Source organism: Phragmites australis, chromosome 20 (genome assembly GCF_958298935.1).
Source record: "Phragmites australis chromosome 20, lpPhrAust1.1, whole genome shotgun sequence".
NCBI lineage: Eukaryota > Viridiplantae > Streptophyta > Magnoliopsida > Poales > Poaceae > Phragmites > Phragmites australis.
The window spans coordinates 7,314,527-7,386,615 of NC_084940.1; the positions used below are offsets into that span (position 1 = coordinate 7,314,527).

General features: G+C 43.8%; 4 protein-coding genes across 5 annotated transcripts; 1 reads left to right on the forward strand and 3 right to left on the reverse strand.

Annotated features, from left to right (window-relative positions):
* Nucleotides 1-559: 559 nt before the first annotated feature.
* LOC133902192 (protein DEEPER ROOTING 1-like) lies at nt 560-3,116 on the reverse strand. Its single transcript, XM_062343788.1, has 6 exons — nt 2,984-3,116; nt 2,794-2,869; nt 1,222-1,694; nt 975-1,146; nt 813-864; nt 560-694 (listed from the first exon to the last, which is right to left on the reverse strand). The coding sequence occupies exons 1-5, from the start codon at nt 2,987-2,989 to the stop codon at nt 845-847; spliced, it is 747 nt and encodes a 248-aa protein (XP_062199772.1). The 5' UTR covers nt 2,990-3,116; the 3' UTR covers nt 560-694; nt 813-844.
* Nucleotides 3,117-24,628: 21,512 nt separating this feature from the next.
* Nucleotides 24,629-28,997, reverse strand: LOC133901727 (probable ethanolamine kinase). Its single transcript, XM_062343185.1, has 11 exons — nt 28,650-28,997; nt 28,323-28,414; nt 27,771-27,877; nt 27,200-27,305; nt 26,828-26,950; nt 26,512-26,603; nt 26,076-26,160; nt 25,870-25,975; nt 25,714-25,780; nt 25,220-25,312; nt 24,629-25,097 (listed from the first exon to the last, which is right to left on the reverse strand). Exons 1-11 carry the CDS (start codon nt 28,832-28,834, stop codon nt 24,969-24,971), a joined length of 1,185 nt encoding a protein of 394 aa, XP_062199169.1. The 5' UTR covers nt 28,835-28,997; the 3' UTR covers nt 24,629-24,968.
* Nucleotides 28,998-41,255: 12,258 nt separating this feature from the next.
* On the forward strand, nt 41,256-42,189 carry LOC133901972 (uncharacterized). Its single transcript, XM_062343535.1, has one exon. The coding sequence runs from the start codon at nt 41,325-41,327 to the stop codon at nt 41,976-41,978; it is 654 nt and encodes a 217-aa protein (XP_062199519.1). The 5' UTR covers nt 41,256-41,324; the 3' UTR covers nt 41,979-42,189.
* Nucleotides 42,190-46,632: 4,443 nt separating this feature from the next.
* On the reverse strand, nt 46,633-57,104 carry LOC133901191 (respiratory burst oxidase homolog protein E-like). 2 transcript variants are annotated; one of them, XM_062342468.1, is made up of 14 exons: nt 56,105-57,104; nt 55,814-55,973; nt 55,643-55,691; nt 55,270-55,383; nt 54,642-55,154; nt 53,075-53,476; nt 49,247-49,342; nt 48,386-48,501; nt 48,129-48,299; nt 47,886-48,045; nt 47,608-47,793; nt 47,368-47,496; nt 47,135-47,213; nt 46,633-47,044 (listed from the first exon to the last, which is right to left on the reverse strand). In XM_062342468.1, exons 1-14 carry the CDS (start codon nt 56,808-56,810, stop codon nt 46,935-46,937), a joined length of 2,991 nt encoding a protein of 996 aa, XP_062198452.1. In that variant the 5' UTR covers nt 56,811-57,104; the 3' UTR covers nt 46,633-46,934. The 2 variants fall into 2 exon arrangements, with proteins under 2 accessions (XP_062198452.1, XP_062198453.1); XM_062342469.1 differs by lacking the exon at nt 53,075-53,476 and having other exon boundaries at nt 56,105-57,102.
* Between the last annotated feature and the right edge of the window lie 14,985 nt (nt 57,105-72,089).

Sequence of the window (72,089 nt, forward strand, 5' to 3'; positions counted from 1 at the left end):
CTTGCTTACACCTTAAACAAGCGCTTCGATATCGACACGTGTACTCCGTCATGCAATCCTGACCGCCGGCAAGTCTCTCCCACTCCTGATCCTTCGGGCAGTCTTGTCACTTGCACCGACATTCTATTCGTTTGACTTTGTCAACACGTCGTCTCCATCTGTCTTCAATACTTTGCTTGACCTCCACGTGTTCAGCTAGGATCACCCTTGACTCCGCCCGGTTTCCTTGATCGTTTGGTACCAAACACTCCGCTTGACCCCGATCATCCCACCGTCGACCGCCAAGTTGCATACATTACCTGTACACCATGAGACAAGCAAACACATATCTCTAGCTCCAATTCTAATTAGTCCATAATCAATATGCTCAAATAAAACCCCAAATCAATTCAAATCAAGCTCATGCAAAACTGAAGATCATCAAACCAAATAAGTGATAATGTCAATCACTTATCACAAGAAAATCAAGATACATTTCAACTTGATTTCTCAACAGTCTCGTAGCCAAAGAGAGAAGCAGACATGGAATAGGTCTGTTCCGAAAGTTTCTTATCATGCTCCAAATTACAGCTGGTTCATGCTAGAAACGGAGGAGCACTACATTATAGCTTCATTGCATACTATATCCAATATTTCCTTCTACTGTATTGATCATAACACCGTAAACTCCCAAGCTTTCCAAGACCCTTGGAACCTGTACATCCAACAGAATCAATTAGACTATTAGAACGACTGATCAGATGAAAAAGATAGTGCACATTGTGAACAAGTGAAACTGAAAGTTCTGGGGTGATTACTAGGAAAATTCATACCTGGCCTGAAAGAACAAATATATTCGCTGACTTTACATTTCAAGCACAATAACTGAAAAGCAGAAAAAGAACACATTGAGTCCCTTCAAAAGCCAGAATCGATAAAAGGAAATGTTTTATGCGTGACAACACAGCATTTTGATAGCGATTTATACTACTTACAGTCTGAATCAGTTTTGACCCATTTTGCACCATCGTCATCAAGGTCACGCAGTGCATCCTCAAGGTATTCATTGATTTCTTTCTCATCTGGCCTCCAGTCCAAATGCCTCCTAGTTCCTAGTGTCGAAGAGTTTTGTGGGTGTATTTTCTTCTGCAGTATTGCCCTGAGTAGCTGCAGCGATAACCACATATAAGAGGCAAAAAAGGCGTAGCAAACTGCAGATTTACAGAAGAATTTTGACTGTACCTTCTCCATTCTTGATTGAGGGAAAGAGTTCCTTGGTTCTGGAATCGTGGAGGTAAAACCACCCTTGCACACGAATAATCTGAGGAGTGAAGCAACCGATCTCGGCTTTTGTGCATTCCCTTTCTTTCCTACTATTTCCCTTGCTTTACTTATGATGACTTCCTTGTTAATCAACTGCTCCCTGTGCTTCGCATTGTCGTCTTCACCAACATTTTTTTGTGAAGCTACATGTGCATCATCATATGAGCCTTGAACTTCTGCTTGATCATTGCCTTCTAGCATCACTTCAAATCCATTCCGTATATCGTCCACTTCCCCCTCTGTTAAATTTATGGAATCTTGCATGGTCTTAACATTCCCGGAGGAACTCTGTGCTTCTTCCTCGATCTGCTTATTCCCAAATGTCCCAATAGCAAGCAATGATTGGGGCCAATCGCTGAACTCATCGTTGCGACATTCCAACACGTTAGCGCCTGCGCATTAGAAGTAAATCAATTTGCCAAATCAGGATACAAACATAAATATATGGTCCTAGGTTCATATTATCATAAATTGGCTGTTTGGACCATGGACCACTAATTTTAAATCCATAAACCCCTCCTGTTCTCATGGGCCTATCACTGATTAAAACTCAGTTTGCCCATGCTTACTCCACACCGCGATGTTTTTACCTGAACGTCATGTTGATACCATCACATATCAGCAGTCAACATTGTATTCAGTCTCAAAGCATAGCAGTCTTTTTATGTAAATTGAAAGAACAATACTCCCTCTTCAACTGGACTAGTCTTCCGAAAAAAAGAAATGGACTAGTGGACATTAGATCTGATTCATTAGTGTGGAACCATTGGAGGTCAGGACTCCGTGCTGAAAGAAATTCTTCTTGATCTTTCTTTTTCGAGGAAAAAAGAATCTTATTCTTTATCTCAAAATGACAGTTGCTGTTATAAATTTAATACATCGATCTTAGAGAAAAATTAACAAACTTGAGAGAATTGTAGTATATAGAAACAAAAATGCTAAACCTCTCCATTTTCTCGTTCTAGGGAGGGAAAGAGAGGGGAAACCGTACTGAACTGAATTTTTTTATTTAGAAAAAACAGCAACTATATGCATAGAAAATGAAAGGAAAAATCAAGAGGGAGAGGTACAGAAAGCCATTATACTGTAGTGCTTCTGCATTAAGGGTACTTTTCTCAGCAGATTAAAGATAATTCTGAACATATTAGAACCACAGTGTTGACAGATATCCTTGAATATCATTGGCACTGATACGTGACCATCAAACAGAGTACCAACATCGTTAGAAAAGAAATCCGGAAAGGACTTTGTGAACACTAGTTTTTCCTTAAAGAAAAGGCATCTCAAAAGAACGTGTTTATTGACAAACAGATTGTTAGAAGCAAAACAGTAATGAACAATAGCTTCATGAATCATGACTGAAGCAGAATGTTAGAACAGGATGGAAATGAATAAATATTTCATAGCTCGAGCATACTGTCCGGTGAACTAAAAACATCTCGGTTCTGAAAGAACTTACGAAAGAAAGAGAAAATTTCAGAGTACACTTACGATATGGCGCGGTAGAACCGGCAGATCGCCTTGACTCTTGCTTCCCACCGATCTTGTTCGCTACCCAACTGAAAATCTGCGAGGAAAAGCAGAAACCTCATCGTCGTCGATGAACAATCAACCCTGAGCCTTGACGATCTTCTTCCATACTGCAGAAGAAAAGATTATGCTAATGGCTTAGGACTTTTACCTTCATACCTTGAAGAGCTTGAGATCAGTGAGCTGCCGGAGGTACCAAGAGTGGAAGATCCTGAGAGATGGCTGAGAGGGTGAGAGGTATATGTGAAGGCGCAAGACTCGAGACTTGCAGTGGTGGTTATAGGCGACGGAATTGGTGCACAGAAGCACCACTACTACTCCCTCCATTTTTTTTATATTAGTCACTTTTAATCAAACACGTATATACTAAACATAATATTAATTTTAAATAAGAAAAGATAAAAATACTTTTAAAAAATAGCTAAAATATTTTGGAACCTACGTAAATATGTGGGTAAGAGATATTTTATATAAATAAAATTTAAAAATATGTAAAAAATCGTAAAGTGACAAGTATTTAAAAACAAATGAAATAATCAAAAGTGGTAAGTATAAAAATAAATCATTCTCGAACTTCTATGTAATTTTTTCTTTTTTTCTCCGTCTTGCTCTTATTTAATAAATACTACTACTCTCATAAATGATTGAGTTATCTTTTTTAATCCAAAATAAATAAAGGATAATAAAATCATTTGATCTACTTTCTTAATTTTTATGTACAATTCTAAAACAAACTATATTTATAATCGGAAGAAGTATACAGTAGCTATGGTGCTATGGTATGGAGTTATTTGGAGGGCTCAAGTTCCGAGGCTTTGCAGCGTTCGGTGCAGCTGGCGCGGCGTGGCTGGGTGCTACTTTATTCGGCAAGTCACTGAGCTTCCTTCTATTAGTAATAGATGGCCCCAAACGGAATAGCTTGGTCACAATATTTTTCAGACGAATTTACACTTACCAATTACAATCACCCAAAGGATTTCTCCAGTTGTCAGGTGGAAACAGAGGTATCTGCAGTAAAAGAAAAAAAGCTAATAAGTACAGCTCTCTCGATGTTATATCTAGGTTGTCTAGTCAAGAGTTTGCACTGAGACCCAAATGCATTAGCTGGGAACCCCGATTAGTCGTCTCCTGAAACCAAACTAGGTTAGGGAACCCAGAACCCGTACCCAGATGAAGACGAGAAATGATCTGCCCGGTGCGCGATCGAGGGGCAAGTTGCGCACCAAGTGTCACGACCGCGCCGCAACGGATCCCATCGCACCTGGTCGGGCCCCGACGCGTGTGTCTTCGGCCCGCCCAAATCACGTGTTTATTCCTTAAACCCGGCACTAAGCAAGCGTCAGGAGGGCGCTTACGCAGATACTAATCACGTCTCCCGGGCCCCTTAATTACTCGCCCACTAACTGTAGCACGTACAGCCGGATACGTATCTCTCGGTACGGCACTAGAGAGAAGAATGTGCAGGCCCCGTGCGTGCGAACTGAAGATTCAGAAACCTTCAAGTTCCCAGTGTACTGTGGCGAATCATGCGTGCTGCGTATAAATAGCAACGCGGAAGGTTCTTGCCCCTAAATCTTTCACATACTTGTTGCAGTTGCAGTTGCAGTGGTGGTTTGCAGACGCAAAACCGCAGCGCTGCAAGTAAAACAGCAGCCGGGACCGCAGCATCGATCTATCTTGAGCAGCGAGGCATCGATCATCCCGATGCCGCAGTCCCGCCGTCTCTTGTTCATCTCATCTCTGGACGACGGCATGCGTTCGTGCAAGGCCCAGGGCCCGGGCCTCCGTGGAAAACGTCTGCGCTGTGAACGTGTGCGTTACCTGTAGAGACGATGGCGACATCTCGAGCTCCGTCTGTTGCATCCTGCCTTACGTGTGCTGTGTGCTGGCTAGGTAGCTGCTATCTCGCCTTCGCAAGGCAGGTGATCGAGTGAGCTGTCGGGAGAAGCTAGTGGGTGAAGGAAAGCTAATTGTGGATTTTTTTTAAAATATATTATTTTATTCAAAAATTACAGAAATAATAGCTCAATCCATAAAATTGCATGAATAGGTACCCGTCGGTATGCGAAGTACTGATAAGGGACCTATTGGTACTATAAATACCGACAACTTACATGACACTAGACCTGTGGGCCTGCCGGCATGCGGAATGCAGAGAAAAGGTCTGTCGGCATTCCACATGCCGATGAACCCTAGGTAGACACCAATATGGATGTCAGTCTAGTTACTAGCCGACAGACCTATCGGTACATAGAATATCGATAGGGATGTCAGTAATTGGAATATCGACAGTGCCGACAGGTTACGCCTTTTTTATTTGGTTTTTAATAATAATTTGTGAAATATCAATGAGGCACTGCCAAAACTCAGTGTACATCATATAAAAGAATTCACACTCTTTTAAAAATATCATCTACGACTACACGGAGGTTGAGGCAATGAGACGCAGGGATGTTTCCTAATGAGGCTAAGGCTAACGGTATCACATAGTAGTTTATTTTTTCCTATTTTTGGTTCGATATGATTTTGTCAACATTTTTTTTAATTTAGTTGATCTAAAACTGTGTGAGTACTTTTTAAGTGAAGTAATATTAGGAGGATACAGAATATAATTTTGTGAATAATAGTAGTTGGAAAGCACAATTATCATAGAACCCTGCACGTATGTTACATACGCTGATAAGCATAAAGAGATGATAACAACAAACGCTGACATATACGGTATGTATAAAGACTAACATAATAGTGTGTCGCTGGTAATCCTACAACGTCTTAGAGAATGAAAATATATCGGGTTATATTAGATACTCTCTATTGAGTGTACCTTAGATATTTGCACTTTCTTAGGGTATCAGGACCCTCCGCCTTAGCACGACGGGTCCTCTCTCGCTTCTTTTCACTCTCTGCTTCGCGTGCTTTAGCTGCGGCGTGCTCCTTTGTTACCTTCCTCATGCACTTCTCCTCCTGACGCTTCTGCCATAGTTCCTCCTAATTTTGCTCGTACTTCTAGCGTTTGTAAGCTTTCCTCCCCCACCACATCTCTATGTCGATCCACCGCTTCTGGTGCTTAGTTTTGTTCCATGTTGAGCCATTCTGTGAAGTCACAGACATGTGCAGGAGATTGGACAAATAAAACTAGAGGGGAGATTAGTAAGAAAGTGCATGGAATCATATGGAAAGTGTCACGTGAGTGATCTATGTTACTATATCGGTGGGTACTCATATGGTCTATGTCGAGACAGGCTGTGCTGGTAGTTGGTACACATGAAGAAGCGTCTGTCATAGGTATAGGAGATGTTATGGGACTCGCGAAGGCTACAGAGGTTGCCACAGAAGCACATCGACGGTCTTGCGTCACCCCTTTGTGTCGATCTTGCTGTTTGGATCTGAAATCCAATATGGACCATTTTCAAGCAGCTTCGTGAAGTCCTTCACTGCTCGTCACCCAAGCAACCCGCCGAATCAAGTACTTTCTACAGCTTGCTTGCGGTAGCACGGTAATACGAAATACTCTGACTCTATGCTGCCCCACTTACAACAAGCCATCACTGAGGCATTTGCCTTGCTCTCATGTGCTACCGCAAGCAAGCTGTAGAAAGTACAACCGGTTTCTTCAAAACTTCATCCTTGTACTTACCAGTTAGTTTATCCGGCTCTTCCTATAGCGCATCAAACTTCCTACTTTGGTTCTGTTTGCGCGGATTCTTAAAAATATCCATCATCCTTTTGCTCCTAAATTGTTTATAGAAGTTTGCTCCGAGATATCACATGCACCAACGGCTATGCAAATTTGGTCACAACAATACCCTGCCCGCACCACTCTGCAATATGTTGATAGCATTCAACAAGCCTGCATGATGATTGTGGAGTACACACACGTTAGACCTGTTACCAACATCTCTCTTAACCCACTCCAAGAACCATAACCAACTATCCATTGACTCGCGTTCGACGAATGTAAAAGCCAAAGGCATAACCTGGTTCTCACCATTTACCCTGATAGCTGTGAGTATCTACCCTCTGTATTTGCCTATGAGGAATGTCTCATCCATGCACATCACTGGCTGGCAATGACAGAATGCCTCAATCATACAGCCGAATGACCAGAACACCCGTTGAAGGACTTAATCTCCAACCTAATTGATGAAATTGTGAGTAGCAATGCATGTGATTGGGTTTCTCCCTTGAATAATCTCTAGCAGTGAAGGTAAGTTGTGGTATGAATCCTTATATGTGCCAAACATCTTCTCTAACACATTCTGTTTTTCTCTCCATGTCATGTCATATGAATTCTTATACCCAAATCTGGTATTGATAGCATGCATAACTCCAAATGGAGACATACTAGTCTTCTTCACAATCTCTAGGTACATCACATTTGCAAAATAATCAGCGCTCATGTTCCTGTGCGCACGCAAAGGTCAACTCAAGTTGCAAGTATGTGGTTCAATAATAGACACTAACCATTCCGTGTCATACCTTGGAAAGAATCCATGAACTCACCAAATGCAACCTTCTGCTAAACATTTGATGTTGTATGTTTGAGGAATAGATATTACCACCTTGAACTCCCTCTTCTCTGAGAAACACCATATCTTCACTTCATGTTGCAGATGGACCTTGTCATGAAATATCTAGCCTTTGGTCATCACGATTGAATCATACTCCCATGCCAACTCATGTCCATCATTCACCATCAATTTCTCCAATGCAAAATTCGTTCGTTCTTCCAGGATTCCTGCACCCGAGTCCACAAATGTGTGAAACTCTTCGTTATCTACCTTCATTTGGTCCACTATTGCCTCGTCCCTCTCTCCCTGACCAGCATACATCATAGCTTGATTTTCTTCCCTGTCATTACGTTCTTCTCTTGCAGTTTGTATCTCAACCGATAAATGCTTAAGAACTTATAATCTAATGTTAATTACTCGCTTTTATTAAGCTGTGTTATGATGTTAAATGTTGGAAAGGCACGTATTCTGATCTTGGGCACAAAACACGTGCTGAGACTACCAAAATAGTATTCTGGTTAATAGTTAAAGTTATGATTAAGTAAATGATCGATTTAATGATTAATTAGAATACTATTTGGATGGTTCCTCATATCTCCCTTGTGCGGACTTTCCTTGACAGAGGACACCCTTATTCAATACATCGATACTATCATTGCTTTGAACATGTAACCTCCAAGAGCTCCTACGTCTAGTTGGTTTCTCAATATTTTGGAATCAGAACCTTCATCAATCGTTGATGTGCTAGATTAAGTTGCAATAGATTATACAACCAACCTAACACTTGGGACCGCTGCCTCTCTCAGACTATGCATATTTGTGTGCACATACTGGAAATTACTTAGATTCACCCTCGTATCACACTGCATGACATATCCAGGGTCGTAAAAAACCCTGAACTCCACTACGGTCGACATACCTGATTCAACAACCATATTATATTCCTTCAGGTTAAATAATTGTAATCAATATACAATAACTACGACCACAAAATCTATTCAACCTTATCACTTGTATTCTACATAACCATCAAAGATCACCGCTAACATACTCCTTTTGTTCAACACTATATTATTATAATGTATTGTTGTCAAAAAAATTACTCAATTTCTAATCTAAATTTCCTACAGCTATGAACTATTTGTACTACATATTTATAACAATTCGATTTAAAACTAGTCTAGCTTGTCTAACTATTGCAAAAATTTCTAACTATGTATGCTCTATGCTACATTATCTATTGTACACATATCTAAATTTTTTGATCTAAATTCTAAATGAATCACATTTCTCATCTTCCATTTTAAATACAATCCTGCGAAAATCCACAACAACTCAACTATACAATTCCTACATCAACGAAAAATATGTACGTCTAATAATATCCAATTTTCAAACCAATTAGATAACCTATTTTAACTATACATTACCGAAATATTTGAACTTTCTCAACTATTCTATATTTCCTAACTAACAATACTATATTTTCTACCTATAATTAATTTCTAAACCATGCATACGCTATTCTAAATTTGATATCCTTGTTTTTCTAAATTATCTACTCTACTCAACATTTCTTTAATATTCTCACACTATTTTCCTACATTTTTCGTAAACATTCCTAATTTTCTAACTATTTTCCTACTTTTTTCTATTTTTCTTACCATTCCTAATTTCTAACTATTTTGAATCTTTTCTACTATTTTTTCTAAATCACCTTCTGATTTTCATACTACTCCTAAATTTTTCTACTTTTCTAACTATTCCTAATTTTTCTAACTTCATCTACTTTCTAATTACTCCTAAATTTCTAACTAATTCAAACTATTTCAAAAAATACTTACCACCGTCACTGCTCCCCGCTGCTCACCGCCCAAAGCTGCGTACCCAGCTGCCGCTGCTCTCACCGGCCGCTAGACTGCACACCGCCACACGCCGCACACAGCCCTACATCGCCTGCCGCCGCTCGCTCGTTGTCGTCGCTTGTTCTCGACGCCCACTCTGTGTATGATCACGTGTGAGAGAGGAATCGGTGGTCGTGATTATAAAAAGGCTTGTTGGCACGTGGAATGCCGACAAGTCTAATGTGGCACCTATCGGCATTCCGCGTGCAGACAGATCATGATGTGTTATTTGTCGGCATTTGGAATGCTGACATGCCACTACGCTCTACGCAAAGCCTACTGACACCACGGTTTCATCGGGCCCACGACCTGTCTGTATTCCACGTGCCGACAGGCACCTGGGCCCAGTGCCATGTAGCCTGTCAGTATTCGAAATACCGATAGGTCCCTTATCAGTACTCCGCATGCCGATAGATCCCTTATCAGTACTTCGCATGCTGATATGTATATATTCTTGTAATTTTGTGAATTTAACAATTATTTTTTAAATTTTCCAACACAACAATATTATTTAAAAAAATCGCTAATTGTGCATATGCCATATATACGCTAGTGTCCAGTGGACTACAGACAAGGCTCCTGATAAACTAGTAGCTAGGGAGATCGGGAAACGATCAGAGCCTGCACTGTTAGCAATGCCAATTCGGACAGGGCTAGACGCAGACCCATCTGCGATCGGTATCTTTCTAGGATCTTTCGGCAGCACACTGCCACACTTCACTATTAATTTGCAGTGCCGTCGATCAGTGATGACTGATGCATAATCAGCAGGTTACCTAGCTACTCCTCCGGCTCACACGGTAGCGCAGTGCCAGCAGTACAGCCAAAGAAGTCTAACAAGTACGCATAATGATGCACTCCGTTTGCGAATAAATTATACAGATAACAGCTAGCTAGGTGATATGAATAACAATATAGGAAATGTGCGGCCTTCTCCTGGATGTGAGGGACGAACAGCCTTTCCCCATGTGGTGCGTGCCGGGCTTGGCGTTGCCCCCGGCCTCGAGATGCACGAGCCCCGCCACGGCGAAGAAGTCGCCCGGCGACTCTTCCCTCGGCGTCAATGGCGATGCGCGCGCGCGCCAAACACGAGGAGCATATAGATGGAATAGAGTTGGAGTCCACACGACCAAACGCGCTTTTGCCTCTCCTGAAATGGAAATCATGAACCATGGAGTATTGGGAGACTTCTCTACGAGCTGACTGGCTGTATGGCCGGGAGATAGCGTCGTGCTTGTGTGCAGCATGGAAATGGTCCCATGGCCATAGAGGGCTAGGGCAACTAATTGTAGCAACTCCTCTAAAAAACTAACTGTAGCAACTAGCGACCATAGTAGAAACTCGTTGGTATGGTCGCTTGACCCGTGTCTCGGTTATCAAACAAGGAAGGGGAGAGATTTGGTGGTCCTGAACACCGTGAGGTTCATTTACTAAGACAGGTAACTAGATAAAGAGGCGCTCCTAAGTTTTCTAGTGTTCCTGAGAGGCATTCCTAATACAGTATATTCTTGTCGCTCAGCCTGCCTACTTTGTTGTCAATGGCGTCAGTTGAAAAAAAGACTAAGGTCTTATTTTTTTTATTTTGATTATGTATTTTAAGTCCTAAGAGTAAAAAAATGATTTTAATTTAAAAAAATTAATTCTCACAATTTATAGCATAAGTTGTACTATAAAATTTTAAAATACATAATTTAGTGAAGTTCTTTATATAATTCAGATTATGACAATAAAAATAAAAATCAACGGGTCTGACTCGCGTTAGACCATCCCAACCATATTCTATTTATTTTGTTTTCTTTCCGTTTTCCTCATCGTTCCTATTCTTTTTATTTTCTCTCATCTATAGTAGTTTTCTTTCGAAGAAATTTGTGAAGTGAAAAGAGAGAGAATTCTATCATAAAAGAAATAATCTTAAAATTTTTTTTTGATAAAAATCTTAAAAAAAATTATTAGAGCACTGAAGAAAAAAAACTATAGTCTTACAAGGGAGGGAGCGAGGGTACTGTAATAACTTGAATACTCGTGAGCTTAGCATCCCGGGGAAGAGATGTGTTTATGAAAGTCAGTGTCAGGACTCGAACCTGGTGGAGTGAAACATTAAATAGCCTCCTCACCGCCCCATATTGATACGATTGATAGGTGATTTTCTCCGTTCTAAGGGAAGACCAGAATCTTTATTACGTCCAGAATCCAGATATCTTGTTAAGAGCTTGAATACGTTGGCCATCTCCTTAATTTTACATCCCGCTCCGCATAATCCTCTGTTACTATTTTCATTTTCTGCGTGAGTCTCTATAACCGGACCGGTTTACTTCATAACGCAATGACACGAGGTTCTTCTTGGTGTACGAGAAATAAAAAAAAACACTGTCATGGGCGGTGAAGCGTGATATATATAGAGATATTATGGGGCCTAGCGGTCCGTAAGGTGTGAGGATTTGGTCTCGCTCACTAAACAGTTGAGTTCTTTATTGTTGCAATATCTATAGACTCATTCAAAAGGTCTTACTCATTCAGTTAGCATGATTTTTATATAATTCTATGGTTGCACCATGCAGACGCTAGCGCACCCATTTGATTTGAACTCAGTTAAGAGAAAGAGAGGATAGTGGAGGAAAAAAAATATGGCAATGTCCTGCTAAATTAAGATGTATGTTTTTTTTCTCTATTTTTTTACAAATTTATTGGGATAGCTATGGGTGCTAGGTTTTGGCATAGTTTAGAGTCAGTCTAGGATTTTTTTCACAAATCTAATAGGATAGCTACTAGACATAGGTTAGAACGTAGATTTAGGTTTAGAATTAGGATTAGATATAGTTTAGCAATTAGATTATGTTTGTGCATATATTTTAGCATTTAGATATAGTATTTAGATATATATTAAGTATTAGATGTAGGATTTAGATATAGTGTAGACATAAGTAAGGCAGTAGATGTAGGATTTAGAAGCGTTTGATGTAGTGACCCTCTAATATTCTGTTGTAGTATAGTGGGGCATGTTTGAATTTTTCATTGTAGATATAGTTTTACATAATTATTTCTGTTATGTCATATTAATGTTAGAGTTTTTATTGATGGTTGTGAGGTATGTCATATCAGTGACAATTTATGATATTTTATGGGGACAGTGAAATATTGTATGGCTTGAAAAGGGTAGTAATGTTCGTATTTCAGTTAATGGACAAGGGTATCTCCAGACCTATTCACAAATATGTTGGACACTTATACGCATGGCTGAAGCAGGGTTTTAAAATAGATCCCGTGGTTCAAGAGATAATCATTAGCATTGTGAACAACCGTCTGAGAGCTGATGTGTACTTAAAGGTGTACCTGTTCAGGGAAGGTGAATTGTGAAAGAAGTAACTGCATGATGTTGTACATAGAGGTCGACCTCCTATGTTGCTTGTGTAATGGAAGGAAAAGGAGGCAGTTAGGGAGATACAGGGTGGGGGTACGTGGAGGAGAAGGGTGATGATGAAGAGTAGGGTGAGGATGTCGATCCAGATAGTACATATTCATAGGATTATCTGACTGAACTGACTGGTGAGGCAGATGAGAGAGGAACGAATCTCTTCTCTAATTAAACAGTTGGAGTGGGATAATCTTGAGGCTGACGAGTCCGCTGAGTATGACATGTCAGATGATGAGGATGATGCTCTGATTCCCATAGATTGGAATAATCCCAACTTAACAACATTATGGTGAATAATGGGAATCAAACGGCCTGAGAGTATACACAGAATGAGGTGACCCAGGGTACTAGGTATCCTACCAGTCAAACCATGAAGGATATTGTGACTCACTAGGTGACATCGTTTCGATGTCATTTTTATGTTGTCAAGTCAAGCAAGAAGGAATATGATGTCAAGTGCGTGAAGGAGGATTGTCCGTGGCGGCTGTAGGGCTTCAAAGGGAAGTGGATTGAGTATTGTGGTGTGTCGATTATAGTGAATCACACTTGCATGATGGACGAACTTGAGCCTCGGCCTTTGTCGCTAATGTGATGTACGCCCATATTATGAACAACCTAAACTACTAACTAGGGTATATAATCAGGCAAATCGAGTAGGAGTACAAGTACACTATCATCTACAGCAAGACATGAAGGGCGAAGAGAAAGGTAATTGAGATGAGGTTTGGGACCTACAAAGCATCATATGACAACATTCCACACTTGTTGTAGACCATTGCTCGAAGGAACCCTAGGACGTATTACGACATTGACAAGTACCCATTGTTATCGAAACCTTGTAAATATATCCTGAAACGGTGCTTCTTCGCATTAGGACTATGTATAAAATCTTTCAAGCATTGTTAGCCTATCCTCTACATCGACAGAACTTTCCTTACCGGCATGTCTAAGGGACAGATACTGACTGCTATTGGGGTTTATGGAAATAACCATGTGCTACCATTGGCCTTTGCATTTGTGGAGAGTGAGAACACCACCAGGATATTGGTTCATGTACCGTGTGAGGATAATAATTGTTGGTGCTCGATGGAAGTGTGCCTTATATATGACCGGCATACTAGGATGCTCGCGGCAATTCAGGATCTGTAGAATGGAATGGACGATGGCGTGATGGGACATGTGTGGCCAGATGTGCAGAGTAGGTGGTGCGTGAGGCATTTGGGCACAAACTTCTCTCACCAATTCAAGAACAAGAACCTTGTGAACATATTCGAGAGGCTAGAGGCTATACAATCAGAACCAACAATGAAAGTTTGATGCTCTTTGGGAAACGCTGCATGAGCTGACGAAGAAGCAAACACAGGAGTCCCTGCCAACAAACAATGATGCTAGCATAACGTGAAGGACCGGGTCATCTAATAAGTCACTTAGAGAGTTAATTGAGAATGAGATAAAGGAGAAGAGAGCTCTGCTCTATGACACAAACGAGGCTATGTACGGTATTATAATAGATAATTTAGCAAAGGTTTACAACTGAGTGATGAAAGGTGTGAGAGGGTTGCCGCGGGTGGGTCATGTTCATTGAGACCCATGATAACATGGTCTCGAGGAGCATGATCACCTACGCCAGAGAAATTGCAGACGCCGACCTAGGGGAGGTCTTGCAATACAACTAGGGTTCTTCTGTGCTGCCTGTGATGTACCATGGCATGTTACATGCATGCACGAAGACCAACAACAGCGCGATCCTCACTGGGTGTCCCTTGCTGCTTCAGATGTGGTCCTATGAGCGGATCGCCATTGGCAGGCCCGTTGTGGATCATTGCACGTCAGTTCACTGCGGACTGTGTTGATGACCTGATCATGGGTTGTTGTGGTGCAAATGAAGGGTAATAGCTCTAAAATTTGCACGTACTTGTTAATTATTTTCTTTCTTTTTTTTCTCTAACTTACTTTGGTTGCACAACCATCTTGGTCCAGTGTGCATACACATCGTGCATACCCGGACCTTGTTCACCAGTTCGATGAGTTGACAGTGAACGACGTCCGTTGGAGGTTGTACACAGAGGAGAAAGTACATCGACGTGCTCTGCTTGGACTATCGGTGTTGTACTTATGGGATCGGGAGTACTGGTTCATGTGGTGCACCCTTGTCTATGATATTTACATCGATGAGTACTCACCGCATCACATGATGCGGTGGTTCGGGAAGTTCCAGCCGTTCTCGCTCCCAATGACTAGGATCGTCACTACCAGTATATACAAGTGCGTAAAAATATACTTACCTTACCTTTTTTATTGCACACACTACAACACATTTACTCATATGTTTATGTTTTTTAGGTTGACACGCAGGGGGCTCATAGCACGAGCATGTTTGCGACTTGTGTGCAAACGTGGGTTGATAGATGGGATCATGCTGTTGAGAACATCGTCGACAAGGATTAGACGCACTGTAAGGAGGTGTACACAGAGTACATATCCTGGTTCATGGCTTGGATGCACACCTGAGTCATGTACACACCGACCGAGCTTCTAAGGCACATCCCCAACATTCGTGACACGTATCTGACGCATAGGGATCAGGCGCGTTCGCTTGAGGTACATACAATACTACGCGAATTCCTCATTTACTACACTTGGTTCTAAAAAATTGAGTAATGAAATGAAACTTTTATTTGCAGAGGTACATTCTGCACTAGATTGATATCGAGGCATGGGCGACCAAGCTCCGGATCGACAATATCCTCGAGATCCCCAGTGACAAGGTGAGTGCGATGTTAGGCCAAATTATCTGGTAGGTGAACAAGGTGTTTAGGGTGCTCAGCTGCAGGTCATCCTCGGGCGTTGAGAGAGGAGCTCAACAATCCACTCCTCTCCTGGCACGTGCTGAGCTGTCGCACCCACCGGTACATCAGAACTTCCCTGCTGAGCCATCGAGGTTGTCTTTCATGGCAACTTCTCAGCATTACTTTGGTGATGGTTCGGTGAGGCAATCCTTCTCTAGGGTAACTCGCACTACAGTGGTGCCTGGGCTAGGCATTCTTTCTTCGGGGCCGGTGACCCCCACTACGGCATCACAACATCCATGCTAGCCTTCACTGGTGCTGGTGACCACTTCTACGCCGGCAGTGTGTCCACGCAGCCTTCCAGCGCAGACCCGGGTCCTTCAACTTCTCACATCCTCGGCTCGGGTACGATACTTGCTTCATGGCAAATCAATTGTTACGTATGTAACACTTTACCAAAGTTAACATGTTATCTTTGTTGTTCCATGTGTAGAGATCGATGATCTACGGAATGTAGACACGCAGGGTAGCTACATGGAGTTGCTCACTAGGGAGGGTACTCAGGTCCCTGGGTACTCGTACTTCTTCAGAGAGAGTGATGAGCTCAGTGCGTCACAACTACCTGGCACACCACTTACGAGGACACATCCCTCACATGACAGCTACGCCACTCCACTACAAGCTGGATGGCCTACACGAACAATCGTGCCACAAGACCTATTGACGTACTCAGCTAACTAGGTGAGAGCATTGATATGTAGGGTCCCGAGGGCAAATGTGAACAGGGGGGTCATCCCTAAGAGGGGACGTAACCTATAGGGTACTAGGTTATTGTAAGTTTAATGGTATTATGTTATTATTGGTGTTATCGTTCTATGGTAGTGTCAGTGTAATGATATTTTCTTCATGCTATTATGTTATTGTTACTGTCATAATATCTTTCATATAATGTATTTTTGTATCATGATACTATTCAGACCGTACACTCGTACCACGATTATTTCATAATAATCATAATAAACACGTTGACCGACCGTACAATTGCATATACGATACCCCTAGTGGGGTATCGGAGTTTCGCCTAACATATCTTAGGGAATGTAAAAAGGACTAACATCAAAGTGATGAGACACAAATTACAATGTCATCCTGGTAGTGGTTCTGATCGTATTGACTTCCAGTGAACTGCGATGATGCTCCTGAGTCTTAATAATCTCCAGCATTGTATTGCGAAGACAAAGTAGGATGAGGAGCATGAGGTGGAGGAGGAGCATCCCTATTATGGCACGGGCAGGTACATCATGGATCGATGCATACAAAAGTGTCCTCCATGTGTATTATAGGAGGACTTGTCATGTTCTCAACCTCCCTCTGCAAGTTAAAGATTTGGTCTTGTAGGTGGTGCACGTAATCTTTGATATGTTGAAGAACAAAAGGATGAACCCATCTCATGTATTGGCACTTCGCGGGGTCATCATTGGAGGCCTACAAAAATGTGAAGGTCATAATGTATAATGTTTTGATTAAATGGATATCGACGGTCAGGTGATATAGTTCTCGCCATACTAAGAGGACATCAAAAGAATTGATGCCACATGAAAGCTCCCGTCATACATCTAAACGGCGTAGTCGTAGCTATGGGAACACTTCGGCCAGGGCTTAGTCGAGTGCCCGTAAATCTGTAGGTGACTTTGATGACAAAAATCACTGATGTCCTGCAAAGGAAAGTTGTACAGAGGCTCATCGTACTCAGTTGGATCAAATGAACCCTCCCATCTCACAATCGGCCTCTCCACCCCTTCTTCTTCTCCCCCTCCCACCCCTACCCTCCATTGATCATTATAGCTTAAGTTTCTAAATACACGAGCCTTTTATAGATGCGTTGTACTAGCATATGTTCTTTTACCGTGGTATAATATTACAATCAAATTTGTGTTACTCGCACACATTGAACCATGAAAACACAAATTGATGTATTCTACTATAACCAAATTAGTAAATGTGTACTCCATTTTCAGTCATATCCTTTTCTGACCCAGCCTTCTCATCAATATTCTTTTCAAAGAAATATTTTTCAGGATTAGACTTTTCAGAGCTAGCCTTTTTAGAAGTAGGCTTTTCAAAAGTAAACTTTTTAGTTGATATGAACACACCTTATTGCAGAATCAACTGCTTTTATGGCCGATTTTCGTGAACTTAGTCTATGCACCAACATAAGTCCATTGTATAAATAGATGATCTTCTACCCATATGTACAACCAAACCAGTAGTCTCAACCTCCACAATTAGACCAAAAATGGTGTCCCGTCCATTTCCCAAGAAATACATGCTGGATACTACACTTGATGGGGTTAAGTGCTGATGTGAAGACCTTTGCAGGGTGATAAAGTCTTCTGAGTTCTCCTACACCCATGGAAGGAGATTCTTTATGTACCTCAACTATGAGTACGATCCACCTCAGGAAAGCACTAATGTTGGCTCACGTCATTAGGTAATAACTTATGGCCAAACTACTCCCGAAACAACTAAGATTTAACAATTAGTATTTTGTTTTTCATTGCAGTCGCCTCCACCACTATATGACTTCTTACAGTGGCTAGATATTGAGCAGTTGAAAGCGATATGTTCCTCCTTTACACTGAGCACCGTGTCGCTTGGAGACGCTTTCATGAGATGAAAGCCGACAAGAGGAGGGAGGCTACGTGCAAGCGCATCAGGAAGAGCAGCAGAAGATGAGGGAGGGGTATAACCATATGATGGCGGATTCTAGTGAGGTGGACAGGGAGAGGAAGCGTAAGAGGGCACGATAGGCGCGTGAGGCAGGACCAAAAGTGGCAAGAAAGGGAAAATATCCACGTTGCACTCAGTAAACCAAATGTTGTAATCATGTTGTTTATATTCCCTAAGGCATGTTAGCTTTAAACGCGATACTTGTTTAGGTTATAATGATCGTGCATCGTACATGCAACGCCCATATATGTCACAGTTCACATTAAATTCATTGTGTTCAACTTTCCATTTATGTCAAATCCGAATATCTAAAATATCACACAAACATCTAATGATACTGGACCATTCGATAACCAAAAAAATTACGTATTCTACCACAAATTAAATTAATTTGGCCAAAACAGCATATTACCCGTTCACCGGGTGAGATAAAGATGTCATCGGGTGAACAAACAGACCTAGGTGTCGTTCGCTCACCGGGCGAGACCAAGATGTCACCCGATGAACATACGATATGTTAGTTTTTCTGGTTTTTAATGCCATAAATGTTGGGTCTAATACTGGTCTCGTCCGTTCATCGGATGACGATAGACTATTGCTGCTATTTTTTCAAACAAACATGTAATCTTGCATATATATATATATACACACACACATACATACAATTTGGGCAGCAGAAAATGTTGGCCAGGATAACCAAGCCGAGAAGCCGTAGGGGGCGCACCAACCGCTCAGATTGCACGGACACGCGACGATTTTATGAGGCCGGCCCATGCTTGCGGGACCAAAGAGCCCGCCGCCGCGCCGAAGTTTTCTCCTCCGATTTGACATTTAGGGAGCTGGACATACTCTTTGGACGGATTAAACAACTCTCTTCTTGCTTCTTCCTTCCCTTTGGATTCTTAGTTCATCTCCAAGCTTGAGTCTTTCACTCCAGTGAGAAGGGCTCTCACTGCGCTCTGTTGGGGAACTTTTTTGGTGCCCCAACAGATGGTGCTATCTATAGGGAAGGACTAAGATATCTGCTGAAAGAAGGGAGCAAGAGAAACGACATCGAGCACCATGGACAAGGCACATCATCAATAGCAGATAAACCACCAGGAGGTGACGCGTCGTTGTAGTGAGCAAGGAAACCGTGGGTGCAATGTGCACGCCAAGCTACAGGAGCACCTGCGTGGAGCGTCGGCCCAAGTGGCCACGGTGAAGCCGAAGCAGGCATACTGGTTGCTCCTAGCAAGCGAAGATGACTATTTGAAGGGCGTCGTGAGCTTGGCTGAGGGCCTGCACACGATGCATGCGGCCTACTCGCAGGTAGTTGCCATGTTCCTCACTGACTGCTGTCATGCTATCATGCAGGCCGTCTCCGGCCTCGGCGTGCCGTTGAATAGGTGCGCAAAGTGCGTCTTGACTACATGAATGCGGACCAACTCGCACCTGGCTAAGCCTGCAAGCGTGAGCCAAAGCATGTCCTTGCACACCCTCCAGAAGGGACACAAGGACCTCCTTTACCCCTCCGGCTAGGCACCAGGTACGTATCCTGGTATGCTTTTCCTTCTTGTTGGGAAGCATACAAAATGCAACAGTGCTGAGCAGGTGAAGTGCGCAGTGTGATGGTATCCGTCGCAGCGGCCTGACACGCTTGTTACCCAGCACTACTCGCCATGTGCGCTGTGTGAAAACCATCAAGTCACGACAACATAGATACAAAAAATAGTGGCCATACCTCCAGACTTGTGGCTGGTGGTGTTATCTAGTGGATGGTGCCAAGCCACATGGCTACAGCACACATAAGTTGCTAGGCTTGTTGATTTGATGGTTCATTTGTTCACTAGAGGTCACTGCTAGCTTTAAAGAGAAAGAGCTGGTCAAAAGGCGTGCAATGTCCATACCACAGGTGTGGTCTGATCAGCTGAGGCAATCCTATTTGCTCACTCCCATTAGAAATTAAAGATAGGACGATCTAGCGCTGACATGTCATATGGTACAGTAGTGTCATCTTTGTACTCCAACTAGTATGGCTATAGTAATGGTGTCAGCAGCTTGTCAGAACATTAATGTTCCCGTACTGTCACTACTAGCACCAAGGGGGTTGTTGTATTGGTATATGCATATCCTGACCATGCATGCAGTCGCTAGAGGACCTCCGCACTCCATGCCTGAGGCCACGCTCTAGCCACCTCTGCGCCAGTGGCCATGCTTTGGTCACCTCCTCATCGGAGGCCACGCTGCACCTCCAGTTATAGAGTGAAGGCCCCCTTCATGCTCCGGCCACCTCACCCAAGGCCGCGCTGTGCCCACAACTACACAAGAGGCTACGCTCTGGATCACCTCCGCGCCTCAACCACCCCCACACCGGAGGCCACCCTCTAGCTCACCTCCTCTGTGGACCAAGCCTCGACCACAGCTCACGACCTACGCGGAGCTAACCCCCGACTTCAATGCCCTCCGTAGGTGCCCGAGAGGTCCCCGTTTGGCTGTGTGCCCTACGTGGCTAGTTACAGGTACGTTCGTACGTGGCAACTATAGATTCCAAGAGTGTGGCATCATAGAAGGATAAACTAACTAGCATATAAAAATGAAAACTTTCTAGCTTGCTAGCATAGCTGTCGCACCATGAACATGCTCGTTGCTTTGCTAGTTTCAAATGTGCCTAAAGCAGGGTGGACTTTGCCTCTATCTCGGGCAGGCTTGAGAGAGGCCTGGTAGTTGCCAGCTACCCCTGGTCCTGCTTTAATAGGGGGTGTTGTGCATGCACTAGGGTCGTGTGAGCTATAGGCTCAATCAAAAGACCTACGGAGTTTACTGCATCATATGAATGGCTAAAAAGATTTCGTTTTAAGCTCATCGTGGTGTTCCGCGTTTGGCATTCACTAGCATGAGAACAACATATTTGCTTTGGCTATGCATCAGAATACCATGAACATAGAGAATTACACAAAGCTTGTTGGGCTGCTCCGCTAACCATGCACGCGACGAACACTATCACGACTCGAGGTCCATTGCCAGCCTCATCTTTGGGCCGAGGGCAGCCCCGAGTGAACCTCAACAACCTCAGACCATGAGCCGCTCCACCGCAAGCCTAGGTGAAGGGCCGTGGAAGCGCCTCATCTCAGTTGGCTACCTCCGCGAGAGGTCGCGTTTTCGCACTCTGTGCGATTCGGTAGTTGGGGACAGCCTCGGACCACCATTGCGCCAGAGGAAGGGCCCGCACCCCATCCCCGTAGTCTGGAGGATCGACTTGCAACTTGACACGACGTACCTCCACCACTCTCTTTATTTCAGCAACACTTACTGTGGCAGGGTGCACCTCACCAAAAGCTTTGAAATCCATACATGCAGGTTCAAGGGCATCAGGGAAAGGTGGACATAGCTGGCAAGCCTGCCATACATGCATGGCGCGGACGGTGGTTTGGCATGCACGTATGAACATCATAATTACTGTGTCGCATTATTTAATTCCAAATATCTGCATGAAAGCTAGCTTGGTTGATTGCTTGCACCTCTATGCATGTTTGAAGTGATTTCTTGTCTCACATACATATGGAAGCTCCAACTCACATGAGCTAATTTCCGCATGGTCGCTTGCTATCGGTTTTAGCTAGTTGCATGTACCTCATGCACACCCACACACTGGCTATTGCCTTTTTCAATAGCATGATAATAGTGCTATGGCCACGCGCAAACAAGCTGTGCCTCAAACCTATATTTTTGCCCAACAGTGTGACGCATCACGCAACAAAAATTAAAGCCCATAATGATGGCATAAATAAGCCCATCGCAATGGCATTAGCTCCGCACCTCGTAGGCTATAAGCTTCGGTCACATGATGCACTGTCTCGATGGCCTCGTTCCTCGGCAGAAGACCACAACAATGGCATAAATAAGCCCATCACAGTGGCACTTGATCCGCACTTTGTAGGCTATAAGCCTCAGTCGTATGACGCACTACCTGGATGGCCCCGTGCCTCAACAAAGCCCACTACAATGGCATAAATAAGCCTTATCACAGTTGCACTAGCTCTGCACCTCGTAGGCTATAAGACTCAATCATGTGATGCACTAACTCGACGGCCCTGTGCCTCGGCAAAAGCCCATGACGATGGCATAAATCAGCCATTACAGTGACACTTGCTCCGCACCTCGTAGGCTGTAAACCTCGATCGCGTGATGCACTGCCTCGACGGCTCCGTGCCTCGAAAGAAGCCCACGACAATGGCATAAATAAGCCCATGACTGTGGCACTAGCTCTGCATTTCGAAGGCCACATGCCTCGATCGTGTGACATATTACATCGATGGCTCAGCACCTTGGTAGAAGCCCATCGCGATGGCACTAATAAGATGAGTCGTCCATCTGCTTGCAACCAAAAGAAGCGAGGGTTTAGGGACGAGCTGCACATAAGATGCGAGACACGCCCTCCGCTTGCTCATGACCAAAAGACACACGGGGTCGAGGGGTCAGGAAGTCAAGATGACGGGCATGTACAACGGTGAATCGGGTTACGCGCTAAGCCAACTAATAATAACTCTCCTCCCTTTAAAATTCTTATAAGAGTTAAAAGGGTTGGATGACCCTGCATAGTTGTAGGACCTCGCTAACCCTATCAAAATGTAGTACCTTCCAAACAGTCACAAGAACCTAAAAGGACCAATGTAAGCGTCAATACCCCTATAAACCTGAAAGTTACACAAGAGTGTGAATGTCTACGGAGCCTCGTTGTCATCATGCCACACCTTAGTTCTGACATCGACCTTGCCTACCGAGAGCCAGCTTTTCCCGTCCTAAGGGTTTGGGATGACATTTTTCCCGGTTGGACGCAAGAATACTCGGAAACTCACCAATACTTTGATTTTATAAAAGCATTGTACGCATCAATAAGTGCGATCGGAAAAAGATGGCGAGCAGAAGTCATTATACTAAAGCTTCTTACATCCAAAAGATGCTTACATGCCCCTCTGAGTTCCTAGTGTTTCGAGATACTTGGGAGAAGAACGCAAAAGAAAAGGACGAGGGAAGAAGACTACGAGGCCCTAAAGGCGACATAGGTGCTTCAGGCGTGTCCTGTCGAAGAGGCTGATGTAGAAACCAACCCCCGAGCCGTCATAGCTATCAGAGGAGAAAGAGGAGTTGACAGATTCCTGCTTGGTCTCGTCCTCCTCTTTCTCTTCTTCCTTCCCCTTCTCCTCTCTCTCTTCCTAATTGATCTTCTTTTCCAGGAGATCCCAGTCAATCTCCTCGTCATCAGAGAAGTCGATGATCTCAACGGGAGGGACCGATCGGGCTAAAGATGGAGGTATGACAACGAGCGATGGTCCTTTAGGAAATTGTGGGAGAACTATGGTTGGGACCGGCTCTAGCACTGGAATTGACTCCAGCACTAGGCACGGTCCTTCTGGCTCATCCTTCTTTGGAGGCATCGTGGCCAGCGGGACCGTCGCTTGCATCAGCGACAACCTGACCGGAACACTCGTGCCTAGAGTAGGAGGAGACGCCATGATAGATGAAGGCTGAGTAGTGGAGGAGATTTTACCTTACTCAAAGGTAAGTGGGTCGCGAGGCAAGACACTGCTTATAAAGCCTTGTTGTGACTGCTCTAATTCCTACTCAGGATACATGGCCACACCACAGTAAGCCCCGCGACATTCTGAGTTCCACTCAAATGCCTTGGTTTTTTTTTTGCATACATGTCTCATCATATTTATTGCTCAAATCCCTTTTCGCACATGCAAGGATAGTTGGCCCAGGAGCCCAGGAGAACTACCGCATTAACCCTTGCGTCATCATGTACTTGCGCTAGAAAAAGAGGAGAATATCTCTCCACCACACATAATCTTTGCTGTGACAATTCAAATTTCGAAATACTTGCCATCAGAGAGCATGCTCGAACCACTGCACCGCCCCTCAGAGGAACCATCGACTTCACCTCCAGCACTAGCTGTAGGGCTCCAAACGACTCTTCTATTTGAACTTGCACGCTCATCCGTTTGAAATGTCACACGTCTCTTATGATCACGAATTCACCTCATTTAGCACCTTATCTTAATGTGTGGATGTGCCGATGTCTATTCTAATTCCATTATCATAGATAGATGTGTACTTTGTGCGTTGATAGGATCATGTCTGCTGAAAATACCGTCAAGCGTAATCCAAGCAGGTATTCTTTCTAGCACATGTCAGGAATATTTTGCTGCAATATTTCACCTGAATTTTTTCTTGCCTTCTCTAAAATATCATTTGTTCAATGACAGATGGCAGTGCCCAAACCCTGGTTTTACCCAACACTTGACGAGCCTGCGGACCCATTGGGTGAACTGCACGACAAACTGTGCTGCTGTTCTGATTTTGTGGCCTTCGCATTTTCAGTGCGATAATTGATAAAGATTATGATGTGCTACTCTGGACTTGCCAGGGTTGTAGTCCGTTAGGGTTGTAGTGCGAGACTGCTGAGAATTAAGCAAATTCGCTATCAATCAGCTCACATGTTGCACGAATATACATCGATGCGTGCTTACATGAAATTGCACGAAGCAGAACACACTAGGATCATGTTTATTACAGACAGTACAGGTATTTGTAACCCTTTGTACCCAAGGACCGTCGTACGGCTTTCTACCAGGCGATGATACGTGCATCCTGCAGGAAAACGGAACAGGAAGAATCTAGCATGTGATCATACAACGAGGACTTGCTACTGCAACCACAACGGACTTCCCGATTACAGCAGATGGTCACCCGTACCGCCGTGTACAAGCGGGCGACAGTATTGCCTCGTGAACAACTTCTCTAGGCTCTAGCCATTTCTCGGCTCTGAGAGGAAGCTTTGCGCCAAGGAGAAGCAGGACTCTCTCTGTTTCTTGTATTCGCCGTACCGCAGGAAGAAATATCCAAGATAGTCAAAATCGATCGGGGATACATTTGCCTGCATTCAAGTGTCAATCACAAAGTTTCGTCATATTAGTATCTTTTGCATGAGAGTCAAATTCTAGGTGATGAAAAAAATAGCATGGAAACAGCATCAATAGCTAAGGGAGCACTGCTCACCTGAATAAGGGCCCATAATGCCCAGTAAACGTGAGATGCTAATCTGAAAGTGTTTGTCTCGACATAAAGGGCTTCCAGATCTTGCACTTGCACCTTTCAGATGACAGAAGAAAAAGAATCGTGAATGAATCCGGTGTAATTACATCAGAACAGAAAAGGTTCTATGTTATACTCTTGAAGAAAACTATCCTAATGTCTTTCAACCTTAACGATCTTACATACTCCAGTTCAGACAAATGCTAAGCAATTCATGTTCAGCTTAAGGGCGCTCTAAATGTCAAGCCCATGTAGCATGTACGCAGGAGGAATTACTTATTTTTATCCAAAGCAAGCAAAGGCAAAACTACTCATAGCATGACTAGTAGCATCTAACGTATGTTACAAGAACGGGTATGAAGAGAGTTTTCTTTACTCAGGAAAGAAGAAATACATTCCCACAAATAGCTTTCAGTTGGTTTTGTTTCCAGAGAAGATAATATATTAAATTCACATACCTCACTTGATCTATCAGCTTGCAGATAATTCCTGAAGAAGTGATACTGGGCATCTTTACCTGGGTACCTAAAGAACCAACCAAATGAATACTGCTGATCAACAACATGACAATAATAATTTGTTTTGGAGTATTTACTGACATGGAGAGAACTTACAAGTTATAGTCACAATCAAATCCCGTGTACTCATTGAAATGATTTGCAATATCATAACCACGGTAGCTGTATGACCCGTACTCAAAGTCAATAAAATATAGTTTCCCTGGCAAAGGAAATGACAACATAGGCACACAGCGACTATGTTAGCTTTGCAAATAATTAACAAAATATGGGAAACTTTAATATAAGCGAATAAATTTTACCTTCCAGATCATTCAGCATCAGATTTCCTGAAAGCAAGTCATTGTGTGCATAAACCACAGGCGCATGCAGAAGGTCCGAGAGATCCTACAAGAGGAGTGCAAGTCATTCATTTCGGGGGAAAAATAGTGTAAGTCATATTATATGCATGAACAATGATATAAAAACATTGATATCGACATCTGATTGTATGGTTGGGACTTAAATCCATCGCCACAGAAACCAGTTTTTTGCTTTATCACTACGTTACATGGATGTTCTATCAGAGTAGGATCAACTACTACAAATATAAAATAACCATTTGTCACCAAGGAAAAAATCATTTTAAGAATAAAAAAGGTGAAGTGGGCACAAATTACTCCCAAGGATCAATACTCAGTAGCAAATAAAAGTAAGTAAAGAACAGTATCACAAGGTACATTGTCAACTGCAAGGTACCTTGAGTTCTTTAACTTCATCTTGTATTTCTCTAAATGGGATCGTTTCATATCTCTTGTGCTTCTCGTCATCCTTAAACTTCAACACCGAAGCTGCAAGAAGTATTTGAAAGCATAAATGAATATTATTAATGCTACTTTTAAAACTTACTAATAAAGTGTCAAGTTTATGCATGGGGCATAAAAAAGTGTCATGTTTATGCATGGGACATAATAAAGTGTCATGTTTATGCAGGGGGCATAAAAAAATGTCATGTTTATGCAGACAACATAAAATCAACTAACTGAATCTCAAAAAAGCAACAGAGGGCAGCTACCTTTTTTCAGAAACTTGAATATATCATTCCACAGTTGTGGTTCTTTTGAGCCTGGTATGTTTACTTGATGGAATTTGTAAAGTTCCTTTGCAATTTCAGCTGCTATTCTAGGTTCTCTCATATCTGGAAAACAAAATAATGAGAATCAGTATATTTGTTTACAGAAGCATTTCTCAGAACCTCTCCATAGATGAAAGGCTTCAAATTGACATACCAAATTGTGCATAATGCTGCTTACAGGAAAGAAAGACAGTTTCCTTTGAACTAGCATTTGAAATTGCAATAAAAATCACAAAGGAGAATAGATAAATAATTGCACTAAGTTGATTTTGAGCCCACACCAGGTACTATGCAGAATGAAAGTATGCCTACCTGCAGGTGACAGTGTTCGAGCATTGATGAATGACTGAACTACTCCATTCTCGAATATTCCAAGTAGCCGAGCCCCGAACCCTGCAGCTGAGAGATACGGTATCGCCTAACCATGATGGTAATAGATGTATGCATTAGGAACGAAATGAGATGAAAATTTATGGTTATAAACTTAATATATGATGTGCACAGCCTATGATGTGCTAGTACCAGTCTAGGTTAGCAGTTTTCAGAGGGTGGAATTAACCCCCTTCTACTGATTGGTATGTTAGATCAGCAAAGAAGACTATAGTGGGGAAGAAAAATAAGACTGGAACATTACACTTCTGGACACTTGATTCGTCAGAAAAAAGAAGGTACAGATATGAAACAAGAGGTACTGAACTTGGTAAAATAGGTGCTACTATGAAACCATGACTACTGTATATCCAAAAAATTTGAAAATGCACCAGAATGAAATATATACCACCAACAGAAGGACTAATACTAGAAACATGGTGGAATATTACAGGATGCAGGTAAATATAATATGACAGTAACACATACAATCTCGTACCATTCAGATGCTCACCTGCAATTCCCTCTTCCGATCGATCACTAAGTCTGTATTTGGTCCATACAACCGAACAGTCACAGAAGACTCATTGTCTGTGCCTTCTTTGACAGACACCTTTAGCACTGCAAGTATTAACTAGTAAACATCATGAACGATGAAGGAAAGGCCTTTTGGATGATAATTATTGCTGCGCACATGAATCATCCTTATGGGTAAACTAAGTGCTGCTGCAGAGATAACAGGCATTAGCTGAAAACATGATGGGTCCAGAGGTATGATGACAGCAGGGATGATTTTACCCAAAAGAAATATACGAAGCAGCGATGCTAAGGAGTATCTGATAAAAAAAGGTTACGAAAAGTAGTTAAGTTCTGCCGCTACATCTGAAACTGGGAAGCAGCCGAGCAGTCGTTAGCTCGCTACAATGTCACAAAATAAGTGCTGTCCTGGTCACGATATGCGGCAATTCAAGCAACTGACTATGCACCGTTTCTGTCATTTCAGGTGAAGGGTGACGAATCAAGATAGTGCTGCAAGCCATGCCACTGACAAGGAGCGGGAACTCACAGAGATTAGTGATGCCACCAGACACCGTCTCGATCGAGAAGCACGAGCTGTCCAGCGAGGACCATCCTTTCACCAATTCCTTGCAGAGACCTCTGAAAAAGCATCACCAATCTCCAAATCAGAGAAACGGAAAAGCATCAACAGTTGAACACCCCGTCTTCAATAGAGGCATTTCCATGTCCCCAAACACTATCAGCTCGCGGGCGCACCACGGATACAACCCCCCGCTCGCGACTGCTCGAACATGACACGAGGTCACGGACGCATCAGCACGAAATCAGGAGAGAGAGGGGGTGGGGGGGGCGAGAGAGAGAGCAGGGTACTTGCATGATGTGAGGCGTCATCTCGGGGAGCGGCAGCGAGATGTCAACGGAGGCCGCCGACGTCGGCACCTCCGCTGGAGTCCCTACCGCGACCGCCGGGGTGGTCAGCTTCTCATCCCCGCCCTCGACATCGCGGCCGGCGGCAGCGGCCGTGCTCCCGCCGTTCCAGCTCCGGCCCTCGGATCCCATGCCCCTCGCGGCGTCCTTCGCCCCTCCCTCCACTCGCGCGATCTGCTCGCCCGTGCGCGCGAGGGATCTCGTTGAACTATTCCTGAGAGCCGAGACAGCACGAGAGGCACGAGCCGCTTCGATTGATTCGATAGGAGGCGACTCAGGCGAGAGAGAGAGAGAGCGAGCGGGGCTCCGAACAGCGCGCTCTATATAGAGGCCACTCGCCTGGCGCCGCGTGGCGTGTAGCGGGCCACGTCGCGTGACCTCGCCTACCGCGTGGCGTGCGCGATTGTCCCACTGCGCGCGGGCCCGATCCCGCGTGTGGGGCCCGGTTGGCGGGGGGTTGGGCGGAGGTCGACGGCGGGGATTTGGAGGGCCCACCGCGCGGGGTCTGGACTACGTTGCAGTGGGTCCGGCTTCGCTCGCCATCTCACGCGCTGTCTGGATTTGGCCGAGGGCCTCTCGTTCTACGAGATCTGTTGGACGAGTTTTGATTTGGATCATGTCTGTGAGAGCTCCGGATCCTATATTCACTTCAGATTTGTTATTAGTAGGTAAATATAAAATGATTTAAATATATATATTTAATTTAAAATATAAACAAAATAACATATCTAAATATCTCTAGTGTACTCTCAGCTCTAGCTTTACAAATTTATATGTTAAAGATATCTTGTTCTAAGATATTTTTTTTATACATGGGAGATGAATATTTATTTTTAATGTTTGGTGGAAGGATTGATGGGTAAGGCTATTGATATACTCTAGTTAGAGCTTATTGCTCAAGTACAAAAATATGTTCACGTATACTCGTGTATGGGAGTCAAGTATTTTTTTTTTCTGACTTGTGAGCCGTCCAATCCACATGAGATGCGATTACGATTACTTGTATACTTAGACAAGCAAATATGAAACACATTTAGGTTACTTATTTTGACATCAAAAGGATTGGTACGTCTAATTACAGGCGCACAAGGCTACACACATGGTATGCCCCTGCACAATAATCCATTTTGAGAACACGAGTTAATTCTCATATTACACGGAAGCGCCAATATTTTCAAAAGTATTTGATATATCTACTATATAAAACACGAGTTAATTCTCATATTACATCTTCACCTAATCTCCACCCATCTAATAAAAACCTCTAAAATTCAAAAAAATACCCATTTTTATCATCACTCTCGTCCTCCAGCCTCCCCGTCTGTTACTAGCTACGGATATAGAACATATTTTACTAAAGAAAATAAATAAAAAATTAAGAAGAAAATTAGTGAATAATTTCTTCTTTTTTATCTTATTTAAAATCAAACTACAATATTTCTCCTGACGTATTCGTTCAACAGCGTTTCCATGACCTATCAATATTTTCATACCTTAAGTTGATATTACCGTGTTCAATATTTATATTCTTGTTACGACACACGATTAATTAGCTAGTACACGACAAAGTTATTGTTTGGATGGGCCGGTGTGCTGTCGTGTGTCTCTTACTGATCTTGATGTCTACATCAAATTTATATTGTTGAGCCGCCTCTTTGTCCAAAGCTCGGGAGGATCCGATCAAAAGGAGTTTTTATGCCTTCCACTTGCTCTTGCTTTGCAGCTTACTCCGTATAGTTCTTGCCGGCACGCTACGTCTTTCTCAACCAAAGAACCTTGGCCTAATTCATCACTCTCCGGCCTCTCTGGCTACAAGATCAACTGCCATGTTTATTTGAGCAACCAGGTACCGACCTTTCTTTCTTGTGGGCATGCACGATGCCACGTCGGTATGTACCGTGATTTGACCCAATATCTGCGCTTTCGTTACTACGTATAGATATTGGATGTCGAATCAAATGATTCGACTTAATATTTGTGTTTTCGCTATAACGTATGGATAAATATATGTAAGAATAGTACGCCGGAAGTACGGTGGCACCGAAAGTGCTTTTCTCCGTGACATGTTCAGAACTTGAGGTCAGGCATCCGGGGGCGATACGACCGTGTTATTTTTATATTTCAAAAATAAAAAATAACCATCCATTTGAAAAAATTACAAAACTAAACTATTATAGCATGTTGAGAGGGTGACAGCTTGTCGCCCATCTAGCGGGTAATATGTTTAAAAATAAAAATATTATGTTACAGTGTTCTTAAAATTCAAAATATTATTGAAATAGTCATAAAAAATTCTGAAAAAAATCGATGGTATAAAAGGTACTATTATCTAGCGCTAAAAAAATAAAATAAAAATATGATTTGTACAATGAGAAACAAAAAAGACAAATTTCATTACGTAGAGTCTGACAGATTGCCAAATCGAACCATCAAGGGAGTGAGCTGAGAAGCATGAGATCGCTAGATTGGCAGGATGAGGAATTGTTCAGGTGTTCGGTTTTTGCCAACTAACAACCGAACTAACCACCGATCCCTAAATAGTACGAAAAGAGGAACCGAACCAACCACCGAAAACCCAACAATATTGGTTGTTCGGTTACGATTCAGTTCGGTTTTTCTGTTACGGGTTTCTTTCCCTAGGCCTATGGGTTGGGGTGTTGTGCCAATGAATTGGAAAGGCAACTCGGTTAGGGTGGTGGAACGGGGCACACGAGCAAATGTTGGCATGCCCATATCTTACGAATTATATATATATATATATATATATATATATATATATATATATATATTAAAATTTGCAAAATTATACCACCGTTTCAAAGTATTATAACAATAGGCTAACATTGCTCGTTCATCGGGCGAGAGCAAGATCTCGCCCGATGAATGGGGCGAGACCTTGTGAGCCCCACCGATCAGAAGATTAAAAAATGTTGTGAGATCTTGTTGTCGCCTGGTGAATGGGCGAGATGTTCATGTCGCCCATTGAACGGGTGACAACAAGGTGTCGCCCAATGAATAGGCGACACCTTGCTGCCTTGTTTTTTAATTTGTGGTAGAACAGGTGTGCGCCGCAATGTTTATGTTTTAAATTCATCCAGTGCCATTATATGTTTGTATGATATTTTGGATATCCGAATTTTAAAAAATGGAAAGGTGAACATGGTGATTTTAATAGGAACTACGATATATATGAACAGTGGCATGTACGTTACACAATCATTCTAACCTAAACAAGTACAACATCTACACCTGATATGCCTTAGAGAATGTAAACAACATGTGGTCTACTAAGTCATATGTGGGTACTTTATCTTCCTCGTCGCTTCCGGTCCTACCTCACGCGCCCGATGTGCCCTTTCGCGCTTCCTCTCCTTCTCCACCTCACGGGCCTCTGTCATCATGCGGTTACGCTCCTCCCTCATCTTCTACTACTCCTCCTGAATGCGCTTGTGTGTAGCCTCCATCCTCTCGTTGGCTTCCATCTCAGCGTCTTCAAGCGGTGCGGTGCTAAGTGTGAAGAAGAAACACATTCGCTTACGACTGCTCAGTATGCAGCTATTGTAAGAAGTCACATAGTAGTGGTGGAGACTGTAATGAAGACAATAATATTAAGTGGTAATTCTTAATTGTATTCGGAGAAGTTTGGCCAGAATGGTTACATTGCGACGAGAGCCAACATTGGCGCTTCCATGTGGTAGATCGTACTCATAGTTGCAGCATATGAAGAACCTCCTTCCATAGGTGTCGGAGAACTCAGAGAATTTCATCACCCTACAAAGGTCTCCACACCAGCACATGGGCACTTCGACCCTATTAGACGTAGTATCCGGCAAGTATTTCTTGGGGAAATGATTGGACGTCATTTTCGTCGAAGTTGTAGAGGTTGAGGCTATTGGTTTGGTTGTACATGTGGGCAGGAGGTCATCTATTTATACTATGGATTCGTGCTAGTGCATGAACTAAGTCCACAAAAATTGGCCATGTAAAGAAGTTGATTCTACAGCAAGGTGTGGTCATATCAACTGAAAAGGCTACTCTTGAAAAGGCTACTCATGAAAAGGCTTCTTCTGAAAAGCTTACTTCTGAAAAGGCTAATTCTGAAAATGCTACATCTGAAAATGCTACTTCTGAAAAGACTACTGATAAGAAGGCTAATTCTGAAAAATACTATGTATGAATAGGCTAGGTCTGAAAAAGGAGTACATGTTTTGTTATCATGGTTGGATGCGTGCGAGTAACACAAATTTGACGGTAATATTACACCGCGGTAAAAGGACGTATGCTGCTACAACGCATCTATAAAAGGCTCATGTATCTAGAAACTGAAGCCACGACATCAATGGAGGGTAGGAGAGGGAGGGGTGAGGAAGTAGAGGGGTGGGGCAGGTGGCGGTGAGATGGGAGGGTTCGTTTGATCCAACTGAGTACGAGGAGCCTCTCTATAACTTTTCTTTGTAGGATATGAGTGATTTTCACCCTTCAAGTCACCTAAGGATTTACGAGCACCTTGATAGGGTGAGAATTATTTCACGCAAGTGCTCCCATGGCTATGATTGCGTCGTTCAGATGTACGATATGAGCTTTCATGGGAAGCCTCGATTCTTCCAATGTCCTCTTGATAAGGTGAGAATTATTTCACCATCACTATCCATATCGTTATTTAAAAATATTATACATTGTGACCTTCACATTTTTACAGGCCTGCAACGATGACCCGACAACTGCCAGTATACAAGATGGGTCGATCCTCCTATTCTACAGCATATCCAGATTACATCCACCACATGCGAGACCAAATATTCAACTTGCAGAGGGAGATGCAAAATATGTTAAGTCCTCCTGTAATACACCTGTAGGGCCCTTCTATATGCAACGATCTATGGTGCACCTACCTATGCCACAATAGGGATGCTCCTCCTCTACCTCGTGCTCCTCCTCCTTGAGCGCAATACGGTGTTGGAGATTATTGGGCCTCAGGAGCATCGTCACAATTCACTCTAAGTTAGTACGATTAGAACCACTATCAGGACGGCGTTGTAATTTGTGTATCGTTTCATTGATCTTCACCCTTTTAAATTCCCTAAAGCATGTTTAGTATGTCATAGAATGCAATTGTACGCTAGGTCAACATGTTTATTATGATTGTTATAGAATGCTCATGATACGACTCGATGCTCCGAATAGAATCGCAAAAAAAAACACAGGATATGAAACATATTATGATACTAACAAGAACATAGTAGCATGAAGAAACTAGTATTACACTGACATTAACACTATACCATAATACTAACAATAACGTAACATAGCATAGCCTATAAGTTACGTCCCCTCTTAGAGACGAACCCCCTGGTCGCATCCGTCCTTGGGACCCTACGCCTTTGCGCTCTCACCTGGTGAGCTGAGTACGTTAGTGGGTCCGGTGGAACGATGATCCACCTAGGCTGAGCGGTGGAATGGCATAGTTGTTCTGGGAGGGTTGTGTCCCCACAAGCCAGGTAGTTGGGACGCATCGAGCTTGTCACTCTGTCCGAAGATGTACGAGTACCCTGGGACATGACTACCGTCCCTAGTGAGCAATTTCATGTAACTACCCTGCGTCTCTACGTCCTCAAGATCATCAACCTCTGCACATAGAACAATGAAGAAAACATGTTAGCACTGGTAAAGCATGATATACATAACAATTGGTTAGTCATAAAGCGAGTACGCAAGAACTCGAGGACATCTCCCATCTACAGCTGAGCAGAAAGGACATGCTTCTGCGGGGTTCACACTTGGAACACCAACGGTGCATTTCTTGTAAGTGTGCCATGTTCCATTACACTTGTTGCACCATTTCACGCGACGATCGGCTTCTGCTTCGTCCATGTCATTATAGAGCTTCGTAGTCCTACGCCTTCCCTTCTTCTGCTTCATCTTATATGGATTAGAGATGAACACACAATTGAGCACAGGTTCCTTCATGAAAGAAACATAAATCCCGAAACCATAGACCTCATGGTTCCAGGTGTTGAAAAGAGCTTCTTTCTTGAAGTAGTCAAAGACGTACATCCGAGTCCTCATCCCCGTCATAGCACACATGGCAATCAGATGTGAGCATGGCTTATGCAGTAGCATCAGCTTGAAGCACCTACAAACACACATGTCATTGAATAGGGTGCACTCTTGGACAACTCTCTCACGCTTGCCCCCCCCCCCTCCTTCCTTTATCCCTACATAGAACGTTAGATCTGTGCTGTATAGTTCTCATGTCCTTTATCTAGTGCATCTTTGCCTTCTTCGTCTTGTCTTTCATGTACTTGATCTCGTCCCATAAATCAGGCGAGCATCATTTAGCGTTGGGTGCGCTATTGCACAGTGCTCTCTGAAATACTTTCAAGTCTTCTAAAGTATAAACTCTACAATACCTATCAGCGGCAATCCCCTAATACCTTTCATCACCCAATTGTAAACCTCTTTTAAATTTGTAGTCATAATATTGTACATAGCCCCGTTTGTATCATAGAGCAAAGCCCACTTCTCTATCAGCTCATTCTCAATCCACTCGCTAAATGACTGGTAGACAACCCGATCCTCCGCATTATGCCATCTTCATTGTCTGTTAGCAGGGACTCAAGAGAACTGGTTTGTCCTTGAGTCCTTTCACAGGCCTCCGTGCACGCTCTTGGGTTTGTTTCTTTGTCAGCTCGTCCAGTGTCTTCCAAAGAGCATCAAACTTTCGCTGCTGATTCTGACCGTACAACCTCTTAAACATGTTCATGAGGTTCTTTTTCTTGAATTGGCGGAAGAAGTTTGCACCCAAATACCTCATACACCATCTACTCTGCAGATCAGGCCACATTGGTCCTATTATGCTATCTTTCATTCTGCAAATCCTGAATAGCTTTGAGCATCCTTGCATGTTGGTGATGAATAAGGCACACGTTCGGCAGAGCACCTACAATTATCATCCTCACACATGATACAGGAACTAATACCAATTGGTGGTGTTCTCACTCTTCGCAAATGCAAAAGCCAACGGTGGCACTTGGTTGTTCCCATCAACCCCAATAGTAGTCAGGATCTGTCCCTTGTATGTGCTAGTAAGGAAAGTGCTATCGATATAGAGGATAAGCTGACATTACTCGAAAGCTTTGATACATGGTTCTAATGCGAAGAAGCATCGCTTCAGGACATACTTGTCAGGTTTGGACAGTAATGAGTACTTATCAATATCGTAATACGTCATCGGGTTCCTTCGAGTAATGGTCTGCAACAATTTTAGAAGATTGTCATATGATGCTTCATAGGTTGGACAATAATGAGTACTTATCAATATCGTAATATATCATCGGGTTCCTTCGAGTAATGGTCTGCAACAATTTTAGAAGATTGTCATATGATGCTTCATAGGTCCCGAACATCATCTCAATTGCCTTCCTCTTCACCCTCCATGCCTTGTTGTAACTGATAATATACTTGTACTCCTACTCATTTTGCCTGATCATGGATCTTGGTTCGTAGTTCAGGTTGTTTACGATCTGGGCGTACATCACATTGACGATAAAGACTGAGGTGATGTTCTTGTGGCTGGACTCAAGTTCATCCATCGTCCAGGTGTGGTCTACCACAATCGACACCTCACAATACTCAACACACTTTTCCTTAAAGTCATGCAGCCGCCACAAGCAACCCTCCTTCATGCAATTAACATCATACTCCTTCTTACTTGACTTGATAACATAAAACTGTTATAAAAGCAATATTACTTATTGGATCATAGCATCCTTCATGACCTGACGGGTAGGATACTAGCACCCTGGGTCACCTCATTCTGCGTATACTCACAAGCCACTTGATTCCTCTCATTCACCACAAGGATGTTGAAATTAGAACTGTTCTATTCCGCGGGAACAAGAGCGTCATCCTCATCATCCGACATATCACACCCAGGAGATTCGTTAGTATCATGATCATCCCGCTCCATCTGTTCAATTAGAGAAGGGTTTTGTTCCCTCTCGTCTGCCTCACTGGTCGGTTCAGTCGGATAATCCGATGATTGTGCACTATCTGGATCAACATCCTCATCATACTCTTCATCACCACCCTCCTCCTCCACGTACCTCCCACCTTACATCTCCCCAACTGCCTCCTTATTTTTCCATTGCACAAGCAATATAGGAGGCTAACATTGGTGCACAACATCATGCCGTACCTCCTCTAGACTTCATCTTCCCTGAGTGGGTACACCTCCCAATAGACACCATCTCTCGCACGGTTGCCCACAATGCTAATGTTAATCTCTTGAACATCAAAGTCTATTTTGAAACCCCGCATCAACCAGACGTATAAGTATCCGACACTCTTTTGTATAGGTCTAGAGATACCCTTATCCATTGACTCAAATATGGATAGTATTACCCCTTCCGGACCATAAAGTATTTCACTATCCCCATGAAAAATCATAAATTGTCACTTATCTGATATACCTGCTGTTGGGGATCATCCCCAGCCGTCCCCATACCCGAGGGCAACTGCGAAGTTAGTTGGAGTTGGAGTCATCCACAACCGGTCCGATGGATGCGAAGACTGGTCCGCCCCGACTACCCGGCGAAGCTACAGTTCGCGCTCCAGGCCTTCGACAGGAGGCAGCGAAGACGGAGCCAGGCCTTCGCCTGGTGGTGGCGAAGACAAGATCAAGGCTTCGCTTGGAGATGGTAGAGGCAGTTCATCGGAAGGCCGAACGGAGAGGACTTCGACACCCTTCGGTTGAGAAATAGCCGGATAGTGGGCCCAGCTGTCATAGGTACCGTTGTGATTATGGGACCATGTTTAATTGTACCATATTGCCCCCGGATATTCCGGGAATGTAGTAGGTTAGGGGGTAATAAGTGTAAACCGGGTCTGTGATTGCGAGGGTGTGGGCTATAAATAGAGCCACAGTGTAAACGTAAACAGGATTCCAGACTGTTCACTCTCCAGTACACGTCACATAACGGGCCTTCGTCAGTTCTACCCCCGAAGGCCCCCTCTTGTCTGGGACTTCGATCCCAACACCTGCCAACCATCGACAAAAAACTCTAATGACTGAACATACAAAATTACGTATAACTACATCTACAATAATACAACATTCATTAAAAATATGACCCCAACAGTTCATCTACATTGCAACAAAATATTCCCGGGTCGCCGCATCAAACACTTCTAAATCTTATATCTACTACCTCAGTTATACCTACACTATATCTAAATCATACATCTAATACATAATATATGTCTAAATACTACATCTAACTGCTAAAATATGCGTACAAATAAGATCTAATTGATAAACTATGTCTAACCCTATATCTACATTCTAACCTATGTCTAATGGCTATCCTACTGAGTTTGTAAAAAAATCCTAAATTTAACATCTGACCTATGTTAAAAACTAGCACTAGTGATTATCCTACCGAATTTGTAAAACAAATAAGTAAAAAAAAAACGTATATTTTCCTCCAACAGAATTTCACCTCCAATTTCTCCTCCCTCCCCTCCCTTCTCTCCTCCCTCTTTACCGGCTTGGCTGAGTGCAAATGAAAGTGCTAACATCGATCGAGACGATACACCACATTTTATACCTAAAAGGTCTCACCCGAATAATAGACAACACTTTTTGAATAGGCCCCTCGATGTCATAGCGAGGAAGGTCTCACTCGCTAGTGGGCGAGCAGGCGAGACCTCAAGGAAATATATTTAATATTAGTTGATTGGTGGGATCTACAAGATCTCGTCCGTTCTTCATTTGATGAACAAATGACGATAAGCTATTATTATAATATTTTAAAACGGTTGACTAATTTTATAAATTTTGATATATATATATATATATATATATATATATATATATCTCTTACCATTGAGCATCGACGCGACCATTGGGCTGGGCCTCTGGCTGTTACGTGATAAAAGAATCATTAGGGAAGGAGATCGAAATTGGGCTGCATTTTACATTGGACCTGGCCCTCATAAGGCTCACTTTTCGTTGAATCGGGGCTCACTTCACGGCTTTGTTAACAAAATTCTCTTCTTCTTTTTCTTTCCATCCAGTTTCCCCATCACATTTTTACCGGCGTATACACTGATACTTCCCGATACTTATGGGCTGCTTTGTGGTCATGCGAACCGCACAACCAAAAATCACCAGTCAGCTCGGATATTTCTAACCTTCCAAGTACGTCCATCTAAAAGAAAACCCCTTCCAAGTTCGTACAGAAGATGACCTCATTCCGGGAACTATTGGTGAATGTGACACGTACTCACTCATCAGATTAACACAACATACTCGTGCGGCCGAACTATTGGTACACGTCCTCGTTGCTACCAGACATTCACTTACCAGTCGATATCGCTTCCGGAAATGGGCTACTACACTCACCACCACTCGCCGGAGCTTGCGGATATCTTGCAAGAAATGTATGGAGAACTTACCCGTCTACGTCCGTGCGTGGTGAAAATCGATGCCGCGCGGTGTGTATCAGGGAGTCGGAGACTCGGAGGTCAAGTCCTGATTCTTGACACCTCGAGAAATGATAGGGTAACACCGAGCCTACCAACCAAACTTAGTTTTCAGATCGATTTGGTAGCTCGCCTACGGCCTACCCCCTGCATAATTTAGGCGCGATGGACATGTATCGGTCTCTCAAAGATTGGAACGAAATAGTCTCAACCAAATTAAGAGTGAAATCCAATGGCGGTTACTAAACTTATCATACATTATCATCTAGTCCATAAACTCTTAAAATATGGATCCATATCTCTAATTTTACTAAATGTACCACCAAATTGAAATCGTCCTAATCAACCTTAACACGCCTACATGGCATGTGACAGCGGGAACTTCTGTATATGAAACATATATATATATATATATATATATATATATATATATATATATATATATATATATATATATATATATATATTCCCTCCCTCCTCTCTTCACAAACCCAACTACTCTGCCGCTGGTAGCCAAATCTTCGACTGGTCGTGCACCACCATTGACATGACCAACCGACTCTAACTTCAACTTCTACTACTCTAGCATACTCCTCACACCTATGCCCTCCATGACTCGGCCGTTGGCATCGATGAAAGAGGAAAGAGAGAGGCTTGGAAGGGAGAGATAAATGAGAGCACCTTGTCAATGGTCAATATGTCATATTGGCGAGTTAGCTTTGATTAGGACGATTTGGATCTCTGTGTGATACATTTAGTATGTCTAGGGACATAGATCCGTATTTTAAAAGTTCATAGAGCTAGATAAGAATAAAGGACAAGTTTAAGACTGCCGATAAAATTCAATATAAAATTAAAATGTAGTTTGACAGTCGTAAGATTCGATAACCCAGAGTGCCACAAATCAGGATTCATATATCTGGGAGGATATATCTAAGTCCACAGGAGCCACGAAGTAGATCTCAGGCCCACGAGATCCAATCGGATCCATCCACGTGTGCCCACGCGCACCAGGAGCTGAGAACGGCACTCTCACTCTGGGAAGGAAATGGTATCTCACCTCACGTAGCATCTCCCCTGTTATAGATCCCCACTGATGCCGTTTCTCTAAGGATTTTTGCCCCAACTGTTACGCTTGGCGGCTACTTACCTGGAGCCTCTGCCTTCTTACATGTACACCCCTCAACTCTTGTTTTATTTTCACTGAGGTAATAAAATTCTACTTCGTGAGTACTTATATATTGGATAAGATTCGATCAAATTTTTTAAAACTTATAACTATCAATAATTTCTAATATATTTAGTTTGAAAATATTTTATAATCTCATAAATTTATTGAGTTTTAGAAATACATACAATTAAAAAATAACAATTAAAGTCACATATTGACGACCGTATCGTATCCAAAACGTCAAGTATTTTTAACTAGAGGAGTAATTTTTTGAGCAACTCTCTACATACAGTGTAACCATATTACCAAGGCAAGTGGTTCGGTACCTCAATTCCGCTAAATATGCAATTGCACAGGTTCAAAATCTTATAATTGAGGGTTAGAGTTATTGATCTATAGCGACATATTGCCATCCAAGGTGTTCTGTACTGTCTGCACCATTTTCTTCTGAGGACAGAAGCTTCGCACTCATCCTGATCAAAATGACATACTTGCAATATCACTATCCTCTCACATTCAGCAGTTCATTTCCAATCTGAGCTAAAGGAAGGTCCGAATAATCCCAGGTACCTAATTGTAAAATAAAAATACAACTAGTATTAAGTCTCAAGCAAAAAAAAGGTAAAATGCTCAGGTGAGCAGGTGAAACCTGAAATAATTCCAGGCAGTTCACCAATGCCTTCATCTCCCTTCCGCCACCTATAGACATGAAATATTTTATTTTAATTTTTTTTACGGATATACGAGACTTACAGATCAGATGATAAAAAAATGATTAAAATTTTATAAATTTTTTTGGTCTTTTTGACAGTAAACGAAAAAAATATAAAACTAAATTGAAATACTCCTACCTGCCTATATATACGCTTCGCACCCAAGCCCACCCTCCTCATCGCACCAACACCTCACCTCCCTCTCTCCAACAACCGCCGAGACCTCTCCACCACAACCATCACAACGCCGCGAATGGAGCTCCTTGACATGGTGCCCGCTCTCCGCCTCTACTCCCTCCCAGCAGCGGCCGCCGCAGCTTGCTCTCTCTGCGCCTGGCTCGTGGCCGCCCTCGCCGCCGCCGCCGCCGTCGGCCTCTGGCGCATCCGCGCTGTCGGCGTCTCCAAGCCCGACGCCGGCGTTCGCGGCGGCAGCGCCCTCGTGAAAGATAAGCAGGCGCATGCGGCTCCGCCGTCGTCGGCTGCCATTGAAGAACCGAGGCCGGCGGCTCAGGCCGAGACGGCGTCCGCGAGCGAGCCGAGCACGCCGTCCAAGGTCCGCTTCGCAGCGTACTACGGCGGGTCAGGGAACGACGGAGTAGTGGACGGCGTCAGGAAATGGGCGGACGCGGAGGATGACGACTGCGCGCGCGTCGTCGTCGGCGAGGTGGACATGGTTCTGAGAAGGACGGCGTCGGCGCCGGGGAGAAGAATGGCCACGGCCTTGGCGGCGGCGCCGTGGGAGGATAGGGAGATGGCCGTGAAGCGGAGGGGCGACCTGGGGTGGTACCGTCACCTCGACATGGGAGCTCTCGACGGCAGCGTCGTGAGACTGTGGGACGGCGAGCTGACGGCGTCGCCGAGGGGGCGGCGGAGGAGGGCAGGATTGGAATTACAATTGTCATTATAGACTAGCTAGAGGCACCGGAGTTATCCGTGTATGTTGTGATGTAGGAGCATTGGGACGTTACTAGGGGATATGACAATTTTACCCTTTAGATTGTCATGTTATGGCCGAGGGCAAAGCGCTCTCACGTAGCCGTGTACTCGTGTGAGGGCACAAATAGAATTTGTAAACAGTTCCTTGCATCCATGGAGATTGGGAAATTCTCTTGTTCTGCTATCTTATTTTCTGTTATTTGGGGTGTTTAGATCATAATTATGCTTCCCAATGGATTTAACTATCAATTAGCTTAGTAATAGCTTATAATTTTTATAAAGTGACCAAGGTTAAATTATTAAAGATGGAGAACTAAGTCTTGATTTGGGTGCTTAGCAGAGGTGGTTGTACTTTTTACCCACCAGAGATCAAACTTCAGAGTTGCTTCTTGTGCGTTTTACTAAGACGAAATTTTCTTTCAATAATAAACGACGCACCTCTCAACGAGACATAAAGTTGTTCAAATAGACCGTGCCTACTTAGGCTGTCTGGAGGCACGACACTGTAGGTATGGTTAAAGCACGACATAGCACGAGACCACGGGCCGTGCCTAGGCTAAGCACGCGGCACGGCACAGCACAACCCAGGCCAGCACGGACGTGCACGACCTGGCTCAGCACGCTTGGTGTGAGTGTGTACGTCCGTCTGCATGTTGTATTAGGGTTTCTCAAAAATTATATTAAAAACTAGTTTGCATAGGTATAAAATCTAATATGAACACATATCATGTATATTTGACAACTAATTAAAGTCAAGTGTTTGCTATTTCACAATATAGGTGCTACCTTCAGCCATGCTGGTCGCCACACCATCACGTTCGTCCTCTCTCACCAGGCAATCAAACCGAACATCTCCCTCTTCTAGGGCCACGGAGCAAATCGCCCCTGCAAAGCCGTATACCGTATTGGCCATCGACTCGATCACATGGATTGTCGTTCATGAGCTCGTTACCTGATGAAATTTAGCAGTCATGAGTTAAATGTCTGGGAAAGTTCCTGGTAAAAGTTTTGTTCACTTTTGAAATATATTGACCTCGATTTGAAAGTCTCTAATTCCATGCGGAAGTCAATGATTTTCTTGAGAGTCTCTCACGTAATGCTATACAGTAGTTGTCCTGTCACATTATCTTCTTCAATATGGATTAGAAGAAGGTAGTTAGCAAAACACCAAAAAAATTTGGAATGACCCCACAATTAGCTTAACCCAATGCCACGCAAAACAAATCCTAAAGTAGAATTTAAAAGACATCAAATTATTATATGCTCAGATGAGCTGAGAAAAAAAATACTTCGCGAGAAAATCTTTTCCATAATGCTGAGAACGTCCACGTCATGGATGTTGAGGGACACCATACGACTTTTCTTTTGAGGTCGGGACACCATACGACTTGATTGCAAATAATAGTACATAGTTAAGGTGATAGGTCCAAGCCGGCTTATTAATTAAGGGTATACCAATTAATAAAGTTGCTAAACAAATGTGATGTCTATCCCAAGAACATTCATTGAATTTAGCAAAATACATTTTGGAAGTTCTTAGTGGCAGGCAATATAATGCTCCTTGCAATTTTTCTGTTCATTCAGCATACCATAGAACAATATATAAAGATGGGTAAACGACAATACAACATCAGGTACAGGCGAACAGTCCTAAATTTGTTTTGAGCTTTAGAGAGCGAAATGCGGCGAGCCCTGCACTTGGATGAGCATCATCATTGTCGCAAAGCTTCCAGAAAATAGTTGCTACTCTTCAGCTAGCAAAAAGAGATCAATGTGTTTACTAGTCATACGCTTTCAAAAAGTAAAAAATTTATCAAAAAAGTAACTACAGATATATTCTGAAAAGAGTTTCAGTTCGGTTGTAACTCGTACTGGATGTTACTGCTTTGCTTGGTACCTGAAAAATCGCAATCGATTGAGCCGCTCGTTTATGTTGCCAGCAGCTCACCGCAACTACAAGCCACCACTTCGGCTCATGGATTTAGTGGCGGTGGAGAAAACACCAACACCTTCAGTTGCTTTCCAATGGATATGAAAATTCTGCAGTTATCAAGTCATAGCGGTCGACGCCATTCTAGTAGGGAACCATGATTAAGTGATTACAACAGGCTTTAGAACAAAATTGGGATCGATGACTATCTACTGATGCCGAGATATGTACTACTACGGGTGATACCAGAAGAATATGCTTGTCATATGCTGGTTGGTAGGTGACTTCTACACCGAGATCGTTCAAACTCAGGTTTATTCCGTAAGATGCAGGCATCTTTGTGATTCTGCGGACGAGACACGAGCTCATATCGCGCAAGGGAAGATCGATCAGATTCACTGCATGATCAGTCCATCCCTGTCACTTCTTTAATTTGTCATTACATCCAGAATTGCTTGTGCAGTAGAACTCTTACCAAAGACCAAGGCTTGGCTCAGAGAACTTCGTCTTTGGAACCTGCTGATGCTAACCTTACACCGAACATCTTGCAAGCTCGATAGCAAATCAGCAGGAGTTACTGATGATGTCATAGCCATCGATAAGGATAAGAAGCCGATCAGGAGTGTACACATAGTATTTTGAAATAGTCAAACGTCAGGGTGAACATAATGATTCGAATATGATGGATACAAACAGTACTCACTCATATATGTATCTATCAGTTTTTGCTGCACCTAAGGGTATATATGTGAACGTTGGCAGACGAAGAGCGGGAACCAAACTCATCGCTCATGGGTATCCGTCACCCGTGAGTATACTTATTTACCCACCGACTAGGTGGTTTCGGCGACGTAGGGAGGAGCTGGGCGGTAGCGGCGGCGTGTCTCAAGGCAGGGAGGGGTTTGGCGACGGCGAGGGTGAGGCTTGGGGCGGGGTTGGGCGGCGACGGACGGGAGGCATGGTGGCGCCCGCAGTAGGGAGCAGCAAGGAATGTAGGCTAATGTGAGTAGTGGCGGGGCGTTGGAGTCGATTGTTGGAATGGTTAGAATATTAGGATTAGCGTAAGATAGGCTTATATGTTATATATATTAATGGGTAAATAGGCTTAATATGTATATATCAGTTGTATATATATATTGATAGCGATTTATATCTACTAATACACCTATGAATAACAAATAAGAAATAAATCTAATTCTATTAAGTACTTATCGGCAAGTAGATAGATAAATGGGTAAAACTATCATCACCACTTAGTACGGGAGTAGCATAGGTGTTGTTCATTGCTGCTGGACCCTCCTCGTGATATCGACGATGTTAGTCTATTACATTAATTAAAGGCTAAGAATCGGAGCAATTATAGAGAGTTTACTGTAGCTACGACGTGGGTTTCACCTATATATAGGTACATATATATCTTATATGTATATATACATATATGTGTACATATGTTTACATATATAAGCCTATATATATACATAGTTTTTTTTAAATTCTAGAAAAATAGCGAAAGAAATAATAGTTATATTGATAAATCGGTTGAAATAATTAAAATGCATAGAAAAATATCTAAAACTCAAAAAATATGAAATAAATTTAGTTAGTTAGGTTCATATTACTGTCTTCTACATGTTAAAATGATATGATTATACATGAAAGTGTTAAATATTGATAAATTTATAAATAAATATTGAGATGTTTAAAAATGATGAATACAATTTTTTAGTCTTTTTTTCATACTCTGTGAAAAAAATAAGTGTGGCATAGACACGCCAATCCACCTAGTAATTATGTACGCTGCAACTCCGTATGTGATGCCCCTCAATCCAGAGCAATTTTTAGGCGTGTCCATTTGTAACGAGAGCAACAGAGCCGCTGCAGCACGAACAGGCCAAGGGCCGAACCAATCTACGGACGGCCCATCTGCCGCCTTATCCAGCCCCTATCTGACGGCCCCGAAGCGTGGCCCTGTCTTTCGGCCTGACGCTGAAGGGCTTGCGCCCAGCGGCTTCGGCCTACGTCCGTCTAGTGCACATCGACCCGAGCTTATTGCAGCAACCCAGTGGGGTCGCTGCTCCACCACGCCACCAAACGGGGACGCCTCTTCTGAATGGACGCACGGCCCAACGCAGAGCAGAATCAGCAGAAAATACCCAAGCTCCAGCGACGCGATGCCGCGGTTGCCGCAGGGTGCCGGCCGCGAAAGTAAATTCTAATTTTTTTTTACGATATACTGTCTTTTCTTGATTTAATGGTTAGCATGTGTAATTGAGAGAAAGAAGAAGTATATGTGATATATATATAAAAAAGTCTTCCTGTAAGGCCGAATCTCATTAAATTTTTAATAAAATATACAATTAGTCGAATTATTATATGTAAGGAAACCACTCCCGCCGCGACGCGCTGGCTCACAGATAGCAACGTGCCGAAGCCGAGCCGTTGGCCGGCGGGCACGAGGCCGCGAACGTTCCGTGCCGCTAAGACGTAGGCACCCACACGAGGCAGGCGCGGAGAAGATCCACATGGCAGAGCACAATGCACGTCTCCGTCGAATCGCCTTGCATGCAGGCTACGGCACGGCACACCGGATCTTATTAGCAGCACACACGCAGCTGCTGGACTCGGGCAGTCGGCCAGACAGACATGAACGCCTGAACAATGTACATTCAGATTCCAGAATGGCAGCATGTGGCGCTTCTCGTATATTCATTCATTCATTCATTCATATAACTACCTAGCTAACTATACTGTGTACATTTATACGGTATCTATGACGATCAGTATCATCGAATTAACAGCCTCTATCCTGCCCTCTTCTTTTCTGTCAATATATAAATTTTGCTAAGTACTAACTATCCTGTGCTTCTTTATGCTATGTACAGTTCCAGATCAGGAAGAGGTAAGCTTGGTTTGGCTTGCTTCTGTGCAAAATTTTCCTTTCTGTCTTCTTTACCGGTACCTAACTATCAAGTACGCTTTCCTTCTCTCTATCAGAATTCAGAAGTACTCCTTGTGGAAATGGAAGCGAGTGCCCGTCTTGTGGCTCATCTCGTGCGCCAGAGTCTTCAGTTCTTTGGATAGCGTCGGCGCGCCACAGTAGAACACTCCTGCGTGCGTCAGAAACATCAATTGTGAGGAGTGAAGTTCAGACTTTAGAATTGGTGCAAAGGAGTTGGTTGCTTGGGTAAAAGGATTACCAACTGTCGAATTCGGATGCTTGGAGGCGATCCTTGTGAAAACTTCCTTCCAATTGGGTCGGGCGAAATGTGTCCTCACCTGCCGAGTGCACAGATTGTCATCAATTTGAAGTTAGACATGGGGAAATATAGATTTGCATATAGTGGCCGATCACTTTTCTAAAATTCTTCTTTGGAACAGAAAAAAGTCTTCAAAATAAATTTGCAAGCAGAGTCTCAGAAAATTAGTTTACCCTGGTTCCTGATACGATGTCAACACCGTGCTTCGCATGGTTCAGAGCCTGCACCATTGACAGTAGAGTAGTCCGTGCATCACGCTCCTCATAAACACTTGTGAGGTAATTGTGCAACTCTATGACACCCTAGTTTCGGAAAGCTCATAGTCAGTATAGCAACATTGCAGGGGTATTCTAGACAGAAAGAGACTTAAGCAGATAACAGACATATGGAAGTGTGGCATCCTGCAACCCTACCTTCTTGTCCATTTCAGCAACCTCATTCATCACCCCTTTGAACCATTCAAATGATCCTGCTTCTCGGGTGACCCAGTAAAAATGTGCACTGCTTGTTCTGTATGCTCTCTTCCGGTTGCTACTTGCTGCCGAGACACTGAAACTGTTAGCGCTGTCTTCAGACCTGCTAGTCTCCATCGCCAAGTCCTAATAGTTGCAGAAAATCATGTAAGCTATAAATAGGAATAAGCACATTCACAAAAAAGGGTCAAAATGAACAATATAGGATGAAGCGGTACCATCAACTCGTCAGCTATCTTAATGTTATTAAGCAGGTCCCGTAGAATGCTTATGAATGGTGTTGCCCCAATTCCAAGGCCGACAAGAAGTAGGACATCGTAGTTTCTGAAATCCTGCGCAGGGGCACCATATGGACCATCTACAAGCAATTTTGGCAAGCTGTGGCATAGAAAACAAACATGTTCAGTTTCATTTCTATCAGGTATGTAAAGAAGCAGACATGGAAAGGGAGATTGATGGACCTTCTTGGTTCTGCCGCACCTAACCCGCTAAATGAAGCTCTTCTGTTTACATGTGGCGAGAAATAGTTCTCGACAAAAATGCACTTGAGCTCTTGTGTCCAGTCACCGCTTGTTCGGATGTGAACACTGAGGTAGTCATCTCCAGGAGCTGAAGTGATGGAGAAAGGGTGCCTGGAAACACAAAGCAGCAGCAGGTGAGCTACTCAACCAGAAACTAAGAGTAAGTTGCAGAGACGCAAATCGGAGGTCATACAAACCATTCAAACGGAGATATCATTGGACACTGAAGAAATATGTACTGTCCACTTCTGTATCGAAATCCATAGGGCTTTGACATTGTTATGGTCAATACATTTCCAGGTAGAAGGCACACCTGAATTAATCAAATTTACATAAGAAAATATACATGGATTTTATTTAATGATGGTAAACTTATTCTGCTATTTCGTCAAAAAATATTATTCTTGTAAATTCTGCATGCACATGCTTCTCTCTTGTTTTGACACTCCATTACGGTTTTTACAGCAAATATGCTCAAGTGTTTCTTCCATTTACATTCCTGAAAGGATTTAACTGTACTACAGAACAATCCAAAACACATATATTGAGTGGAGTATTTAGCATAACCCAAGAATAATTGTATCCTTATAGATGCTAGCAACAGTAATTTGCACCTATTGATTAGAGGGGGAAAAATATTTAATGTTGCGATGGGCAGAAGAGCACTCAGGACTGAATAAACTAGTCAACAATTAACCGAAAATGGTGGGCCTTCGAGACGTTAAAGTAATTAGAAAGCGACAGGCAATTTCTAAAGGACAGAAATGTTTGAGCAGAGCTGTCCTAGTAGTGGCAGCATGACTTGTATCACACAAGGCCAGAACATTCTCCTGTCCACATACAGAATCCTTTATGCCACTAAATTGTGCATCAAAGTTGAAATGATGGATCCAAGGAATTGGAACTTGTGATGGATCACTAATCTGGATCGGTTCAAATGGCAGTGTTCTAATCTTATCATGCCAACCAATCCACCATATGGCAATTAACCACCTAATACTAAAGCATGGCATTCAGAAACTGCAGGAAATTTTCTGTCAATGCATCTATTTACTTACCTTTAAAATTTTTACGGCATAAGCATTTGACCTCAAGACTCGTAGCATCCTTTCACCAACATAGAGGGCCAGCGGGACAGAAATGTACATCCATGTCTGAAATCACCAAGAGGTAACAATGTTAGGGCGTTAAAAATGTCCTGAAACTCAAACATCAGTTGCTGAAACAAGAGCCGTTGCAATGATTAAGGGAAATGTGAAAGTCTCGGCGGGCACCAGCATCGCTGTTTTCAAATGAGCAGGTTTGAAGAGAAATTTCCACATGGTATTGTTCCAAAGGAGATGAGACAAAAAATATACGCTAAAATAACAAATGGAACCACTCAGCTAGCTTGGCAGCTGTCAGATTCCCGCGCTTCTAGAATGCCGCAGCACAGCGAGTTTAATACTTAAATAATCTATCCCCATGAATATAGTAGTAGAGAATTTTTAGCTTAATAAACATGTATGCTTGTACTGTTTTTTAAAAAAAATATATATGTGCTGTTGTACAGGATAACTCTAACTATCAGGCATTGCCCTGGACATTGGAGTACTCTGACATCTGGACCTTCTGTATTGTGCAAATGGTATTCAACCAAGGTGAACACGGCTCCCACTCAAGTATCGATGGGGCGGAGGTGGGAAGGTCAATGATGCGGCTGACCTTTTTTCATTGAAGCTGGTGGGGCATGGTGACGCGGCAGCGGTCGGTCATGCATAGCGGTGACCGATTTCGGCGAAAGGCATTTATGCCTGGCGATATGGTTAGGGAAGTAATGGTGGGTCGTTATAGTTGTCGACGCGTGTTGTGATCTTTTTATCCAACCGGTCGAGTATAGCTGATTATAGCCTCCCATGGCTATACTCTTGTATTTTTTTTCAGCTATATCAATAAAAACGGGCACCACCCGGTGCCGTTTGTTTAAAAGAAAAAAAACTGAAAAAAATCAGGATCGAACATTGTCAGGACTCCAAACAGCATGCGTTACGGATAACTGCATTTCTTGAGTTGAGCACTCTATCTATCTGACATCACGGTTCGCCGAAACTAACGCACCCACCGCCCAAACCCAGCAGAACCTAGCACCTAGAGCCAATTCTGCCTATGGAGAAGCAATCGCAAATCGCGAAACGCATCAGGGGACGGCACCCCCATTTTCTCTTGAATGCAAGGTGGTCCTAGGAGCTCCCTCACGGTCACAAGCCTCCCACTACATACGACAATGCCGACCGGAAAGCAAGAAGCAAGCAGTGAAACCCTGTGCCACGCACTCGCTCCGATGAATCTGCACGGGAAGTCTCATCGCCACACACGACGGGCAGATTGTAGGGGCGAGTGGTGCCTAGTCCAGGACTACAGGGTCTTTCTTTCTTTCTTTTCGTCTTTCCTTGTTTCTCTTTTGCCTTTCAGACACTAGCTAGACAGGCTCCTTTAATCGGATTCGATCCCAAGATGAGATGCCGTCGCCACCACCCTCCATCCCCATGCCATGATCCCTTTACAACTAAGGCCTCTTGCCCCTAAATAACACGGCAATCTCATTGGACAACGTTGTGCCGCAACCACACCGCATGTGATGTGACAACAAGGGACACATGACGCATTTCACCTCGCATTTGTCAAGTAGGGGGTCACCATTCACACGCAAGCACATAGCCATTAGGAAGCAAATGGAGAAAAGTTTGGTGAGATGGTTATGGGTACCAAGTCAGGCATAATCAGCGGCGCAGGTATAAGCAGAGAAAGTCTAAGTCATAGCCACATGCACGAAAGCCATGGAAGAGTGACGAGTTCGTGGCAAACGCGGGAGGGAGGAAAGCAACCGGCCGGCTGGTCGCCTCGGCTCGGCTCGGCTCGTGACGTCGCGGCCGGGCAGTAGGTGAGCGGGGATTATACTATCCCTGGGGCCATGTGGTTGGGGATTATACTAAACTAGTTGCGCCTTTGATTGACACTGTGATCTCTACTCCAAATCCGGGACGAAAGAAAGGTCCACCACCACGAAGCAAACAGGAGAAGCTTCCTGCACATTCCATCACTGCAAGCTTAAAGGCTAAGGCATGCAAAGCCCATGGCTTGCAGATTTGGGGAGCCGGTTTGGAGAGTGGTAAAAGTGAACTCATTGTAACCGGGCCTTGTGTAAAGTGGGGTAAAGTCGCTAGGCTTTAGGATGGTGTCTACCATATCGGTACTATCCAGCGATGAATGTGCTAGGAGTAGCTGGGGGTTTATATTTCGCGTACTACTACTAACAGTGCCTCCATTCTGTAAAGCAGGAGGCATTTGAAGCCATTCATGGCATTAATAAGTCCATCTACGCCGATGATTAGTGTTGGCATTCCCCACCTATTTCAACGCCCGATCCAAACGAAAATGCCCTGTAAAGGTGATCATAACTAGATCCACCAACAGACGTAGGACCATCAAGAAAACTGACACTCACGCGAGAGAGAGAGAGAACTCTGCTGCTACTATTCCATCATCATGCATGTAGGCGTGTTAGTACAACCGACCCTGTGCTACACACAGAAAGTAATTGAGCTATAATCGCAAAAAAGAAAAAGTAATCGAGCTAAATCGCAAAAAAGGGAAAGTAATTGAGCTATCGGCAAGATTGTCCTGGCCTTAAAGATGCTAGCAAGATTGTGAAGCGCCCCGTGCACGTTCAGGCTGGCACGGCGACTCAGGCCACACCTGACCTGACAGGATATATTCATGCATGGGAGACGGACGGGGCCCAGACTTCCTGAACAGCGTGGTTCGATCCCCCCGTGGATCTGGCGATCCCGAAACGACGAGGACGATGACTACCGCTACGACACACGTCAGTACTACTTGCAACCACCCGGCACTGAGCTGTGGAGCACATCACCAGCGGCCCACGTGTTCCGCGGCAGCTCACACTGACTACTGCCATCACCACTGTGCCCATCGACCTACCCTGCCCAACTCCTACGACGTCTTTAACACGGCCTAGTAGTATATATTTAAGGAGCCTACCCGGACCGGTCGCAACGCTTCCCTTGGCTGGCAAGCATGGCTCCGCTTTGACCCCGGCGACACCGACACTAACGTCGCCCTGTACCCACGTCCAACATGCACAGCTCAACTATTTTCACTCACTAGCAACTAGAATCATTTCGAGATATAAATATATAAAAGTTAAATATTAGATATTTTGATATAAAAGATGAATAATAAAAAATTAAATATATTTTTAAAATATATAAAAGATAAATATTAAATATCTAGATATATAAGATAATTAATATGAGAATAAATATATTATTGGAAGGAGGAACGAGAAGAATCTTTATACGGTGACTACTTGATCAACTCAACTCAGGTTCACCATGAAGATCTTCTAATTTTATTATAACTCGTGCACTTTATGGAAGTATAGATAGATATAGATGCGAGCTTTTGCCTTATTTTTTTTATTTAAAAAGAGAAAAACTGTTTGCACCCATATTAATTTGCTCTTTCCTTTGCCATGGCTGCTGTCATGAGTCATGGAGTCGTGGCATGTTTTTCTTTCCTTTTCCTTTTTTTTTTCTTCAGAGAATGGAGATTGACACGAGCCGTTTCTAGAAGAAGGCAACATAAAGCGCAAGCAGCGAGCGAGAACCAAGGTCCTCGACAACGGCGTGTGCAGGAAAGCGAAGCGAGGGCGCACGGGCAGGTATCGACTTTGCCTTTGCGACGGGCCAAACAGAAAATCGTCACGCTCCGAAAGCTACACGCCGTAGCCAACTACTCACAGTAACCTCGTGTAACGAACGAGCAAGCAGTCCACGGATGAAAATTCGCTAAGATTGCAGGGAAAAGTGGCCGTGCGCACGTACCGTTTTCTCGTACCAGCGGTGCACGAGGAAGAGGAAGTAGCCGTGGACGAGCAGGAGCGCGTACACGATGCCGAGGAGGTGGTGCGAGTACCAGAAGGCGTTGAACCCGGCCAGCCGGTTCAGCGGCGCCGGGAGCCGGGACGTCACGGCGCCGCCCTTCTCGCCCTTGCGGAACGGGTGCGTGGCCAGCGTGAAGGAGACGGTCATGAGCACCACCATCGCGACGCCGGTGATCCCCTCCGTGCCGGAGAGGAGCGACGCGTAGGTGGGCTTGTCCGGGCCGAACGCGCCGGCCACCAGCGCGTACTCCTCGGGGGTCGACGCGGTCAACCGCGGGAAGTCGCACGCCAGGTGGTTCCCCGCGTGCAGCGTGATCCCCACCACGATCGCCGTCGCGATCATCTGGAGCAGCATTCAACAAAAACAACACAAATTCGTCATGTAAGTTGGTAAACTTTCTTGGGAGATTGGTAAACTTTCTTGGGAGATTTTGCGATGCTGATCACGACGGGCGGCGAATCCAAAATTCATGGTCGCCGCTCCGGTCGTGACAAGTGACCAACACCACTACACCAGACTGTGACTTGGTTCGTTACTCTACCGTGCACAGGAGATCGGTTATCTTTTTATTTTAATCAATCATATATATATATAACAGTTTATGTGACATCTATAAGTAAAACACTAAACCGTTAGCAAGTTAGATTGACACAAAGGTGATAATTTTTATTCTGAGTGAACTGCCACCGCTTGTGGAAAACACGACAGCGAGTGGGACATCCGTTGCCATCCGGGGACCATTTCGGCCCCACATGACAGGGGAGCATTTGTCGGTCCGTGGACTTTCACCGGACGGGAAGGAGCTTGACTTTTGACTCGACGGTTTACTGAGCGGTACTTGTCCGGTTGTCCCAAGCGGAGGCAAGGGATCTTCTGCGCCGTAGGATTTCACCCACCGCCGGAACAGAATCATTGGACCGCGTCGCTGGCAGCACGGAACATGGGATGGGGACTTGGCGTACGCATCTGGGACATGGGCGTGCGAAGTGCGGTGTACGCTAAGCCCGTCCTCCCTGGAAGAGTACATGGCAGTAAGCCAAGTGTGAAGAAGTCTTGAGCTACCACATGGGGGACATAGGCGAAAGAAAATTATGTGAGACCCTCTGTAGAAAGATCTCAGTGAGATCTTGATCCACGTCGTTTGTTCTGGATCCAACGGTCTGATTAAACGCAGATGAGAGAAAAAAAAAACACGTATCACATAGAGATCGGGATCTTTCTGTGAGACCCGGTCTCATATAATTTGCTTCCGACATAAGCAGTTCCACACGGGATCCAGGGGAGCCCCAGGGCTCCACGTGCACGGCCAATCATCGCGCGCCAAGCACGACAGGCCGCCGCGCCTCGTCCGTCCCGACGGCGACGGCGTAACTACCCCGGTCGTCGTATCACCACAAAACGAATCACCCCTCGACCGCTTAATTATCACCATCACGGGCAAGAAGAAGTAAATAATCTACTTTTTTTTGGGGGGTAGGGGGGAGGCATGGTGGAAGTCATGGCGTACCTTGTGGAAGGTGATGTTGTCGTCGAAGGGGACGAAGAAGCGGGCCCAGGAGGAGCGGAGCCACGTCAGCGTTTTGCGGCAGACGGGGAGGAGGACCAGCGCCATGTTGAGCTTGAGCGTCTCGGCGGCGCCCTTGGCCGTGGGGAGGCAGTACCCCATCACCTGGAACGCCGCCTTGCGACGGTACTGCACGAACTTCCACACGAACAGCGACGCCATGGCGGCGACCCACAGCGCCACCACCCAGGAGCGGCGCCAGTTCTCCTCCGCCGCCACGCGCACCCGCGCCGCGCCCTTCCGCACGCCCCACCTGCGCCCGCGCCGCTCCCGCGGCCCCACGCCCGCATGAACGTTGACGCCGCCGACGCCGTCTCCTCCTCCTTCCGCCACCGTCAGGGTGCCGCCGCCGACGCCGAGGTTCTGGCTCCACTGAGCCCCGCTGGCCGTGCTCAGCGGGCGGCTGTAGTTCATGTAGGTGTCGCGCTGGAGCAGCAGCGCCTCCAGCTGCCACAGCTGCCGAGCGAGGCAGAAGACATCACACGTGTCGGCACGGCAGCATACATACCCCACTACTCAAAAAGACAAGAGAAGTATACAGCCAAGAACAACACGGTGATAGGACGCGTACCTCAATGTAGCCGAGGTTCTCCGGGTCGAGCTCCTCCATGATGAGCGACGCGTACTCCTCCGCCTGCTCCTTGAGCTTCGCCAGCTTGTTCGCCGACGCGCTCAGCACGATCAACTGCAAAAAAGACCAAACAATTCGCTGGATTAGCTGCCGGCGAGCGAAGTATAGTAGAACGTGGACGACGGTGACAACCGTGACAGTTACTGCAGTAGTAATCAACAAGAACATCACACTACTAGTTGTGGTAATCAGAACAGGGTGCCCGCAAGAAGGTTCTAATGCTGAGTGCTTTCTTTTGTGACAGTTGAGCTAAAAACAGAGTTGCATCATGCATGGAGTAAAAAAATTTAGAAAAAGTGCTTAAACAAGTCACCTCCTGTACTTCCTCCCTCGTTATCCTCCCGTCCACGTTGGTGTCCACCCTGAATTTCGGGCCAAGAACGGCAGAATAAGAAGAAAAAGCTTATCAAGAATCTGCGGGGGCAAGTGCAGGTGCGCGGGCATCGGAAATCGGAAAATGGGGGGCGTGAATTTGGCTCAGTACATGTCGAAGAAGATCTGGAGCCGCGCGTCGAAGCTCTGATCGGAGATCTGGAGCCAGAAGTCGTAGAGCTCCTCCTTGGTGATCCGCTCCAGGTTCTGCCGCCGCCGCCGGGCCAGAGCGTCGAAGATGCCCACCGCGAACTCCTTCGAGTCCACCATTCCTGTTGAGTGTTGAGGCGCGCATGCGCGGCCAAGAACGTCTCGATTACGATGGAGTCGTTCCTTGCATGTGTGGATAACAATGCAATTGTAGCCAAGAATTACAGAGAGTGAGATGTGATTGTGTCCGTACCGATGCATTCGCCGAAGTCGTCGCGGGAGAGGAGGCCGTCGCGCGCCAGGTCGTTGAAGCGCTCCTCGACGCGGCGCCAGAGCTCGGCGGCCTCGACGGAGCCGGTGGTGCGGCTGATGAACCGGAGGCCCTTGAGCGCGCGCTTGGCGCCGGCGCGCGACCGGTTCAGCTTCGCCTGGACACGCCGCCGCTCGCGCGCCGCCATGGCTGCCTCCCGCTGAAGCTCCGCGGGCGTCGGCAGGCGCGGGGACGGCGAAGGCGACGGCGACCGCAGCCACGCGAACTTCTTCCGTATCCGCGACGACGTCGACGAGCACCGGCTCAGGCTCCTGGCGCCCCCGGGCCCTGGCCCGGGCCCTCCCTCCGACGGCGTGCGTGGCGACACCCCCGGCGGCGCGCCCACGGCGCCGTAGAGCGCGGCGCTGGTGGGCGTGACGCTGCGCACCACCATGGACTCCTCGTCGAGCTCCAGCATGACCTCGACCAGGTCCCCCTGGTCGGCGAGGAATGCCGGCAGCATGCCCCCGCCCCCGCCGCTCCCGGCGGCGGCGGCGGCGGCGGCGGCAAAGAACTCCTCCCCATAGGCGGTGGTGAAGGACTCGTTGTCGGAGGCGTCGGTGGTGGTGGTCTGGTCGTCCGCCAGGTAGTCCGCGATGCGGCGGTGGTTGCCGCGCCTCGCGTTGCTCCCGCGCGACGGCGTCCACATGGCAGCCGCGCCGCGAGGAGCCCTGCTTCTCCGAGCGGGCACGGTGGTTGCGCCCCGCGTGCCCGGCCTTTTATCAACTCACCCGTCCGCACCGCAATGCGCTAGTTTATCCCGTGGGCAGCAGCGGGGCGGCCGGGCCGGTGATTCCCTCGCGCGGCGCGGCCTTTTCTTTGGTTTGCTTCGCGGATCCGGTGCTCCGCTGTTGCGTTCTGTTCTGCCTGCTGCTGACTCGGCTTGGCTGCTTTTGGCAGTGCTCTTCTGCTGCTGCCTCGCCCGGCGCCCGTCCGCTTTATCTTTATATCGAGTGATGAAACGGGCAGCGCGTTTTGGAGGATGGGTGCGCGAGTCTCCGGCGCGCCCCTGAAAACGAGCTCCGGGTGCCACGAGTTCGACGTGCCTGCGCGGTGCGGTGCTCGGTTCGGTCGCGGTTCGGCGGTGTGGATCTGGAAATCCTCGGACGCTTCCAAATGAGCGAGATGAGGTGGACAGTTGACCGTGGTGATGCAAGTTTTGTATTTTAGTAATTAGATCAACTCATTGACCTAGTGGTGAGTTCATGTTGATCATAGTCTATAACGTGGTATGCTACTAACATCTTGTGGGTGTTATACTATTTCTTATAAAATTCTCATAAAATTGCCGCCTTACGTATGGTGCCTAGACAAAAAATTCGCCCAAGTGAATGATTGAAAAGAACACGGAGTATTTGGATAGGGTATTTCTTTGGTTAGTTTTGTTATATAGTTTAGATTTGAACCAAAGCTTGAATATTTCATAATGAAATCTCTCCGATTCAAACGGGTCTTGCAAGTTCCTTGTTCTTCTTTATATGGTAATTCAGGTATCACCCTACTAAATACAATGGTAAGGTGGACCGGTTGGACTGGTTGCTTGAGGAGGAAGGTTTTAAATAAGTTTAAGCACGTGGCTAATTCATGCATATGCATGCGGTAGTCAGTCCGCTCGCACACTTTAATTTGGAAGCCATTTGATTAGAAGTATGTTTTTGGTAAACTACTCGATTAGGAAACCCCGAGGGCGTCCGCACCCGCTTAACTTGAAAAAAAGCATGTATGCATTAAAATCTAGCATACCATAACAAGAAATGCATCATCCATACAATTTTCCTGCTCATCCCCTCTTGAAGCTAGGTGTCATCATTTTTGCTATTCCCTAAGAAGTGATTTGTGCAGTCATCGGTAAGAACTAACGTAGCCTCAATCATGTACATGAACAAATGAAATTCACTTTCAGAAAATGGGAGATGAAGTTGACACCTGACTAATGAATTCAGGACTAGTTTTCCATGTTTAGATTAGACTAGTGGTAATTACAACAGTAGAAACTGGAAAGTGAAATGCATAGTTTTTGATGGATGCTACTGCTAATTGCTTACATCCATCGTCTCATTTCCATGGATGGGACATATTGGCTAAGTAATGGTATAGAATTGCCTACAAAATAGTATAAATGTGCCCACATAGTACTATAAAAATACCTATGAAGTAAAATCATATCACAAACCATCAAATTATTGGAACTCATAAAAAATAAAACTCGTATTTACAATAAATCTGGATCAGAAGAAATCATCAAACTCACCTTGCTCTCTGTCAAGAGTAGGTTTACATTATGCAAGAAATAATCGGTTGCTCAAAAGAAAGAAAAAAAATCTATATTCCTATACAATGTTTGCAGACTCAATATAAAAGAATTACTTGTGATGAGGAAAAAAATATTTATGAAAAGATACAATATTGCTTGTGGAGAGAGAGGTCACGAAAAATAACTATATTGTTAGCTTACTTCTAACAAGGACATATTGTCATGGAGAGTTGCAACCTTGATAAAAAGCATATATGTATTTGACCACTCAATTAAGTATTAAAAATAGCATCTGATGAAATAAAAAATTGTTTTTAAAAATACACAATATTGCTTTTGGACGTAACTCCTAGGGGGCATAATTTAGTGATCCTGTATGGACATGATATCAGTCAATTTTGTCTCCAGAAAAGCGGTAAATTCTAGCGTTAGAAAAGCACGAACACTGAACATCACCAAAGAAACCAAGTGCCTTGAAGAAAAATGTGGCAGTAAGAAAAATACTTGCTGCATGTCAAAAAATGCTTTTTAATTCGTTTAAAATGCTTCTAATCAGTTGAAAAATTCCATGCCAACATGAAACAATAAGCAGTAATGATATAGAATTTCCTACAAAATAAGTAAAAAAATACATATTGACTTTGACCAAAATACTTCAATATTTCATTAAAATTGCCTTTTGCATATATACATAAAGGTGCATCTTTGCCTTTAACATTACAAAGGAGTGCATAGATATATAATATCATTTAGCACCTACTTGTGAGAAGAATAGTAGGTGGATGGCTCAGTACTGGGGTTAGTCACAAACCTCTTGGGAATTCAGTACTAGATCATCTGCCTTGGAGTAGTAAAATCAGGTGCAAGCAAATCAACATTATCATGCTAGGAATGAATACCATGGTGAGGAAAACGTGATCCGCCCAAACACTGGGACTCAAAGCCTCTAACACGCGAACCAAAACCATATGAGCCATGGTATGATCCACGCCGGGCACCACCTCTAGGAGGAAACTGAGGAGTGTCAAGAACTCATGAACGAGAGTGAGAAGAAGGCTCATGTATATCAACAGAGGGGCATTACATGTCCCGAGTACTCCACTTACACTTGCGCGACTCGTCTCTTCTACGGCGAAAGTAAAACCCAACAAGGTGACCCTCTCTCTAGCGGTTGGTGCAGTGGTAGCGTCTCTTAGGAACTCGATTGCCAGTCACTCTAGTCTCTCTCATAGGGGCTCTCATCTTAGGCTGTGGAGCTTTCTTAGGTTATGGTGTAGCTTTCTTCTTTGTGGGATGTGTAGTGGGTTTCTTGATAGGTTGTGGTGTGTTATTGATTTTGGACTTCTCGGCTTCTAGGGTAGTAGGTGAGGTGAAAATAGTTTTAACAACCCAATTGTAAGCCACCATTTCAAAACCCAATAACATAGCTAAACCCGCCTCATCGGCACACATCTTGATCTTGGCCAAGATTAAATCCATTTTGCTTTTGCCTTCTGAGCACTTCTCCACAAGAGAAAGGAGGTACTCATTCTCGGCCTTGAGCTTCTCAACTTGTCCTCTAACCTAGCTGAACTTGTCTTTCATGATGATGCAGGTGGAACAGTTTGACTGCATATCCTTAGAACTCTTGGTACTCTCCAATCTAGACTCTAGCTCCTTTATGTGCTTGACTTCACATCAACATCCTTTGAGAGCAGAGGGCAACTCTTGCAAGCGCCTAAGAGAGTAGGTTTAGACTCCTCCTTAAGGAGCTTCTTCTCGGCAGTCTCAAGCCGACTGGTGACTTGAATATGCAAAGTCTGAAGCTCGATAAGCTCACTCATGACCACAAGATAACTATCACACTCCTAATCATTGGCTCTAGAATTAAGCAACTCAAGATCAGAAGATGAACACTCTAGCCTAGACTTAAGTTCTTTAACCTCATGAACCACTTTCTTAAGCAATCTATCCTAGCTAACAAGCACACCATTCAAGGTATCAACCTAAATAGAAAACTGGTCGTAGGAGGTGATACCTCTGAAGATTCAAGCTCAGGGTCGCTGTCGTTGTCGTGCACCATGAAGCAAAGGCCGACGAAGTCCTTTGCCTTCTTCTTGTTCTTCATGAGCTCCTCCTCCTACTTTGAGCTCTCTTCCTCACTTAAGGAAGTGTCGACGCCACTAAGTGCCGTCACAAACACCTTTGTAGCCGCCTTGGCCACCTTCTTGGCCATCTTGTCGCGATTCTTGAAGAAGGGCTTCTTGGACTTCTTGTGCTTGTTGTGGTCGTCCCTCTTCTTAAGATTGGGGTAGTCTGCCTTGAAGTGGGAGGTGTCATCACACTCAAAGCAGGCTCAAGAACCACCCCTTCTCCGGTCTTAGCGGTTGTTGTAGAAATGGGTGAACTTATTCACAATCAGCGCAATATCCTCATCATCAAGCACATCCACCTGCTCCTCTGTGGTAGAGACTAATGAAGACAAAGCAAATCTACTCGGTGAAGTGTTAACACAAGAAAAGTGAGCTCTAGCCTTATTACCACCACTAGGTCCAGAAACCAACACCATGTTCTGAGACAGGATATTTTCGAGACCTATCTAAGCTGTCTTGGCTATCTCGGTGGACTTGAGATTTCTGAAGAGTTCATCACAAGTCAATTTGTCATAACTGAATGACTCTTCAATGCTTGACATCTTAACTTCCTATATGTTATGGTCAAGAGTATAGAGAAGTTTGATCGATCTCTCGTGGTCAAAATAGGGCAAAACACCAATGGATCTAAGGTTGTTAATAATTCCATCAAATCTAGTAAACATAGCATCAAAGGATTCACCGGACCCTTGCACAAATATTTGATATTCTTGGTTATATATGCTATGACGCCTAGCCTTAATTTGGTTGGTACCCTTATAAAAGACACTAAGGGTAGTCCAAATCTCACAGGCAGGGTGGATGTGTTGAACCCTATCAAACCCATTCCGACTTAGACTTGTGAACAAAATATTTTTAGCCTTGTTGTTGGCCTCATACTGTTCAATTTGAACATGAGTCGTGCAAGCAGCAAGGATCTTATAGTTAGAATCAGTATTTCCTATATTGCACTTTCTTGTCTCAGAAGATAAGCCTCTATGCGCACCTTTCAGTACAAAAAATTACGGCCATCAAACAAAGGAATATTCTCACTTCTCTCCATTGTCGCATATAGATCACAAAACCGATTAAGGTCAACAGGGGATCACACCGATTTTGATACCAATTGTATGACCGAGAATAACGACTAGAGGGGGAGGGGGTGAATAGGCGCCTTACCAATTTCATTTGAAGCGGATAATCTTCTCCTATTATCACCCAACGCACCTCACAAACCAATAGCGGAAGCAAAACCAGAGAGAATCATGTTGATAAGGAAACATCCAGAAAAACACATGACTCTTGTGGATGTATATGTACCCTAGGTTCCGTCGATACTCATCTCACGGGTCATTGCCATAAAAGAAAGCAACTTGAGGGAAGATACCTTCAAAGCAAAGAAAAGATCTCTGTTAGAAGAAATTCTCCAAGTCGATGATCTAAAGATAAGGGAATTCAAGACCCACTTGTATACATATATGTGTGACTTTTATACCTCTAGCAACAAGAAGAATAAATTCCCTAGGTGGAAAAATTTCAGCCCAAAAACAGAAACGAAAATCTCCTCCAAAAAGGAAAAACTTGTAACAAAGCAACGATCCAATAGAAGAAAACTAGAAGGAGATGAACATGAGCATTGGAGGGAACATGTACTTCATTTCTTTAAGAGGTCAATCCTATTTTATGTGGATTACAATTATTTTCTTCACAAAAACTCTCACCTATTACAAAGGCTAAATTCTCCTCTCTCCCTCACCCAAAATTCAACCACACAACTCTCTAATGATTGGCTCACCCTCTCCCAACAGCCTTAGGAGCTTCTTTGGATGCCATATTTTCTTGTTTCCAAAATACCGCTCGCTTACAATGACCTCCTACCTACCACTGGGACATTTTGGTCCATTTTTTGCTCCGTCTATCGAATAGCCATGACGCCTTCATGACTTAGCTTCGTGTGGACATAAGCTTCACGATGATGCCACGTGGACCCCACCTTGCGATCTTGATAGCTGGCAAGTCTCTCCCACTCCTAATCCCTCAATCCACCTTGTCACTTGCATCGACATCCCTTTCTCTTGACTTCATCTATATGTCGACTTCATCCATCTCCTATGCTTTGCTTGACCTCCACGTGTACTTCTAGGATCACCATTGACTTCACCCGACCACCTTGATTGTCCGGTACCAAGCATCCCACTTAGCCCCGATCCCATCGTCGATCATCAAGTTGCATCCACCACTTGCACACTATAAGAAAAATAAACATATATCTCTAAACCATCTCCAATTAATCCAACTCAAGATTCTTCAGTTGTCAACACAACCCATAGAAATTGTGAACATTGGATGTTCCGGTCTGCACACTGGGACATTCGGTGTGTGTAACCTCCTTTGCTATCTGTCTTCTTCACAAGAACATACGGTGTAACTTCTGGAGTACTCACCAGAACTTTTGATGTTCAGTACAACACAGAAACCTCCGAAAAATTCATCTCTCCAAGAAATGGTCCGGCGTCATCACCGGAACTTCCGGTGTTCAAAATTCTATTTTTTTCCAAAAAAAATATTCTTTGCAAGAAATAGTCTAGCGTGCACAAAACCCCAGCACTGGACCTTCCGGTGAGGACTGAAACTTACGTTGTGCGCATTGGAACTTCCAGTGTGTACAATTTTTCTGAAATTAGAGGTTAAAATTCTAACATAATTTTTTCTCCAACTTTGGTTAGACATGATCACAATAGCAATATATAGACACTCTTATGCAAACTTAGAAATCATCAAACCAAAACAATAACTTTGTTAATCACTCATCACAAATAACTAAGGCACATTTCAACTTGGTTCCTCATAATCATATGCATTTTGGTTTATTTATTTTTATGGTTCTTTGGATGAATATTTAATTTTGAATGTCTCTAAAATTAAATCTATTATTTGATTCATTTCAGCTGAATTCCAAATTTCAATTCAAACATTTTGAATTCAAATCCTCTCCCAAATCTTAGAGCTTATAATCCAAATCCCAATTTAAATACTCCTATTTGAATTAATGCCAAACCCAAATCCAAATTCAAATATAAATTCAAATAAACCCATTTGAATTTACCCCCAATCATTTCAAAACCTTTTTGCCTTCTCCAGCCATTCCTCTCTCTTTTTCTTTGTGCAGCCTGGCCAGTAGGCTAGCGGCACGACCCGGTCGCCCTCTCTCCCCTCGGCCCAACCTTGCACAATCGGTCGGCCCATGTCACATGTGCACACGTAAGCCCATTGCAGCACACGCACCCCTCACTGATGCATGGACCCCACCACTACTCTCTTCTCCCTCCTCGAGTGCGTGTCGTCGCGCTGTCTGAAAGATACCACCACGATCGCCACATTCAATGCGCTGGTGACTACCTCGCCCGCCCACTTCTCTCTCTACTCTCTCTGCACATTTGCTCTCTCTCCCTCTCGCATTGTGCGGTTTCTAGTAGTGCCACCCTATACACCGATTCGCCACCTTTTTGTCCCTCCTCTCTCTATATAAGATGAAACTCGGCCCCCTTTCTTCCTTCTTTCCCCAAATCTACCGCTGCCCAAATCCTTCACCACCATGTTGATCTCGCCTTTGCTGTCACCTTCCCATATCTGTTGTCATAAAGGAAGGACTGGAGTCCCTTGTGCAAGCCCTTGCACCGCCCTCAAGTTGTTCCCAGACCAGCCGCCCAGGAGCCCCGCGGTGCCAGGGAGCACATAAGGGGGAGATGAAGGGATCGATGACGTCCTAAGGGGGGGGGGGGTGAATTAGAACACTTAGAACTATTTCGGCTCCAAAAACAACACAAGATAAACCTATATCAATTTCTATCTAAATATGTTGTAGATTTATCTAGTGTATCTACTCTATCGATTAAAGCACTTGCAACCTATCTAAGAAGATAAATTGCAAGAATGTGAATGCGGAAACGTAAATAAGGTAGAGAGAGCAAACTCGGCACAAGAATTTTTTCTGTGGTATCGATAGCATGAATGCCACCCCTAGTTCACGTTGGAGCTCCACAAAGGATATACTTCCGGTCGGCACTCGGTCACAGCTATTGAGCCACCAAGTCACAAAGATAAGCTCTCAACCCGAATGAGCCACCAAGACAAAGCCTCACCACAAGCCTCTCTTCTGGTCCCTTGCCACCATGATCACTTCAGAGCTTGAACCACCAAGGCAAGGGTCTCTGTATTCTCACACAATCGCCTTGCCACCACTCCACACCAAGTCAGAGTGTCAACAAGCTTGCCGGTGAGTCACCAAGACAACAAGGTGCCTGCGTACCACTTGATACAAGGTTGGATCACTCATTGATCCACTCTTTAGGCAGCAATCACCTAGCAACACTCTCTCTTGACCTATAAGTACTAATTGCTCACTAATATTGTGCTTAATCGCCTTGGATAATCACATTAAATATTTTGGTGACTTGAATGTCTCTCAGGTGTGCATGAACTTCTTTGGACTCCAACAACATGCCACACCTTCAAATGATTGAGTGGAGGGGTATTTCTAGCCTTAAACCCGCGCACTAGCCGTTAACCAAACAGCTCAGAAAAGTTGTTAACGCCGGATGATCCGGTGAGAACAATAGTACTAACACCGGATCATCCGGTGAGTACACTCTTACAAACTAGCCGTTGGAACCTCACTTAAGCCTCTGTGAACACCGGACACTCTAATATATACTTCATCTCCATATCCGGACTATCCGGTGAGTTATCCTGAGCCATTCGAGCCTTTCCTTATTCTCTGTGTAAATTGCTCCGGTGTTAGCATCCGGTGCACATCACTTCATCACCGAACTATCTGGTGAATTGACTTTAGCCAACAGAGCCAAGGCAACTCTCTCTGGAAATAATGCTCCGGTGTGCACAGCCTTCATCACCAGACCATCTGATGCATTGAACTTCGTTCTACTTCTTTGCATTGTTCATTGTCTGGTGTGTACAACACATTGATCACCGGACCATCCGGTGCTTTGATCTTTAGCTGCAACCTTCTCTGGACAAAATGCTCCAGTGTGTATTTTCTCTAATCACCGGACCTTCCGATGAGATTTTCAGGCCTCTCTCCCCTTTATCAAATATGCTTTGATGAGTTTAACACCCAGAGCACCGGACCATATGGTGAGATAAATCTCCTAGAACTTCTTCAATTCAATCCAACTTTGTCCCGACTGCAGTGGCTTCCTCATGTATTGCATCCATAAGACCTACTAACATATATACTTAACAAACATATTAGTCCTATTGACTATGTTATCATTAATCACCAAAATCACAATCATAGCCTAATAGGGACATTTTCGCTATAATCTCCCCTTTTGGTGATTGATGACAACACAATCAAAACAAGTGGCAAATAATAAATGATACCAAATTGAAATATCATAAACGAGTACAAAGTTTTATCATATTGCTTAGATACATATTCTTACCACTTAGTCCCCCTTTGTTGTGGCTCTCACTTTCTCCAATGCCACTATCTCCCTTGTCAATCTAGGCATCTAGCATATTTTCTTCTCCCCTTTTGTCAACTTCGGCATTCCTAGATTTGAGCTAGTTGCTACAATCTTCTCGCATTGTTCATATTGCTTTGGTCATCAAATTTCTCCCTCTTTGTCAACAACCTCCTAAAAAGGACTATAAACACATGTTGAACTCAAGGGAAAAATATTAGAGTATATGGGAGAGAGCTTCACAAATCATGATCCAATAAAAGGATACCAATTGTATGGATATCACTACAATTGAATGATAGCAATTGTAGGCTATGAGAGCATATGGAACATAATTTATGAAACTCACATGATATAGTCTAAACTCCTCTTATATGTGTGCATATATACAATGAGAAAGAAACATATGCATAACTAGACAATATGTCAAGATACAAAGTTTAAGCTATATTATGCACGGAGGTAGTTTAAATGAATAAAAGATTTGACAATGATACCAATTGAAGCATTAAGCATTGTATACCTCTAGAGACATGTTGATTGCTCCATAAGACTACAAAAGATGTCACTAGAAACACATGTTAGTCTCAAAATCATAACCTATAGGATATACTCCCCATAAATATGTACATACAAGTGTTGAATACTTATGAGATATATATACACTTGTTATTGATAACAATAGGAATTTATCCTATAGATTGGATCATGACACATAAATGATACAAATTGTAAGAACTAATGCCAAGAAATGAACCTATAACCAATAACCATGTAGGTTGCTCATGTGTTAGAGATAAACACAAGCAACCTACCATATAAAAACCTACACTAGGCATTGCAAAAAATTGAAATAAGCATATGCAATTCTAGATGAGACAAATAAGCTAGAAGCAAAAAACAAAATGCATGAACATAAGTCTAGCTACCATTTACCTCTTTTACCTTTGAAAGGGGATTTGTGTATGCGATGATCATAATCTTCATCAATGCACCAATCTTATACACTTGGCTTCTTTGCTTAAACATTCACTTCATCTTGTGAGCCAAGTCTCCAAATCCCCATAGCCGCTTTTGGCTTCAAGTCTTCTTTGGAACTCAAATCGATTGAGTCCCCTTCATGTTGGTGATGACTTTCTTGGGCACCCAAATGGGTTGGTTCCACCTCCGAGCCTTTGTTCCAACCATATGTGTAACTACTTTACCATTGTCCTTCTTTTTAAGCTTGAAGTTATTGCTCTTGGTTTTTATCTTGTAGTTGGGCTTGGTGTAGAGGTTGGAGGTCTTGTTAGAGAGGTTTGCCATCTTCTTCTTCTCGTTGGTCTCCTTCTTCACTTGTTTGCATTGTAAGGACTTGTGGTCTTCTTGATGGTATTTGAAGCATGTCACGGTGGACCTCTCCGCAAGTTTCTTCACCATGAAAGCACGATTATCTTGAGGAGGTTGGACATGTCCTTTGCCCTTTAAAATCGCCAAGTCCTTCTTAAAAGCTTCTCCACTTTTTGCTTAAGCTCACCATTCTCTTGTGCAATGAGATTGTTAGATGATTCTACAATAACATTCTCAACAAATCTCATTGCAAAAGAGTGAGCTATATAAAGCAATTAAATCATCACAAGAAGTAAAAATATCTACCTTAGAATTAAAATTAAATAGAGAGGTAGATTGCTTCAAAAGAGACCTTAGTTTGAGATTCAGTGCACTCAAATTTAGCTTTAAGCTCATCATTCTCCTTGTTTAGCAAATTAAATTTGCTCAATAATTATTTATAATTAGAAACAAGGGTAGCATGAATGTCATTAAGTACATTGAATTTCTTAAACTCTTTAGATTATTTCTTAAGGGTTCTTTGTTGCTCATTGATCAAATGAAGGAGTTCGTCATAGGAGGGAGAATTCTTATCGAATTTATAGTCACTTACATTGCTATCCATACATTTGGCTAGAAGGCACTTGTGAGATGACTTGCGCGATGACGACTTGTGTGATGATGACCTTGAGGAAGAGCTTTTCTTGGAGAAGAGGATAGTGAAGTTTTCATCACTTGAGCTTGACTTTTCATCATCGCTCACCCATCTCCCTATTTGTCATCGGGCTTACAAATAACAAATTATTAGAATTTTCTACAGGGGAAGTTTGTGCCATGAAAAAGTAGAGCACTATGAGAATCCATCCCAACCTCGAACGTCACAACTCACTAAGCGATGAAGTGATCGGTGATGTCCTAGGAGGGTGAATTAGAACACTTAGAACTATTTTGACTCCAAAAACAACACAAGATAAACCTATATCAATTTCTATCTAAATGTGCTATAGATTTATCTAGTGTGTCTACTCAACCGATCAAAGCGCTTGCAACCTATCTAAGAAGGTAAATTGTAAGAATGTAAATGTGAAAATGTAAGTAAGGTAGAGAGAACAAACTCGGCACAAGGATTTTTTTCCCATGGTATCGATGGCATGAGTGCCACCCCTAGTCCATGTTAGAGCTTCACAAAGGATATACTTCTGGTTGCACCCGACCATCGCTATTGAGCCACCAAGTCACAAAAATAAGGTCTCAACCCGGATGAGCCACTAAGCCACCAAGGCAAGGCCTCACAACTAGCCTCTCATTTGGTCCCTTGCCTCCATGATCACTTTGGAGCTTGAGCCATCAAGGCAAGGGTCTCCGCGTCCATGTACAATCGTCTTGGCGCTGCTCCACACCAAGTCGTAGGGTCAACAAGCTTGCCGGCGAGTCACCAAAACTCCAAGGTGCTTGCGTACCACTTGGTACAAGGTTGGATCACTCCTTGATCCACTCTCTAGGCAGCAATCACCTGGCAACACTCCCTCTAGGCCTATAAGCAATAATCACTCGCTAATCCTGTGCTTAATTGCCTTAGATAATCATATTAAGCACTTTGGTGGCTTATATGTCTTCTTAGATGTACATGAACTTCTCTGGACTCCAGCAGCATGCCACACATTCAAATGACTGAGCGAAGGTGTATTTACAGCCTCAAACCCACACATTAGCCGTTAACCCAATGACTTAGAAAAGTTGTTAACACTGGATGATCCGGTGAGAATAATAGTACTAACACTAGATCATTCGGTTAGTACACTCTCACAAACTAGCCGTTGGAACCCCACTCAAGTCTTTGTGAACACCGGACACTCTGGTGTATACTTTATCTCCATCACCAGACTATCCGGTGAGTTATCCTAAGCCATCTGTGTCTTTTCTTCTTCTCTGTGTAAATTGCTTCGATGTTAGCATCCGGTGTACATCACTTCATCACTAGACTATCTGGTGAGTTGACTTCAACCAACTGAGCCAATGCAACCATCTCTGGAAATAATGCTTTGGTGTGCATAGCCTTCATCACCGGATCATCCGATGCATTGAACTTCGTTCTGCTTCTTTGTACTGTTCATGGTCCGGTGTGTGCAACACATTGATCATCGGACCATCTGGTGCTTTGATCTTTAGCTGCAACCTTCTCTAGACAAAATACTCTGATGTGTATCTTTTCTGATCACTGTACCTTTCGATGAAGTATTCAGGTCTCTCTCCCCTTTATGAAATATGCTCCGATAAGTTCAACACTAAGAGCACTAGACCATTTAGTAAGGCAAATCTTCATATGACTTCTCTAATTCGGTTCAACTTTGTCCCGAATGTGGTGGCTTCTTCATGTATTGCATCCATAAGACCTATTATATATATGTTTGACAAACATATCAGTCACATTGACTATATTGTCATTAATCACTAAAATCACAATTATGACCTAATAGGACAATTTTCGCTACAGGAGACTGCCACCAGCCACTCTCCGTATGTGTATTCTTAATAATTGAGTGTGTAAACTAGAGGTCCATATGATGAGGTTGCTGGCTCGATCTGCCAGGAGCTATGTGGTACTAAAGGTATATCAGACATAATGATAAGGACTACGGAGTGAAGTGTAGCATCTCCTAAGATAGAAACCCCCAGATGTACATTGTTAACTTATTTACTCTATTTCAAAGTTAACAATATAGAATATAACTGAATATCTATATAAAACTACTTTACGTTTAAAACTAAACCATAAAGACTTATCTTTAGTCATCATTTATGCATCTGTTAAAACTTACTATCATTCATACGAGAAAGCGGATGCCAATTTTGTTGGAGGCGAAGGTGCGGATAAGAAGTAGATTAGTGGTCGTGTTTGCACACTAGCTGACCGTGATTTTGAGTTGTTGTTCAGTTGCGTTTTTATTGGTTTGTTGGTCAAGCTTGTAATACTCTATGGTTTAAGACCTTTGTATTATTATAATCTTAATACTTTTATATACGATATATAACTATGATATCATAATTATTATACTATGTATATTAACTATTTGATTTAAAGACACATAGAGGAGACATAAAAGATCTCAATGGAAAGGATTTTACAGGAGGCAAGCCAATGGCCCGGTGTTTGTGCGGCAGAGGTTGCCAGGCGCCACCGGAGACAGTGGAGGACGGAGCATGGGAAATCGTCTGCCACGATCAAATAAAGAGACACAACAACGACCTCAACAGCCATAGGAAGAGAAGTAAGAAATGTTGTGATCTCAACGTCCGGTTGGATAAGCATTCCGCATATTCTAACTTCTAAGTGAACATGTAATGAATTTTCAATTGCCCGTGAATGACATCAAACCTGTTCTTGGCTGCACATTTGTTCGCTTACTACTTTTAGTTGGTCAATTGCTGCAATTTAGGTGAGCTACCGGACTGAAGCTGCTTAACGCTATCCGACGGCAGAAGCTCAGCAATTCTCGGATGCTGCCTCTACGATTCTTCGATTGGGTTCATGATGTTCTCTCTTGGCAATCTGAGCATTTGGACCAATAATTTATGAGGAACAAGGGTGTGAGCCAAAAGTTTGCTGCCTCGATTCCGAGTTTCATATACTTACTGTCATAATCAGCAGTATGAGCTGGGGACTGATCCTCAATCTGACATGAATGCAAATGCCACAAGAATCTTTTTGCAGTGTAGGTTGGTTTTGATCAGAATTCACTCATGTAATATAGATTTAGATAACAAGTCGGGATCGAAAGCCGGCTGCAAAAACTTTGGTTTTCTCACCCATCATATCCTCAAGGACCTGCTTGTATCGCAGAAATCCGGGGGAGACGGACAAGTTTCTTTTGGGATCAACGAAGCAACGCCGCCGCCAACCTACCACCGACGTGACCGGCGCAGCCGATTGTTCGCCCCGACGAGGACGACAGGAGGTAGGTAAAAGTCTCTATATTTTTCTACCGGAAAGGGAAGCAAATGGAGAGCAGTACAACAAGGCCGTTCGTTCGTTCGTTCGTTCGTTCGTTCGCCTTCGGAATTGACGTCAAGGCCGGAAAGCAAAGCTCTGGAGACTGTTGCCTGGTGATGAATAACGGGCCACCATGCACCGTGCGGAACACGGCTATCCAGTTCCATGTTCATCTCCGTGTCATGGCTCTCGTTTTCACACCATCGAAAAGAAGAGGAAAGAAAAAAAAACTGCTTGCAGGTGTACGGCAAGAGGGTTGTAAAGTGGTCATTCTTGATGTCCAGTCAGTAACTTTGCGATGACGAACTTCGTAAGCGATCAACTTGTTCGGAGGCACTATTCTACTATTAAAGATCTCATCTTAGTGATCCTTCTAGAAGCTTCTGATGGGAGGCACTATTCTACTATTAAATTTCTGTTACTCCGTGTTGTAGTTCGTCTCACGTCTAAGCTAAATTTCGGACATTCGTTGTACTTTTTAGTGCGCCCATACGTGCTCATACAAGGAGAATCTGGACGCCCCATATCAATCAAAATATATACACTATACCTTTGGAGCTGAACAGATGAATTCATTTGAGTATCATGCTTTGTTATCGACTGCACGAAGTCTAAGGTCACTGATGAGTCAAGAAAGTAGAAAATGAAGACTACAGACAGTCTAAGAGCAGAATGGTTAGTGAAAGTGAGAAAGCACTACTATTGCAACCACGACAAACACCGTGACTAGCACGCCGGTGACCGAGCCCAAAATTCGTGGCCCAAAACCATTCAAGGA

Bases quoted from the DNA above. Each gene is read 5' to 3' on its own strand.
- LOC133902192 (XM_062343788.1), bottom strand. The intron at 1,147-1,221 runs GTACAGTCAAAA...TTATCGCTGCAG, and splicing joins CTCAATCAAGAATGGAGAAG to CTACTCAGGGCAATACTGCA. The intron at 865-974 runs GTAAGTAGTATA...TCTGCTTTTCAG, and splicing joins GGTCAAAACTGATTCAGACT to TTATTGTGCTTGAAATGTAA.
- LOC133901727 (XM_062343185.1), bottom strand. From the start codon at position 28,834: ATGGGATCCGAGGGCCGGAGCTGGAACGGCGGGAGCACGGCCGCTGCC. The intron at 28,415-28,649 runs GCAAGTACCCTG...ATGCTTTTTCAG, and splicing joins GAGATGACGCCTCACATCAT to AGGTCTCTGCAAGGAATTGG. The intron at 25,313-25,713 runs GTATGTGAATTT...GTCATCTGAAAG, and splicing joins AAGCTGATAGATCAAGTGAG to GTGCAAGTGCAAGATCTGGA.
- LOC133901972 (XM_062343535.1), top strand. From the start codon at position 41,325: ATGGAGCTCCTTGACATGGTGCCCGCTCTCCGCCTCTACTCCCTCCCA.
- LOC133901191 (XM_062342468.1), bottom strand. From the start codon at position 56,810: ATGTGGACGCCGTCGCGCGGGAGCAACGCGAGGCGCGGCAACCACCGC. The intron at 49,343-53,074 runs GTACGTGCGCAC...TGGTGATTTCAG, and splicing joins ACCGCTGGTACGAGAAAACG to ACATGGATGTACATTTCTGT. The intron at 47,045-47,134 runs GTAATCCTTTTA...TGACGCACGCAG, and splicing joins GCATCCGAATTCGACAGTTG to GAGTGTTCTACTGTGGCGCG.